A 67482-nucleotide genomic window follows, 5' to 3' on the forward strand; every position below is an offset into this window, starting at 1 on the left:
ACTATTTAAAGTCTGTGACTGAGGATTCACACACACCAAAGGATGATGATGATAGAAGGAGTATGGTTGGTTCAGTGGCTTGTCCAATTAGAGCCAATCGGGGACAGACCAGCAGTGCTGTATTCCTCACTAAACCGTTCCAGCCACTACCTCCTACAGTACCAAAGCTGACCACCGGAGAGCGCCATTTAGTCAGACGCATTTCGTTGAAGCACGAAAAGGTGCTTTACATACAATGAATATATCGATTTTTATCAACTTTAATGCCACTTTATTGTCATTGCACCGACAATTTGGTCAATAAAGTTGTCTAATATTTCCATTTCAAATTGTAATTTTCTTTAATTACCAGCCAGGTCTCCAGAAGAATATAGTTTGAATATTTTCAATATTTGATTTAGCTTCTTTTAAATGGCTTTAAAACCAAGTTGGAAGGAACAATAATATTTAATGAAGGTTTGTGCCATTGCAGTGTTAGCATTTAGATCACTTAGCACTATACAACTATGCTCATCTGTTGCATAATACGCTACTTATGTTTTTATTCTCCTCCAAACTCTGAAGATTGCAATCTTTGAGGGATTGTACGTGCTGTTCAGAGAACTCTTGCCACGGCCTGGACAGCGCACAGAGGAAAAACCAATAGAGGACCTAAATGTCTTTGAATATGCGACACACTGCTGGGCATATCTCCTATCGACAGCAGGGGTACGATGGTATTTTATCAGTCTTGACTTCTTGTGTTCAGCTATGGATCACGTGCATTCACTATTTTAATCCATCGACCAGGATCAGTCAATGGATGCATTGCAAAAGAAAAAGGCGGTAATAAAGAGCGTAATAGTTAAAACATTTGAAAGAGTTGAAAAACGCAGAGAGATCGTTAAAGAGCTCGACGTTTTGATAGTTGAATGCTTTCTGTAGCTGAAAGTATGCAGGAGCAGTTGACTGCACAAAAAAAGGGAATAATTAAAACTTAAGAAGAATTAGTAGATGGGCTTGCAGTAGCAACCACACTAATGAAGTAACAAAATGACAAAAGAGAAACATAGATTGATGGATGGGGCATTTATCTAAACAAATGTTAAATAATGCTTCCCCTGCTTTGCATTTGTCTTTCGTACAGAACTGGTAATCGTTCAGATGACCACATGTTTGTCACTTGCAGGACTCCAAAGGAAGCAATACTGGTAAGATCTACCTTCTAAACCTGCAGTGTAGTGTTTGTCTCCATAAACACAACATGTTAAGCAGCCGAAAGCTGCAGGTGCTTTATTCATACCTCAACGAACAAACAAGTTCACCCACCATAAGAAGAGTCATCAAACCAGGGCCCTTCTTAAAGGGGCCACGCTTAATACTGGCACAAACGGGAATTAGGGAATTATGCGGTTCTGTCTGTGTGTGTACATCATACACCACACACGTCCCCCAGAATTCACCAAAACCTGCCAGGGGCACGTAGCCCGCGGCCAAAAGGACTCCTGGGCCGCTGGCCAGCTCGCCAAGAGGACTCTGAACCCCCATCCGGCAGTTCAGACAAGGCTGCCGTCCCAACGCCTGTGGGCAGTGGAGGCGGGGCCAGTAGGCCCACGGCGATGTGGTCCGCCCTACCCCCTCTATCGCCAATGACAGCCTAAGCCCCCGGCTCAACTACCCGGAAAAGGTCCATGGTAGGGCGTCTGCAGTGGTCGTTGGTATCGTTGGGCATCGGTAGCAGGGTTGAAGGGGCCGGGACCCGAAGTGACTGACCGTACACCGACTCGGTGGCAGAGGAATGAAGGTCCTCCTCGGGTGCGGCCCTGAGCCCCTGACCCACGGGAGTCGTTCGCACCGGCCCTCGGCCTCGAGGCTGGCTCTCAGGGCGGCCCTCCTCTATGTTTAATGACGCAGGTGGGAGGGAAGGAAGGTTTGACTTTGAAATGTCGTTCCAGTCTTAAAACCATTTCCCAGTTTTGACCTTTTGTGCTCGGACCTGCTAGCTCATTAATTGCAAGGCTCTTGGATCAAGTTGTCTGCTGAATGAATAAATAGTAATAGTACAGCAATGACTTGTATACACTGCAATACTGGTACAGTATGTGGTGGCATTGATATGTTTTGTAGGTGCTGATGGATACCAGTTCCTCCATGGTGGAGGAATGCTATGGTGAACTGAAAATGAAGAAGATGGACGCTGTGAAGGAGCTGTTTGACAGTTTTGCAACAAGGACCATGGCCTATGATTTCCATCACATGATTGGCCTTGCGAGCTTCAGCTCAAAAGTGACCGTCATACATACATTTACTGAAAATCTGGAAAAGTTCAAGGTAGTTTTTAACATTATATCAAACCAATTAGTTGTAAAGGCCAACAGACGTTTTTATTTAACATTTTACTCTATTCATCTTCAATAGACCTCTGAAGAATAAGTCCCGCCTCCGAGGCTCCGGTTCCATCGGTCAAATGTCTATGGGAAATAATAATTTCCCATAGACATTTAACCGATGGAACCAGGAGCCTTGGAGGCGGGACTTATTCTTCAGAGGTCTATTGTTTTCCCTAACTTAACGGTGCTGTGGGTTAGATTTAAGAGCTATTATTTGAGTGTAATTGGTAAAAAATTCAGCCATCCGTCAGCTTTTAGTGAGCGAACCGCAGGAATATCTGTTTCGAGACAATTTTACATTTCAGATTCCCACCGGCTAATTTGTGACAAATCACTACATTTCTTCTGTGATTGGTTGCCTGTCAATCACATTTATGTGAATGTTAGACTCCTCAATGGTGAAAGAATATTTAGATTTCGATAATTGTTCAGGAAACATACTTCATGCTTTACAAATGAGGCTCTTCTGGGACAGCATAACTTGATGAAAGGCAGTATACACTAGACCTGACTGTTAATACAGGAACATCTGCGTGAGCTTCAACCAAGTGGATCCACTCTTCTGTACGATGCCCTACAACGTGGAGTCAAAGAACTGATCACAGTGAAGCAGAGGTTCCCTCAATGTAGACTCCGCATCATATGTCTTACGGATGGAAACGATTTGGGGTAAATTCCTATTTGTGTGCAAAATACCTTATCTAGTCCATAAGCAGTGAAGTGACCATGCTTTCTCACAACCTTCATGCGAGGTCAAGCACCGACCACAAACTTTGTTTAATTTATAAAAAAATGTACATGCACAAGATGCTTGCATTACATTTATATACCATATTAATCTATACTTTGTTTATATAGTGTTCATATAGATGTGTTTGGTCTATTTATCCCATTGCTCACAAAGGTCGATGGCAAAAACTGAAACCGTTACACTAAATGATCCAATCCAACATCGTTCTGGATTCCATCCTGCTCGGAGATGTAGACAACCACACACTTCACGGAATCAGCAATGCCACAGGTAGAGCTTCTAATTTCATTAGCCATTAACCCTAGTCAAAACATAGCATATATTCAATGTATTAATACTTTGCATACAAAACTTTGATTAGGAGGTTGTTGTTTCAAGCCTGAAACAAGTAGGGATGGCCTGAAACTTTTTGAGATTGAAACGGTTCTCTCTCTGGAAATGCGAAAACCTTAGGAAAAACTAGATCCATCCGCCATCACAAGCGAGGTGAGTTGCAATACTTGCAGTACCCTAACATTCATATTTGTTCTCATTTGTCTTTCATTTTTCTGTCCACTAGAGTGTTTTAAGTAGCATCTTTGCACATCACGGCTACGATGACCTCCCAGAGACTACTCTGCCAAGCTATTTCAACGACAAAGTGACCGTCACAGAGAAGTATGTCCAAACCAGCTGACCACTTTGCTTTCCCCCCGTGCCTTGTGGTTCTTAGTCCCCCTGCCAGGCTTCCCCTACTGAACTAAACGCACACTTCTTTCACCACAGTGCATTAAAAAAGAAGATCCAGGAATCTAAGAAATCGAAATTGATGGAGAAGGACAAACGTATACTAGAGGAGTTGAGACGCTTGCACTGTGAGCCTCATCCCTACTTCACCATCTTCCCCTCCGAGTCCGACTTCAGTAAGTTGCAATCATGCCCACTAGGACAAAGTAATATCATCTTTCATTGCCATGTATATGTACGGGTGGTGCGCACATCCAAAGGTAATCCAAAGGTGCTAGACAATAGTATTGAATATAAGAGAAAGGCGGGTCTGTACACTGTTTAAATGCTCCAATAGTAGATTTATTAACAGCAACGTTTCGATCGCTAGGGATCTTCATCAGGCTAATATACCTACCGTACGTGTACTCCGCACAAGCTTTCTAAGTAATGTATAACAGTCATGATTTCTGATTCCTAACTGATATGTCTGATTCCTAACTGTTACTTCTAACTTTCTATAGCTTTTTGGAAGATTCTGATGCAGGGTCCTCCTGACACACCTTATGAAAAGGGGGTCTTTGAGCTGTACTGTCAGTTTGACAAGGATTACCCAGTGAAACCTCCTACAATCCGCTTCTCCACGCATGTATCCTTATTTGATTACAATGCATCATCCATACATTTGTATAATCGTTGTGAAAGACCCAGTAAACAAAACAAATAAACAAAACTTTTCCAGTGCCATAATCTTAACATGAGTAAAGGTGTACCACTGCAACATCAACAATTCTGGACGGATATGTCACCACATATTTTACCGCAGCTACAATGCCCATGTCACCATGAGGGAGATCCTGGAAGCCATCTATGGACTGCTCATCGCCCCTGAAGCTGAAGACCCATTAGACAGGTGGGATCTTCTAGCGTTGGTAAAACTAAATTTAGTTGATGTTTACATATATTCTTTGCTTTCTTCAAGTTGGCGTTGGATGAAAAATTTGTATTTTACTGTTTTCTATATGATGCTGACCATGCTGAATGGTTTCCATCAAGTTGACATGAGGGGCAGACCAAATTCTGTAGAATTAGTCATTATATGGGCATGTTTATTTTTATTTTATTTTTTTTCACAAAACTATTTTACGAATACTTAATTTGCCTGCGAATGCTTTTATGTAATGTGATACCATTTTATACAAATGTTCTCCTTTGTAAGCATTTTGGCTGAGGAATTCCTATCCAGCAAGGACAAGTATGAACAAGAAGCCAAGGAACACACCGCGAAAACCGCAGCCAAGTCCTTCAATGACAAGGAGCGGGTGAGATCCCCACATATATTTAGGATTCTATGAACTAAAGGATATATTAAGAAATTGTGTCCAACATCTTGTGCCAACATGAAGTGGACATTTGTTTATATGTTTTTGTGAGTTCTTGTTTTTTTATGTCAAGATAATTTCCTCATTATATCTGTACGTTTGGAGTTATTACTGAATGAGCCTCACAAGTAAAGGCCACATTTTCTGAGCCACAGGCCTTACACCTTATGAATAAAACATTAAACTGCTTTATTACTTCTCCCTATAAGGAATTGGTCGGTCGGGGTTCTGTTCCGAAGAACACACCCCAACATCTGAAATGTCCACTCAGCAAGAGGATATTTGTTGAGCCTGTTAGAACAAAGTATGGGACAGTATACGAGCGTAAGGCCATCGAGGAACACCTTAAAACGTACGGTCTACATTTTCCTCTCGAGTATTTTAATGTGATGTGCGATGATATTATTTTCCTGATGTTCATCCCTGGATGAATTTGATTGATCAGTTCAATAATCCTTAGTTTTCGCCACCAGTCTGTAGCCTTTCTTTCATGTTTGATTTGATTTGTAGACTAGCATTCCTGTATTCTGTCAAATAAAAATGTTGTCTCTTTTAGAAAACCATTTGATCCACAAATGGGGAAAAAACGTCCACTCCAGACTAGTGACCTTCAACAAGATCGAGATATGAAGAAAATGGTGAGGGAGCACAAGGTTCGTCAAATTCAACCAGCAGGGCCTTGAAACGTTAGGCTAAATGTGCCTTGTTTATCACTAGTTCAGAAGAAATCGGTCATGGAGAGTGTTTTTTTGTCTGTTGACAAGCATTACCAAAACAGAGCATCTCATTGTAACAGTTTAATCACATTATTGTTGCTTATAAAAAATATGTTTTCTCTTTTTTTTGTTATCTTTCAAATATACCTGCTGTAGTCTGATGAGGAACAAGCTGTAGTTGTGCTATTTAACGCAGACATTAATGTGGAACTACTACTGGTCATCAGTATGAATGTTCATTTGTAAGACATGCCCTTGTTTATTGTTATTTCTCATGCAAAAATGCAGTGTCTCTTCATTCCATGTGAAAACATTGCACATGTGAGGCCTCTCTAGGCGATTCCTGTGTACTCTTTAAATAATCTTGTTTTGTTATAAAACAAATGTTTTGGGAATTCTATAATCTTTCAGTCATGTTTGATTCATTTATACTCATTAACAGTTTATCCTTGTTCTTTGTAATATTGTTATGCTCATCAACGCTGAGTAGGATGCTCCAATACCAGCATGTTGTTATTATCACTTAACCAACCGATATTGTTGGTCAAATAAATAGTTATGTGATTTGAAATGCGTGCCTCATTCAATCCTCCAATATTTTGTTCATTTTGGAAGCTTCAGAATATGACACATCTACGTCTCATCAGAATACTGGATACTGAATAATGCCTTTATAATACATAGTAGGCCTACCTTGATGTTTTTACATATAAACTCAAGTTTGCATGCAAATGCAGTTTTGTGTATGTAACTATAGTGAAGTAACGTTTGCAACGATTTAGTTCTGCTTCATGTTGTCAAACTACAAAAATAAACAAAGTAGTCTACACAAATCCTATAAAACATAATAATGTTCTGCACCGCTACTTATCAAACACTGGTATAATTTTGTACAAACCATTATTTTGCTTACGCATGACGCTGAACTCTTCGGCCAATTAAAAGCGTGCATTGGGGTTCCTACGCACCGGAATTCTTCCGTGCAAATCCCGTATGGACCATGGACACTGCGGTAACTTTGTAATGTGTCAACAGATAGAAAAACACGGGAGTTAAGACTTAAGATACGACGTAAGTAGTATGATTGACACACCTATAGGACATTATTCGTTGGCATGTTGTTTAAATGTCTTTGTAAACTGTTCCATTCCGTCCCCCTGTGAGCTGGTAAAACAACCTGAGGTAGCTACATGCAGGACCTATCTGTTACAGAGTATCTAACTATATGTAGGCTATGCAAGTAATGTTCGTTCTCCTTAATTTTAAACCCCTCACATAATCCATGAATAATGTCGTGCAGACTTCTCGGACCTTTCCCTTTTTTGTTTTGTACCTTAAGACTACCAATGTGCAGTCCCAGTAAACGTACCATTTAGTTCCAAGGGTTCATTTTTTCGTATCAGAGCCTATGGAAATATATCAAATATCAATCTGAATTATTTCGTTTCGCAGCAAAAAAAGTAGGATGTTTTACTGTGTTCAGTAGCCAGTTTTCTTCGATGATGCAGACTTGTTCAATGGCAGTACCTGATTTACCAGCCAAACCTGTTGAATAGCTTACAGAGTGGTAACAGCTATCCAACTTCAATAAGTCGAGACTGTGACTCGTGAGAGCCATACTATAGATCGGGTGGAGGTTTCGAGAACAGCCAACAAGATTATAGGTACAAAATATAGGTAACAATATTTTCTTTATTAGAGCAGCGAGCGAGTCAATTGTGGGGAAGCAGCAGCAACAACAACAATGTTCGTACGTACCCTAGCCTACACTCCTCAGGTCTTCTGCATAGGAGGGAAGACAACCAGACAACACACGTTGGGATCATCGTGGTGGAACAAATATTTCAATCTATATTCTTTGATAATTGTGGTTCAAATGTAGTCAATTAGGGTATACATGATTGGACAAGTACATTATCTGCACACCGTTAATGTAACCATGGTATGGTCCAGAGTGTAACGTAGGCGTGCCGTATATTATATATTTTTGTGTTCTCCTTAATCATCCCTTTAGTCTGGAATGCCTTCGCAGACTCACATTATACAACACAGCAGCCCCTAAGCCCATTAAAGCCCCCCGTTTCAGCCATTCAGCCCAGTAGTGGCTAGTGAGTTAGTGGGTAGCTTGTAGTAGATGGTAGTAGTAGGTGTCTTGATGAACTGATTCTCCTTTTGAACCCCCTCTTGGCAACTACTCCGGTAAACCGACACCTTCTTGGGTCCTTCCTGTTCACTCTTCCCCAACCATCCAATGTGCCGTCCGGTCTCATGCCCTTGTGCTCCTGCCTCCCCCAGAACGATGTGGTGGCTGCTGTGGGTCCTGGTGGCCCTGCTCACTCTCTTCTCCTGCCTGGACGTGTGGTACTTCCTGCGGGCCGCCGCCGTCCTCACCCGGGCCTGGTTCCAGACCCCCGTGTGGGACGTCACCGCCGAGCAGGTGGTGGCGGGGCGCGTCCTCCCCCGGGACATCGACATGTGCCACATGAACAACGCCCGCTACCTGCGCGAGTGTGACTTTGCCCGCTTCTCGCTGTACACGCGCAACGGCGTGTTCAAGGCGCTCCGAGCCCTGGGGGCCAGCATGGTGGTGGGGGCCACCACCGTCCGCTACCGGAGGGCCCTCTGCATCGGGGAGGGCTTCGAGCTGCGCAGCCGCATCGTCACGTGGGATGAAAAGTCTTTTTTCCTAGAGCAGAGGTTTGTCTCCACTAAGGACGGGCTGGTGTGCGCTGTGATGTACTGCCGGCAGAACATCATCCGAGGCAGTCCCGACAAGATCATGCAGCATCTATGCAAGAGGAAGGTATGTCCCCTGCACCGTTTTTTTTTTTTTTTTTTTTTTGTTATGGCGGCTGATATCTCTGATTCTCTTTGCTTCCGACATGGCAGCTGTAACTCCTGATGGCGTTTTCATTGCAGGTCGAGTGCCCCGAGTTTCCAGAAGACCTTCAGCATTGGGTGAACTTCATCTCAGCCAGCAGCCAAGCCCTCAGAGCAGAAGGGGGACTGGAGGACAAAAACAAGTGAAGCAGGCCATGAACGCTTTTTGGAAAAGGAGACAAATTTTTCTACGCCTTCTATTTTGTGAGCCAACATTCTCTTATGACAAGGAGATGTAGCTGCGGCTGGACGTGGTCACCCGTGGGGCTTCTGTGTGACGCTACAATGTGAACCCAGTTGTGCCTTATCTTTTGATTAAAAGCTTTTTCTTGGAATCAACACAGGCTTCTTTTACTGTCAGCATTCATGAGTTCAAACATCCCTGACATGATATTTGTTGACAACAAGAGTACAAAATTGATAGGATTATGATTTAATGAATGACTTCTGGTAAAGGTGGAGCTTGAGAGGTGGTGGTTAATGAGCTGAGGGATTCAGATGGGTAGGAAGAAAGAAAAGTACTTTTAAACCTTGTGGATTAATGAAGATAGGATGGGCTCAATGATGGGATAGAGACGAAAACCGGGTCACGGTGGGAATCAATGTGAATAGGTTACTTACATACCGGTAATCCCTCAGCAGAACTAATAATTCGCTTCCACTTTAAACCAGTTATTTCAACAGCAACATTAACACAAAAGGGCCAAGTATGAAATACATGTGTACATATAATATATTTATGGTATTGTCAGAATCTTTATGAAATCGACTGAGAACACTATAGATATGCTCAACAGTGGTAGGTGTATCCTATGTTTTGGTGATATTAATAATTCAATTAAGTCAATGCAGTTGTCCGAGTAGGCTACATCTTTCACAAGAATATCGATATAACATATACGAAAAATAATTAAACAACTCTACAGTTTAAACTAAGTGTTAGGTATAAACCCACTAGACCTTCAGAAATGCAAGCGCTTCGTTTGTCTAATGAAGGCTGACGTTCTGTCCAAGCCTGCCTCTCCCGGAAGTAGGAAGCCTTCTCTATCTACCGGCTTCTTCATTTTGACAGCGCATCCCATGGTAGCACTTTTTTTTTTCCGAATACATAGTAAGTGAAATATTTAGATTATTCAACGTGTTACTCGTATTATTTATATCCGAAGTGAACAATGAAGGATAAGGCGTAAGCACCTGCTCGTTCATAGTATCAGTGGCGACTACGCCACCGGCTAACGGGAGCTAGCTCGGCTAACGGATTGGGTTGTTACAGAAGGATCCTGTTGCAGCACATAGGGCAGCGCGTCCATATCCTCAAGGTTGAAATTGGTGATGGCACGAATCCATCATTTTATTGGGTCTCGGGTGTGTTCTCATATCAATTAGACAAACGAGTAGGTTATACTTTACTGTTGTTATTCCACGATGTTATTGTTGAGGTCAAAGCTGCATTTCATTGTAGTATTTAATAATACAGTAGTGTTCAGAGCAGAACAATTTCCAAATGCATCCCCGTCCGAACTTTAAAATATAAACACACTTCGACATATAACACTCATAAGGATGCTGCTACAATGCCTGCTGGCCATAATGTTATATGCTATTGGCATTTAATGCTAATTCTCATTGGCTTGCTTGCTTCCTTGCAGAGACATGTTCCTGCTGTTGGTGGGTGCTCTCCTGCTGCTCTTCTGCACAGTAGATGTTTGGTACTTCCTGCGAGGGGCCCAAGTTTTTTTCCAGGCATGGTTTCAACCCCGAATAGGGGATATTATGGCCGAACAAAGTGTGGATGGTCAGGTCCTGCCCCACGACCTGGACTACATGGGCCACATGAATAACTCCCGCTACCTGAGGGAGTGTGACTTTGCCAGGTTCCACCATTACATGCGAAATGGGCTGTTCATGGCCTCACACAGGCTGGGGGCGCGGATGGTGGTGGGGGCCTCCACTATCCGTTATCGGCGCTCGTTGGCGTTCCGCGAGCCCTTTGAGATCCGGACCAAAGTCATTGGCTGGGATGAGAAGGCCTTTTATTTGGAACAGCGCTTTGTGTCTAAGAGGGACGGCTTCATCTCAGCGGTCATGCTCTGCAGGCAGAACGTGGTGCGCTGCAGCCCCGAGCAAATCATAGAGTTTGTGTGCAAAAGAAAGGTAGGTGTATTGAGAAACCAAGGTTTATACTGTGTTCTGTCCATGCTTTTTTGTTTGTTTATTGTGTGCGTGTGTGTGTGTGTGTGCAGATCACATGTCCAGAGTTTCCTGAGGACCTCAAACACTGGCTAGACTACATCTCAGCCAGCAGCCAGGCTCTCAGAGCAGAGAGCGGCCTGGAGAAGAAAGACGAGTGAGTCTCGTCCCGAGGACAGGAAGCCTCATTCCCAGCATATTGTTTGCACACTGACGTGAATACGCACATGCAATGAAACATTCTCATTCTAGGAAAGTATGTAGTTAAGTTGCTATATATATATATATATAATTCATTTCTTTTTCACCCAATGATGTATGATCCTTTTTAATTTTAATTTATTCCATATTATTAAATGACTGTCTTGACTGAGTATTGAAGAAGGCCAAAAGTAAAGACTTCCTTAAGGAACCAAAAGTATAAGGAATGCAAGAATGATTGCAGAAAACAGGGGATGTTTAGCATTTTGTATCATCATGGCTTTAGATACGCATGTGGAACCTTAGATATCAATGACATCAATGCATGTTTTCATACAAAGGGAATGATTTATTTGTGCCTGTTTCCCACGAGTAGCGGAAGATTTCCAAATTTACGATAACCATTCATACTAGAAAAAAAAGAAGTCATATTTCTTTCAAATATTGGGGTGTGATCTGATACTTGAAGTACCTAATATGTTTATGTAGACACTTTCCTTTTACAGTTTGCACAGGTTATCCTACGGTGAAAGACTGCACTTTGTGAGTTATCTTGAGGGATTGTTTAATAGATTAGGTTTAAGATGAATACACAAAAGGGTATTTAAGCACAGGTTGTGTGAAGGAGCTTGACTATCAATCAGCTGGATCTGTCGATGCATAAAACTGGAACACGTTAAGATGTTATATTAATGCATATTTTACATTATTCAAATGACAAATTTATACAATCTCGAGCCTGACTACTTTTTTTGTGACCAAAATAATGTATCATTCCTCATGAAAGAATCATCTGTATTTCTATCCCATATTATATGTATGTTTGTCTTATCTGTTCATATTCATGAGTTTACTGAGTGCAGCTTGTTTAAATTCTGAGAGGGGGAATGTGGAAATAATTGTATTTTTGATTGTTATTTATTGATAAATTATTCAGAGATCCAAATATAGGATTATACGGTGTATGCTCATTATTAAAATGCCTTTTAAATGCTTTACCAGTTGGTTGTATTCTTTGGGCCTCAGGTGTATACTGTATAGGTGTGGACTTTGGTGTGCATCTTAGGGTTTTAATTTTGAGTGGCATGAATAAAAAGTGAAAACATGTTTCCTTTATTCAAACTTTTCTTACCCTTTGTACATGGATTAATGTCTCCATCTACTGGACAGGGCTATGTGTGAGCATTTGGTCACATGACTTGGTTGGGAAACAATAAAGAGAAAGCTGGAAAGTATCATGAACAAAAAAATACCGACACTTCTCGTCATATTTGTTTGAACTCCAAGGTTCAGGGTTTCTCGATGACTATTTTCACTAGCTTTTCTAGCCACGCCCGCCATTGACTACTAGCTCGCTGCGTTCACTTCCTGTAAACAAAGCTCCGGCTGTCAGGGTCTCTAAAAAACAAAATTGCTCCAACGTCTGCGTTTCAACGATGGCCCAAGCTGGAGTTGTTCTCGATAAAGACCAGTTTAACTGTTCAATATGTCTGGACGTGTTGAGGGATCCGGTCACTATTCCATGCGGGCATAGTTATTGTTCGGGTTGTATCAAGCATTACTGGGACCAGGACGAATACCTCGGGGTTTATGGCTGCCCCCAGTGCAGGCAGTCTTTCAACCCGAGGCCGCTGCTCGGCAGAAACACGATGTTGGCGGACGTCGTGGAAAGATTCAAAAACACTCGATTCCAGACCACACACACGCCCGCCGCAGAGAGCTTCGCCGGACCCGAAGATGTGCAGTGTGACGTTTGCACGGGCAGAAAAAACAAAGCGGTTAAATCGTGTCTGGTGTGCCTGGCCTCCTACTGCGAGCCTCACTTGAAGCCTCACTACGAGTCTGCAGCCTTCAAGAAGCACAGGCTCGTTGCAGCCTCGGAAAAACTACAGGAGACCATATGTCCCCAACACGACAAGCTTCTAGAGGTCTACTGTAGAACCGACAATCAGTGCATCTGTTACCTTTGTCTGACAGATGAACATAAAGGACACGATACAGTTCTAGCTGAGACGGAAATCCGAGAAAAGAAGGTAGTTATGTTTTATATTTTATTGATCGAAACGGAACCTGTTGATTGTGTCAAGCCTAAGATAAAAATACTGACACTGCTGTGTTTACATTGATTCATTCAGACTCAGCTTGGTGAGGAGAAGCGACACTCTCAAACTAAAATCCAAGAGAGGGAGAGGGAAGCCATGGAGCTGAGACAAGCCATTATGTCTCTCACAGTAAGTGACTTCATACAAATACTAAAATTCATACAAATCCATTATGCCCATCTTGACTTTTCCTCGGTACTGGTTCAGATAGATGAACCAGACAATATATTTATGACACTTCAGTGACTTCACTAATAATAGAGTATCTTAAACTTTAAAATGAACTATTTTTGTCCCATTTTGCTGTCAACCCCATCGTCACCTCCCACCCCAGCGGTCTACTCGAGCAGCCATCGGGGAGAGCGACAAGGTCTTCACGGAGCTGATCCGATCCATAGAGCTGAAGCGCTTCGAGGTGCGGGAGCTCATCGGGGTCCAGGAGAGGAACGCTGTTCGCCACGCCGAGGAGCTGCTGTCGAGGCTGGAGAAGGAAACCAATGAGCTGAAGAGGAGAGAGGCCGAGCTGGATAAGCTCTCTCACACCGAGGATCACGTCCAGTTTCTACGGGTGAGGGTTCCTTCTCTGCTGGATGGTTGCATTATTGTTATTACTGTATTATTAATAATATGAATAGCCTTTTAGTATTGCATATTAACCTTGTTCAGCATAAATACCATTAAATAACAGTATTTAACACCCAGTCCCTCACCCACTCACTCTCTTGCACATACCTGTATAAGAGGGAGACACGGATACCTATTGACACATGGAACCTTTTACACTTTTTGCAACGGTAGTTTTAAGACTTTTTCAACCCCAAAACTGCTGGACTCACCCTGGTTTTGTTTCAGAGCTGCCAGACTGTTACCCCTATTGCCGGCGGTCTACCCTCAATCATTGTTGACCCCAACCTGGACTTTGGCTTGGTGATGGTGGCTGTCAACGACTTCAACTCTCTGCTCACGGAAGTGTGCCAGGGCGGTTTCAGCAGCATCTTCGAGAGAGGTCAATTGAAGAATGATAAACAAACTAATAGTCATTGACAGGTTCTTTGGGATTCCCAGCCTAATGCATGGGTGTGTCTCCACTTGTAGTAAGAGAAGTGACTATCGTGGACTCTCCCATTCCTGCTATCGAGCTGGAAGCAGAGCAGCTCAACGCCCAAACAAGTGTCCACATGGATGCAACCCCAAGTGAGTCGATGAAGTGTGTGTTTGTTATTCCAGCAAGCAAGACAATAAAGCGAATAATGCTGAGAGAGGCTTGCATTCAACAAAAAATTTGAAAATAATTAAAAAATAATATTAATTTCGTTTTTATTGACATTGTTTCGGATCCACTCACTGGTTCCACTTGTTTGCGAGAGACTTCAGAAGACACAGGTCTTGGAACGTATGCCAGTAGGACTACTTCAAATGATCATCAAACAAAAACAGCAGCAATAGTGCTGTTCAAGAGGATTTGAGAAATACCACAGGTGCAGTAGCCTGGTCCTCTGGATCTGCCATAACCAATCGCTAACGTTTGGCCGGGAGTCAGGTGGCGTGCAGGCTGTAAACAAACCAAACACTGTACGTGAAGATGTCCGTCAACGAGAGCTGACTTTAACGTCATTGATCTCAGCCACTCCCTCTGTTTGCTGATTTGACGCAGAAAATGTAGATGGAGAAATCCCACTAACATACCGCAGACCCAGACCTAGTACTGAAGGGAAATTCAAAATAAGCGGAAGTACTTAGGCGGGCGGAGCCTGGCTACAGGTGCACTATTCTGGATGAGGAATCGCTAGATTAGAAAAAAAATATTGTAACTGTAAGACTATTCATGTTTATTATATTACCAACTGGTAATTTTCAGTAGGTAGAGCTTTTAATATATATTTGGACCTAATTGAAACATTGAAATAACTGCTAGGTATGTTAATTATTAAAACCGTTGCCCACACCCCTCTAATTTCAATAGGGTTGGGAGGTTATCCTGACCCCAAACAAACAGTGTTTGTTTTTTCAGCGACTCTTCCTCCTACACCTGGGCTAGACCAAGCGCCCGTGGGCCCACTGAACCCCTTCCTCTCTCCAGGACCTGCCCTCTCCACGTTCGGTGGCTTCGCCTTACCATTCGGTAAGTCAGGCGGTAAAACAAGCAGCATGCACATCGCCCCGCGGTATCATGGACATCATTTACATTTAGGGCATCTAGCAGATGGTTCTATCCAAAGAGACTTATAATAAGAACATTGGTCAGAAGAAGAAGAAACAATATACCGCTGTCGGTACTTGTAAGGATGTTCATAAAACCAAGTGCCAAGCAGAAACAATTGAAAGGTCAACCCATTCCCTGTATACAACAAAGCTAGCTAGGATAAGGTGATGCACATTAAGTAATATTTTTAAGTGTCAGGAGGTACAACATCCAATAAGTGGGTACATTAAGTGCCCGGATGTACAACCTACAATTAGTGCACAAGAGGGGTTGAGGTGGGGGGAGGCTTTGCAGAGTCTAGGTGAACTCTGAACAAGTGAGTCTTAAGTCTTTCTTGGAAGTGAGCGCCTGCGGTTCTGACATCGGTAGGGAGCTCGTTCCAGAAGTCACAAACATGACTTCTGTGTTCACTCTAAAATATGGTGCAATTCGCCCTACGGAGGTCTTTCAACAATCTGTTGGACAGCAAAGGGGTCGTGCCTTTTGGTAAACCAATATCAATCAAAGTCAATTGGAAAGCAACTTAGGTTTTCCTCTGCCCGCAAGCATTAACTATTAACAGTGACTTGTTTCAATGTAGTTTTAAAAAACAATTGAAGTTGACGTCACCACAGTATACCTGCTTATTGGCCAATACAATATGAACTTTGTCGGGAGAGGAAGGGAGGCAACGAGGAAGAGAAAATAATGGTTGATCTCGGTTGTTTCATCAAGGATTTCTGTCCCCTCAGGTTCCAAGCTTTCCTCAGGCTCTAGACAAAGACATTTGCAGCGACGCTCCCACCCGCGGAGAAAATAGCACCGGGACAGCTTTATCATTTCACAAGACCATGCAGGACACTCACAGCTCCTGGGGTTGAATCTCCCCTTACTCTGCCCTATAGTTTACACATCGTATTATATTTTTTGATTTATTAAATTGTATTCGTTCAATGGGATACTACGGTACATGGACCCGGCTGCAGTTGGCCAAAGTATGTTTTTTTGATACGAGGATAGAAGATCAGTTCCACAGGCACATCAGCTAATGTTACAGAGAGCATAACGCCACGTGAAAGTTGAACGGAATGCAATAATTGGTTGGTATCTGATTTTACTCTTTAATTAATACATATTCACCATGTATTACCATTGGCACAGTTTTATTTAATCTTAATTTGAAGAATATTAATATTGATAAGTTGTATTTCTTTTTTATGATTATGCTTTTAATTATACTCATCATCCGTTCCGATCGGGCAGTGATCAACAGTTAAATATTTGTATTTTCTGACAAATGTGACGTTATTTGTAAGGCACAAATAAAAAAAATCACAAACATGACTTGAAATGGCTGTTTTCTTTTTTCTTTGTGGAATTCCTCTCCATTAACTTAGATTGTCATTGGCGCACATGTGGGCTACCTCGGCCCTTAAAGAACTGGAATGACAAGTTTTAGCACAAAACTGCAGATATATATAATCTGTGCTTCTGATCATTGTACTGACGGCTAGGGTATGGCGGGTTGATCCCTTAATAGCATTACTACAGATACACGTCTCATTTTGGATCGATTCTAGCGTCAATCGGATAAATTGTCCTTTCAGTGTTGGTAATGGAGTTCGACAAGGGGGCTATTGTCACCAGCCCTCTTCAACCTGTATATGAACGATTTATCTGACCAACTGAATGGCTGTAGAACGGGCTGTATGATTGGCAACACGGTGATAAACCATCTAATGTATGCGGATGATTTGGCCATTCTCTCTCCAGTAGTGCTGGGTTTCAGCAGTTGTTAAATGTGTGTACAGAATATGGTGTCAGACAGACACGATGTGCAATACAATTCAAACAAGAGCAGTGTGATAATATGTAGGGCGAAGGGAGATAAGGACCTCTTTCCACAATTTTATCTTTCTGGGGAAGAGCTATGTGTTAGTTCTAAAGCCAAATACCTAGGGCACTTTATAACAGATCAAATGCGTGACGATGACGACATTTGTAGACAGTGCATATTGCACTCCCCTTTATACCAATATCATCCCACTGCAGACACAAATGGGCGTTCTCGTGTGGTGGGAGTTCCCGTTTAAGCAGACTGGAACGCCCCCTTCTTATTCTTCGTCGCCTTTCTCGATGAACTGTCTTAAAATTTCAAAGTGTACAAAATTCAAATAAAAAAAAAACGTTATTTGTCCCCAGGGGGCAATTGAGGGCACATAGCAGCAGCATTACAAAGGACAGGGCCATGTCCAAACAAAAAACAAACAAAAACAATAACAAAAATACAGCATTGCTACCTGGCAGACAATACACACAAGCACAGGTGTCTACAAATACACACATTTATATAAATATGTATAAAATATGCAAAGTGCATGTTTATGAATGGAGAACTGACTCTTAAAAGTGTACAATGTGTCAAATATGACATAAATATAAAGTGCAATCAGTTAATAAATACCATGCTGGTTATAATACATTTGAGATGAATTGAGGCGAGGTATTTATGTTGTAACAGTTAATGGGAGTGTGAGGGCAAAACAGAGTTTACGGCTTCACCAGTCCATGTGGGGAGGGCACAAGCCCGGGTGGGGGGTTTAGGAGGAGTTGAGGAGGTGAACAGCCTTGGTAACAAAGGTTGCTTTTCTCCTCTGTGTCCTACAGCCGAGGCAGCGTAGACGGCGCCCTGAGGGGAGCCACTCAAAGGCGGGGTGTAGAGCGTGTGAGGGGTCCTGCATAATTCTTTTGGCTAACCGGAGTGTTTGCTGGTCGTGGATGGAGGAGAGAGTTCTTGTTGAAAGTCCAATTATTTTAGAGCAAACTCTGGCCGTACTCTCCAGGCGGTTTCTGTTTTAAAGGGTGATGGAGTGGAACCAGCAAGTTATGGAAAATGTACAGATGCTTTCAATGAAGGAGTAATAGAAAGTAAGCAGTATGTTTTTGCTGACTCCAAAGGAATTTAGTTTCCTTAAGACATACTTCCGCTGATGACACTTCCTAAGGATCTCTTCAGTGTTGGAGGAGAATTTCAACTGGCTGTCGAAGATGGTGCCCAGGTATTTATACTCCTCCACCAGCTCCACCGGCCTCCCGTGGATTGAGATGATGGATGCTGTGGCCAGCTCTCTCTGCCTCTTAGAAAAGGTCACCACCATCTCTCTGGTCTTACTCACGTTCATCTCAAGGCATGAGCTGTCGCACCACTCCACAAACTCCTGGAGAGCTGATCCATGCTGCTGTGAAGGACCTGAGAGCAGGGACAGGAGAACTGTGTCGTCTGCGTACTTCACCAGGTGACACTGAGGCTGTGTGGATCTGCAGTCATCTGTATAGAGGATGAAGAGCAGAGGTGAGAGCACACAGCCCTGAGGGGAGCCCGTCGAGGTGTGTCGGAGGTCGGAGAAGGTGTTGTTGACCCGGACTCTCTGTGACCTGGTCGGTTAGAAAGTCCATTATCCACCGGATGAGCTGGTCGTCTAGATGGAAGTAGGAGGTGAGTTTGTTAGCCAGGATGTGGGGCTGTAGTGTATTGAATGCAGAGGAGAAGTCTATAAACAAGAGTCTACTATAGTACTACTCCGAAACCATGTAAATAGTGTTGTAAATAAACTTCCAAAGCTTTTCAAATCTTATTTGGCAAATAACTTCACATGGTGTGTCTTTTTACAATTTATTCGTTACCAGCATTCGTAGTGTTGATCAGCAGTGAAATAGTCTGCTATAAGATGTTGACGTCGCTTAGCAACCGAAGATGCTGGGGTTGACAAGTTACCGGACTGCTACCCTTGCAAGTGAACGGAGCGTTCCACGGCATTGAGAAGACCCGTGTAATAAAGGCCTATAAAATGTCTGTTTATGGCATAGATTTCTCCTCAGATTAGGCCAATAAAGCAATGATAACAAAAACAAAAAAACACAAACATTCGATCAAAGGCCCCCTCTCCCTCGGGTCAATCAAAACCCTCATTGTTTAACATGAATTGGCTAAACAAATGACCACTGTACCATATTTAAACACAATTCAAATTGTGCAGAGAATTATTTCCATTGGTCATTCTCAGTGGCGGCTGGCGATCAAACATGTGGTGGGGCACAGTAATAGACAGGGGGTCTGAGGTCCCCCCCCCCCCCCCCCCCCGATATTTTTTTTTGAATTTAATAGATTTGATTTCCTGCATTTTGGGGATGGCCACTACCTATTTACCTACTTTTCATTCAGATTCACAGCCTACATCCTGACTTGCAGGGCCTGGACAAGCTTACACTGCATATACAGACCTACTTCATGGCCATTCCACCAGCCATTGCTATTTGACCCATTGTTGTTATTCTGATATATTTGAGACAAATCATGATCACTGTCCTATAGCGTCCATTTTTTGTGAGTCTCAATGTATACTTCAAATGCAGTTAGAAATATGTGACAGTTGCTTCATTTTGTTTACATGCTACAGGCCGAAAGACTAAATTAATATGTAACTTACTTGCTCCTTTTAAGTATAACATTGCTTGGGGAGTCCAATTCCTCCACTGAAAAGGATGGAAAGTGCTTACAACTCTCTGCTAGGTAGCGGTCCATGACACTGTTGTTTTTTATTGGTCATCATGAAAAAAACAAAAGGGGTAACACTGTCGATATTTATCAAATAAAACCTAAGGGGTAACACTGCCGTTTTTTATCGGTCGTCATGAAAAAAACATAAGGGGTAACACTATTGTTTTTCACACACTGTCGTTTTAATCAAATGAAACATGAGGGGTAACACTGTCTTTTTTATCAAATGAAACGTAAGGGGTAACACTGCCGTTTTTTATCGGCCGTCATGAAAAAAACATAAGGGGTAACACTGTCATTTTTATCAAATGAAACATGAGGGGTGACGCTGTCATTTTTCTTTGGTCGTCATGAAAAAAAACATAAGGGGTAACACTGTTGTTTTTGATTGGTCGTCATGAAAAAAAACACAAGGGGTAACACTGTTGTTTTTTATTGGTCGTCATGAAGAAAAACATAAGGGGTAACACTGTTGTCTTTATCAAATAAAATATAAGGGGTAACACTGTCGTTTTTTATTGGTCGTCATGAAAAAAAACACAAGGGGTAACACTGTTGTTTTTTATTGGTCGTCATGAAGAAAAACATAAGGGGTAACACTGTTGTCTTTATCAAATAAAATATAAGGGGTAACACTGTCGTTTTTTATTGGTCGTCATGAAAAAAAACACAAGGGGTAACACTGTTGTTTTTCACACACTGTCGTTTTAATCAAATGAAACATGAGGGGTAACACTGTATTTTTTATCAAATGAAACGTAAGGGGTAACACTGCCGTTTTTTATCGGTCGTCATGAAAAAAACGTAAGGGGTAAACCTGTCGATATTGATCAAATAAAACATAGGGGGTAACACTGTTGTTTTTCTTTGGTCGTCATAAAAAAAACACAAGGGGTAACACTGTCATTTTAATCAAATGAAACATGAGGGGTAACACTGTTGTTTTTATCAAATGAAACATAAGCGGTAACACTGTCGTTTTTTATCAGTCGTCATGAAAAAAACATAAGGGGTAACACTGTCGTTTTTATCAAATGAAACATGTTGTTTTTAATCGGCCGTCATGAAATAAACATAAGGGGTAAACCTGTCGATATTGATGAAATAAAACATAAAAAAAAAATAAAAAAAGTAAATGAAGCATAAAAACATAAGGGGTAACACTGTCATTTTTATCAAATGAAACATGAGGGGTGACGCTGTCGTTTTTTATCGGCCGTCATGAAATAAACATAAGGGGTAAACCTGTCGATATTGATCAAATAAAACATAGGGGGTAACACTGTTGTTTTTCTTTGGTCGTCATAAAAAAAACCACAAGGGGTAACACTGTCATTTTAATCAAATGAAACATGAGGGGTAACACTGTCGTTTTTATCAAATGAAACATAAGGGGTAACACTGTCGTTTTTTATCAGTCGTCATGAAAAAAACATAAGGGGTAACACTGTCGTTTTTATCAAATGAAACATGTTGTTTTTAATCGGCCGTCATGAAATAAACATAAGGGGTAAACCTGTCGATATTGATGAAATAAAACATAAAAAAAAAAAAAATGAAAAAAATGAAACATAAAAACATAAGGGGTAACACTGTCATTTTTATCAAATGAAACATGAGGGGTGACGCTGTCGTTTTTTATCGGCCGTCATGAAATAAACATAAGGGGTAAACCTGTCGATATTGATCAAATAAAACATAGGGGGTAACACTGTTGTTTTTCTTTGGTCGTCATAAAAAAAACCACAAGGGGTAACACTGTCATTTTAATCAAATGAAACATGAGGGGTAACACTGTCGTTTTTATCAAATGAAACATAAGGGGTAACACTGTCGTTTTTTATCAGTCGTCATGAAAAAAACATAAGGGGTAACACTGTTGTTTTTAGCAAATGAAACATGAGGGGTAACACTGTCGTATTTATCAAATGAAACATGTTGTTTTTTATCGGCCGTCATGAAATAAACATAAGGGGTAAACCTGTCGATATTGATGAAATAAAACATAGGGGGTAACACTGTTGTTTTTCTTTGATCGTCATGAAAAAAAACACAAGGGGTAACACTGTCGTTTTAATCAAATGAAACATGAGGGGTAACACTGTCGTTTTTATCAAATGAAACATAAGGGGTAACACTGTCGTTTTTTATCGGTCCTCATGAAAAAAACATAAGGGGTAACACTGTCGTTTTTATCAAATGAAACATGAGGGGTGACACTGTCATTTTTTCTTTGGTCGTCATGAAAAAAATCATAAGGGGTAACACTGTAATTTTTATCAAATGAAACATGAGGGGTGACGCTGTCATTTTTCTTAGGTCGTCATGAAAAAAACCATAAGGGGTAACACTGTTGTTTTTGATTGGTCGTCATAAAAAAAACACAAGGGGTAACACTGTTGTTTTTTATTGGTCGTCATGAAGAAAAACATAAGGGGTAACACTGTTGTCTTTGTCAAATAAAATATAAGGGGTAACACTGTCGTTTTTCATCAGTCGTCATGAAAAAACCATAAGGGGTAACACTGTTGTATTTTTTGGTCGTCATGAAAAAATTATAAGGGAAATAAAAGAAAAACACACATACATTTTAATGTCATGTATATCCTCTTTATTGATGATTGATCATTGTGAATTTTCATCGCCTCAGTGGTGCAGTAGAGTGTACTCTGCCTAACCCACTGTCAAAAGCGGCTCAATTTCTGTGGAAAACACAATATCTTTAATTTGAAATGTAATGCTATCATGTCTATTGCACTGTCATATATAACCACAGACATTTTTGAATGATACATATCAGTGGGAAGTGGAGAGAGCTGTGAGCTAACCCCCTGGAGACCGGGGTTCAAGTCCGGTTGATGTCATCTGTTGGAAGACTCTTATCTCTATTTCATGCGAATTATAAAGTCAAGTATAACCATTGTGTTGACATTATTCGCTGTCTTGATGGTGCATTGATAAGTTTGGAGGTTAATACTCTAAACAGCTCAGATTCGGATTCCTGCAAAAACGTATACAGGGGTACCACTTTCGTTTTTTATTGGTCGTCATGAAAAAATAACATGAAAAAAATGAAAATTGTCCTTGTCACTGTTGTTTTTCATCAGTCATCATGGGAAAAACACAGGGGGTAACACTGTTGTTTTTTATTGGTCGTCATGAAGAAAAACATAAGGGGTAACACTGTTGTTTTTCACACACTGTCGTTTTAATCAAATGAAACATGAGGGGTAACACTGTCTTTTTTATCAAATGAAACGTAAGGGGTAACACTGCCGTTTTTTATCGGTCGTCATGAAAAAAACCTAAGGGGTAACACTGTCATTTTTATCAAATGAAACATGAGGGGTGACGCTGTCATTTTTCTTTGGTCGTCATGAAAAAAAACATAAGGGGTAACACTGTTGTTTTTGATTGGTCGTCATGAAAAAAAACACAAGGGGTAACACTGTTGTTTTTTATTGGTCGTCATGAAGAAAAACATAAGGGGTAACACTGTTGTCTTTGTCAAATAAAATATAAGGGGTAACACTGTCGTTTTTTATTGGTCGTCATGAAAAAAAACACAAGGGGTAACACTGTTGTTTTTTATTGGTCGTCATGAAGAAAAAAAAACATAAGGGGTATCACTGTTGTTTTTTATCAGTCGTCATGAAAAAAAACACAAGGGGTAACACAGTTGTTTTTTATCGATCGTCATGAAAAAAACATAAGGGGTAACACTGTCGTTTTTTATCGGTCGTCATGAAAAAAACATAAGGGGTATCACTGTTGTTTTTCATTGGTCGTAATGAGAAAAAACAAAAGGGGTAACACTGTTGTTTTTATCGGTCGTCATGAAAAAAACATAAGGGGTAACACTGTCGTATTTCATTGGTCGTCATGAAAAAAAACATAAGGGAAATAATAGAAAAACACACATACATTTTAATGTCATGTATATCCTCTTTATTGATGATTGATCATTGTGAATTTTCATCGCCTTAGTGGTGCAGTGGAGTGTACTCTGCCTCACCCACTGGAGACCGCGGCTCAATTTCTGCGGAAAACACAATATCGTTAATTTGAAACGTAATGCTATCATGTCTATTGCATGTCTATGTCATATATAACCACAAACATTTTTTAAACAAAAATGTCAGTGGGAAGTGGAGAGAGCTGTGAGCTAACCCCCTGGAGACCGGGGTTCAAGTCTGGTTGATGTCCTCTGTTGGTAGACTCTTATCTCTATTTCATGTGAATTATAAAGTCAAGTATAACCATTGTGTTGACAATAGTTGGTGACTTAATGGTGCATTGATATGTTCGGAGGTTAATGCTCCAAACAGCTCAGGTTCCGATCCCTGCAAAAACGTTGACTGGGGTACAGCTGTTGTTTTTTATTGGTCGTCATGAAAAAAAACATAAGGGGTAACTCTGTCGTTTTTTATCGGCCGTCATGAAATAAACATAAGGGGTAAACCTGTCGATATTGATCAAATAAAACATAGGGGGTAACACTGTTGTTTTTCTTTGTTCGTCATAAAAAAAAACACAAGAGGTAACACTGTCATTTTAATCAAATGAAACATGAGGGGTAACACTGTCGTTTTTATCAAATGAAACATAAGGGGTAACACTGTCGTTTTTTATCAGTCGTCATGAAAAAAACATAAGGGGTAACACTGTCGTTTTTATCAAATGAAACATGATGGGTAACACTGTTGTTTTTATCAAATGAAACATAAGGGGTGACGCTGTCATTTTTCTTTGGTCGTCATGAAAAAAAACATAAGGGGTAACACTGTTGTTTTTAATTGGTCGTCATGAAAAAAAACACAAGGGGTAACACTGTTGTTTTTTATTGGTCGTCATGAAGAAAAACATAAGGGGTAACACTGTTGTTTTTCACACACTGTCGTTTTAATCAAATGAAACATGAGGGGTAACATTGTCATTTTTATCAAATGAAACATGAGGGGTGACGCTGTCATTTTTCTTTGGTCGTCATGAAAAAAAACATAAGGGGTAACACTGTTGTTTTTGATTGGTCGTCATGAAAAAAAACACAAGGGGTAACAATGTTGTTTTTTATTGGTCGTCATGAAGAAAAACATAAGGGGTAACACTGTTGTCTTTGTCAAATAAAATATAAGGGGTAACACTGTCGTTTTTTATTGGTCGTCATGAAAAAAAACACAAGGGGTAACACTGTTGTTTTTTATTGGTCGTCATGAAGAAAAAAATATATAAGGGGTATCACTGTTGTTTTTATCAAATGAAACATAAGGGGTAACACTGTTGTCTTTGTCAAATAAAATATAAGGGGTAACACTGTCGTTTTTTATCAGTCGTCATGAAAAAAAACACAAGGGGTAACACCGTTGTTTTTTATCGGTCGTCATGAAAAAAACATAAGGGGTATCAATGTTGTTTTTCATTGGTCGAAATGAGAAAAAACACAAGGGGTAACACTGTTGTTTTTATCGGTCGTCATGAAAAAAACATAAGGGGTAACACTGTCGTATTTCATTGGTCGTCATGAAAAAAAACATAAGGGAAATAATAGAAAAACACACATACATTTTAATGTCATGTATATCCTCTTTATTGATGATTGATCATTGTGAATTTTCATCGCCTTAGTGGTGCAGTGGAGTGTACTCTGCCTCACCCACTGGAGACCGCGGCTCAATTTCTGCGGAAAACACAATATCTTTAATTTGAAACGTAATGCTAGCATGTCTATTGCATGTCTATGTCATATATAACCACAGACATTTAAAAAATAAAAATGTCAGTGGGAAGTGGAGAGAGCTGTGAGCTAACCCCCTGGAGACCGGGGTTCAAGTCCGGTTGATGTCCTCTGTTGGTAGACTCTTATCTCTATTTCATGTGAATTATAAAGTCAAGTATAACCATTGTGTTGAAAAAAAACACAAGGGGTAACACTGTCGTTTTTTATCGGTCGTCATGAAAAAAAACATAAGGGGTAACTCTGTCGTTTTTTATCGGCCGTCATGAAATAAACATAAGGGGTAAACCTGTCGATATTGATCATATAAAACATAGGGGGTAACACTGTTGTTTTTCTTTGGTCGTCATAAAAAAAAACACAAGGGGTAACACTGTCATTTAAATCAAATGAAACATGAGGGGTAACACTGTCGTTTTTATCAAATGAAACATAAGGGGTAACACTGTCGTTGTTCACACACTGTCGTTTTAATCAAATGAAACATGAGGGGTAACACTGTCTTTTTTATCAAATGAAATGTAAGGGGTAACACTGCCGTTTTTTATCGGTCGTCATGAAAAAAACCTAAGGGGTAACACTGTCATTTTAATCAAATGAAACATGAGGGGTGACGCTGTCATTTTTCTTTGGTCGTCATGAAAAAAAACATAAGGGGTAACACTGTTGTTTTTGATTGGTCGTCATGAAAAAAAACACAAGGGGTAACACTGTTGTTTTTCACACACTGTCGTTTTAATCAAATGAAACATGAGGGGTAACACTGTCTTTTTTATCAAATGAAACGTAAGGGGTAACACTGCCGTTTTTTATCGGTCGTCATGAAAAAAACATAAGGGGTAACACTGTCATTTTTATCAAATGAAACATAAAAAAAAAACAAATGAAAAAAATGAAACGTAAAAACATAAGGGGTAACACTGTCATTTTTATCAAATGAAACATGAGGGGTGACGCTGTCGTTTTTTATCGGCCGTCATGAAATAAACATAAGGGGTAAAGCTGTCGATATTGATCAAATAAAACATAGGGGGTGAAAAACACTGTTGTTTTTCTTTGGTCGTCATAAAAAAAAACACAAGGGGTAACACTGTCATTTTAATCAAATGAAACATGAGGGGGTAACACTGTCGTTTTTATCAAATGAAACATAAGGGGTAACACTGTCGTTTTTTATCAGTCGTCATGAAAAAAACATAAGGGGTAACACTGTCGTTTTTATCAAATGAAACATGAGGGGTAACACTGTCGTATTTATCAAATGAAACATGTTGTTTTTTATCGGCTGTCATGAAATAAACATAGGGGGTAAACCTGTCGATATTGATGAAATAAAACATAGGGGGTAACACTGTTGTTTTTCTTTGGTCGTCATGAAAAAAAACACAAGGGGTAACACTGTCGTTTTAATCAAATGAAACATGAGGGGTAACACTGTCGTTTTTATCAAATGAAACATAAGGGGTAACACTGTAGTTTTTTATCGGTCCCCATGAAAAAAACATAAGGGGTAACACTGTCGTTTTTATCAAATGAAACATGAGGGGTGACACTGTCATTTTTTCTTTGGTCGTCATGAAAAAAAACACAAGGGGTAACACTGTTGTTTTTCACACACTGTCGTTTTAATCAAATGAAACATGAGGGGTAACACTGTCATTTTTATCAAATGAAACATGAGGGGTGACGCTGTCGTTTTTTATCGGCCGTCATGAAATAAACATAAGGGGTAAAGCTGTCGATATTGATCAAATAAAACATAGGGGGTGAAAAACACTGTTGTTTTTCTTTGGTCGTCATAAAAAAAAACACAAGGGGTAACACTGTCATTTTAATCAAATGAAACATGAGGGGGTAACACTGTCGTTTTTATCAAATGAAACATAAGGGGTAACACTGTCGTTTTTTATCAGTCGTCATGAAAAAAACATAAGGGGTAACACTGTCGTTTTTATCAAATGAAACATGAGGGGTAACACTGTCGTATTTATCAAATGAAACATGTTGTTTTTTATCGGCCGTCATGAAATAAACATAAGGGGTAAACCTGTCGATATTGATGAAATAAAACATAGGGGGTAACACTGTTGTTTTTCTTTGGTCGTCATGAAAAAAAAATAAGGGGTAACACTGTCGTTTTTATCAAATGAAACATGAGGGGTGACACTGTCATTTTTTCTTTGGTTGTCATGAAAAAAATCATAAGGGGTAACACTGTTGTTTTTGATTGGTCGTCATGAAAAAAACATAAGGGGTAACACTGTCATTTTTATCAAATGAAACATGAGGGGTGACGCTGTCATTTTTCTTAGGTCGTCATGAAAAAAAACATAAGGGGTAACACTGTTGTTTTTGATTGGTCGTCATAAAAAAAACACAAGGGGTAACACTGTTGTTTTTTATTGGTCGTCATGAAGAAAAACATAAGGGGTAACACTGTTGTCTTTGTCAAATAAAATATAAGGGGTAACACTGTCGTTTTTCATCAGTCGTCATGAAAAAACCATAAGGGGTAACACTGTTGTATTTTTTGGTCGTCATGAAAAAATTATAAGGGAAATATTGATGATTGATCATTGTGAATTTTCATCGCCTCAGTGGTGCAGTAGAGTGTACTCTGCCTAACCCACTGTCAAAAGCGGCTCAATTTCTGTGGAAAACACAATATCTTTAATTTGAAATGTAATGCTATCATGTCTATTGCACTTGTCATATATTAACCACAGACATTTTTGAATGATACATATCAGTGGGAAGTGGAGAGAGCTGTGAGCTAACCCCCTGGAGCCCGGGGTTCAAGTCCGGTTGATGTCCTCTGTTGGAAGACTCTTATCTCTATTTCTTGCGAATTCTAAAGTCAAGTATAACCATTGTGTTGACTTTATTCTGTGTCTTGATGGTGCATTGATAAGTTCGGAGGTTAATACGCAAAAACGTCGACAGGGGTACCACTTTCGTTTTTTATTGGTCGTCATGAAAAAAAAACATCCAAAAAATAATATAAGGGGTAACACTGTTGTTTTTCATCAGTCATCATGGGAAAAAAACACTGTCGTTTTTATCAAATGAAACGTAAAGGGTAAAGGTTTTTTATCTGTCGTCATGAAAAATCCATAAGGGGTAACACTGTCGAAATGTATCGAATAAAACACAGGGGGTAACACTGTCGTTTTTATCAAATGAAACATGAGGGGTGACACTGTCGTTTTTCTTTGGTCGTCATGAAAAAAACCATAAGGGGTACAACACTGTTGTTTTTTATTGGTCGTCATGAAAAAAAATATAAGGGGTATCACTGTCGTTTTTTATCGGTCGTCATGAAAAAAAAATACAAGCGGTCACACTGTTGTCTTTGTCAAATAAAATATAAGGGGTAACACTGTCGTAATTTATTGGTCGTCATGAAAAAAAACCTATTTGAAAATAAATAAATAATTGTCCTTGTCAAATAAAATATAAGGGGTAACACTGTTGTTTTTCATCAGTCATCATGGAGAAAAAAACATAAGGGGTAACACTGTCGTTTTTATCAAATGAAACGTAAAGGGTGACACTGTATAGAATAAAATAGAATAGAATAGAAACACACACACACACACACACACACACACACACACACACACACACACACACACACACACACACACACACACACACACACACACACTGTGTGTGTCTTCGCACGGCAGTCAACTTCCGGAACATTCGCAAGTTAGATTTTCTCAAACAGCAGTTTCAAGTACGAGCATAGAACTAACGTTAGCGAAGTGGGGGCTCCATGACTGTTAAATCTAAGGAAGGAAAGCATAGTATGCTTTGCGACTGTGCTTCGCAGTATGCCTTGCGAAACCCAGTATGCCTTTCGAAACACCTTGCGATTGGTCGATGAAAAGCTACCAGGAACACCTAATGGGCGTTCTTGTGTCATGGCGGAAACGCCCAAGCCTGCAGCTGGACCCTTCTCCTTTATACTGCCATGGGCTGAGTTCAAAAAATCAAGTATGCACAGTTGCTTACAATGATTGTTTTAGAATCTTACTTAAAAGAAACAAGGTGGAGCAGTGCAAATGAGCTATTTATGAATGCAGGAGTTAACACCTTATGCTTCATTGAGGAACCTCATGTACAGATGGACCGCTTGAATGACTCAAAAAATTAAATTATAATGCTGCTGTCGAACCCAAGTTATAGCGCAGTACGCTACCATGCATACCTTTGGACCTTTGGTATTAGTGCCTTTTATAAGTGGTCATAATGTTTTTATTCCTATTCCTATTTATGTGTCTATTAAATCTTGTCTTCTAAATTGACCTTGAGTAAAAGTTGACGATGATGAATACCAGTTTCAGAATCTCCCTTCTACATTGTGGCCATTTCATAAATAGTAGAACTGTAGAAAGGATGTTGAATGACTCGATTATAGTTTAATCATGTAAACACAAAATATATTTTGGGGAAAGGGCGAAGCATAAGCTTGTCTACACTAGAAACTCAAGCTTTCTTTTCCCCCGGCACAATTGGAAGGTGTCGCACAAAATAAACACCTGCATTCCTGCTACAAGCTCCCCTTCAGAAATGGTGTTCAGTTCAGGGGGGAACATGTCTCCACCATTAAGCCTCAAAATGTGGAAAGACTTGTTATAGTGACTGTGGTTTACATTTTAAGAATCATATCTAAATACTTCCCTCATCTTACGCACAGAAAACACACATAAAAAAACGTGTTCAAAGGTGCAAGTAAGAGAAGACAAGAGAATTAAATTAATAGTTTCTATGTTCAGTGTCTGATTCAGGAAGTTGTTGCATTTAAGCTTAAAACAGGAGTCTTCCCTTTCTGTTGTGCCGGTCCTATATCAGGCACCATCATATTACTAATACTGTTTTTCCCATCAGGTAAATTAGAACAATAAACATTATTATTGAAAACAAATCTTGAGAGAATCGTGATCTAAATTCTAAGCCAGAAAATGGTGTTTCTCATTTGATCGTGCAACCCTATCCAACATCTATTTTACTCTAAAGCATATTCTAAATCAGTTGCCCCCATATAGTAGTTTGGTGATAGCAGTATACTGTGTAGAGGTGGCAGGTACATAGGTATGTAGCAGGGCTATTGTTTTGGTTTATTCTCCTCAAATAATTGTGTGCGGTTTGTTTATTAAAAAATTGTTCATGTTGGCACTTTCCTTTTACAATAATAATAATGGTGCAATAAAAATAGGCCCTCTGTTCATTCATTGGAAAGAAAATGTTTTGTTACAATACATGCTTCAGTTGGTTATCAAAACCAGCTCTCACAGGTGGCCGGTATAAATAATATTCTATCACTCACCTTACAATGATTGCTTACCTTTGGCATACAATTTAGAGATAATTTAGTCATGAACAATTATTCAGATGTAGCTTTTTGATGATGCATTCACCTCATAAATCATGAAACACTGCTATTCCCTGCATATATGCAATAAGAAAAAGTATTGGTAGCGGTATCGATATCGTTATGCTGGTCCTGTAGGCCTACTTGGTATATGATCGCAAACAAATGTTGCAGTATTCCTACCTCTACTGACGGCAGTTTGCAAAGGCCTACTTATTTATAACTCACCTGTAACTACTTTTGATTGGATGTCTCACCGTGAAACCTATTCACGTCGGTCACCTGTGGCACCACTCCCATATTTCACAGTCACACTTCCCTGTTTGTTTTGTATGAGAGAAAATGGCTGCGTTGACCAGCATTTCCATCGAAGAAGATCAGTTCAGCTGTCCAGTGTGTCTGGATTTCCTTCGGGACCCTGTGACCATTCCCTGTGGACACAGCTACTGCTTGGATTGTATTGACGACTATTGGACCAGGAACAAGAACAAAGGGTATTTCGGTTGTCCACAGTGCAGGCAGCTGTTCAACCCAAGACCTGCGCTCAGTAGAAACACCGTTCTCTCGGAAGTGGTGGACCAGATTCATGCGAGCAACATAAGAACTGACAGGCAGCACTCGCTCAAAGCAGAGCAGGTGGTCCTATGCGGAGTTTGCAGCGGAAGCAGAAAGAGGGAGGCCGTCAAGTCCTGTCTGGCCTGCTTGGAGTCGTACTGCGTGGCCCACTTGGGAGTCCACGACGACCAGTTTCGAGGGAATGCGCACAAACTCACCACACCTTTGGCTCGGGTCAGGGACAAACTTTGCCGCCACCATGATAAAGTTCTCAGGGAGTACTGTTGGACAGACCAGCAGTGTGTGTGTGCTCAGTGCGTGCGGCATAAACACAGGGGCCATGATACGGTGCCGCTGGCCGAGGCGCGAGCCACGCATGAGGTAGGCTGTGGTTTATATGAGTTATATGAATTCTGCTAGACGTGTAGTCTTCTGTGTTCAATAATTATAAATATGTAAGTGCTGCCCAATTGAATACTAGCCTCAAGTAGTCAACTTTAATCTTTAATATAATGTAGGTCTGAATTTTGATAAATCAGTGATATATTGGGATATATATAGGTCAGATAAAATGCATTGAATGTAGAACCTTTAATCCAATTATGGGAAAGTTGGCTTTTATTTTCAAATTTGGTTTTCTTTCAGAGGAAGCTGGCAGACGCGTCTTTTAAATCCTTACAGAAATGCAAAGAGATTAAAAAGGAGCTTAAATATATTGTGAATTATATCAAGGTAAGTCGAGGCCAGTAATGGCTATTATTAAGAAATGTATCGGTTAGGCATATAGTGGGATATCAATTGCTACCTTAAGTATGACCCATTGTATTTAATAACATTGAAGTGAGGGAATTCATTGCAAATCAAACAGCATTCAACGCAAGCCGTGATGGACGAGAGTGAGAGAACCTTCTCTAAACTCGCGCGCTTGATCGAGAAGCATCGCTCCGAGGTGAGGAAGCTGATCCGAAGCCAAGAGCAGACCGTGCTCCAAGAGACGGACGAACTGCTGGGGAAACTGGAGAGGGAATCCAAAGAGCTAAAGAGGAGAGGTGCTGAGCTGGAGGAGCTCTCCAATACCGACGATCATCTCCAATTCCTTCAGGTATTGCACCAGAATGATAGAATAAAGATGTGTATGAAAAACCTAGGACTAATGGCTGATGGTAAACCTATGGTTAGGCTTTAGTTTGATAGTCTATGGTTATGGCTTTGTTCAGGATCCTTTGATGGGTCATGGATTCTTTTAGGTTTTGGTTTCAGGGTTGGGGTGTGTGGTTTTAGGTTTAGATTATGGATTGGTTTAATACATAGGCTACATAATACATATTTTATGGTAGTGTAAAACACCCATGATCAGCTACATTGGCTTCGCAATGTGTAGCAACTTATTTTCATCAACCTCGGCCGTATGCCTTTGACTACTCGAGCCAATACAGATTTGCCTTATCACACGTTGCAGATTCTCGGGAGCCCTTTTCCTTACCCCCCCCCCCCCCCAATTACCGTTCTCATACCAACAACCCTGGTGTTTGATTCTGTCCTCTGTAGAAGTGCAAGTCCTTCCATTTCCCTGCTGAGACGGTGGATCTGCCTAGCACAGATGTACTTCCATACCGGATGTACAAGTCCATGAGGGGCGCTCTGGTGGAGCTCAGGGCAGCGCTGGCAGAGGTGTGTGAGAATGAGCTCCTCAGGGTTTCGGACAAGGGTACGCCTCCTTACTTTGCAATTAGGAGTATTTGAGCACCAACACTGATACACGGCTAAGCTAACCATGGCCCTTTGTTTTTTTTTGTAGTGGGTTCTCTAAAGAAAGCCTATAAAAAGTCCATCGAGATCGAAAATGTGGAAGGTAATACTTTCCAAGAACCTTAAAAGATATTGCTAAAAAATGCATGGATTGCATCTTTGATTTCACCCAAACAATTGTATTGAATAGGGAAAGAGGTGGTCCCCCTGCACAGTGCCGAGCTCAAGACCAGGGAGGACTTCCTGCAATGTGCGTATACATTCCACTTATAAATCACATTGTCTTAAATGACCAGAAGCTGTTTTGAGTATATTGCTCTTCTGTGCCCAGATTACCACGATTTATCACTGGACTCCAGCACAGCCAACCCATATCTGATCCTCTCTGATGGGCGGAGAGGGGTGACCACATGGTCCGAGGCCCAGCCATACCCAGAGAACCCGGGGCGCTTCACCCGCTGGGCCCAGGTGCTGTGTAGGGCGGGCATGGCCGGCCGCTGCTACTGGGAGGTCGAATGGAGCGGAGTGGGAGGGGTCTCCGTGGGATTGTGTTACAAAAGCATGGCCAGGGAGGGAGCCGGGAGCGACTGCAAGCTGGGACACAACTCCAAATCCTGGAGTCTGGACTGTTCCCCTTCGGCCTGTTCCTTCCAGCACGACAAGGACACTGTGGCCATAGCCGTCCCCTGTGCCAACAGAATAGGAGTTTATATGGACTACAGGGCTGGTATTCTGTCTTTCTACAGTATTCCAGATGGGATGATTCTCCTGCACACAGTCAGGACCACGTTCACCCAGCCCCTCTACCCAGGATTCTGGGTGGGGCTTGGCTCCACATTAAGACTATGCCCTTTTAAATGGTTATAGCACCGTTGCAATGTATGATACAGCATGAGTATTTAGCATTACATCAAATCAATGTACGCCAACACCAGATGTTTGTGCTTAAAGGGCAGGATTTTATTAAGAACCAGGCAAGCAGAAGCAACACTTTGGTGGAGTAGGGAGCAGGACGGCCACGATGCTTAGATCTTGTTGAATGCGGCCACATCCACACTCTGGATCTGTATTGAGAAAGACATTAACGCGTCACAACGTCTGATCATTTGAACCAACACTTGAAAAAAAGAAAAGGCACTATGATAAAAAAAATCCTTCTCATTGAGAACAATAATTACAAACAAATGTAATCAATAAATTAGAAAGATATGAAAGAAACTGCATTTTTGGTAGAATGACACTTTTCCTGGCAAAACGGGCCCGGTTATATATAAAATCTGTCCACAGACTTTCTTCAACAGTCTAGGAAGGTCTCATTTTGTAAGTGGCATTACAACCAGTTCTTTGGTCAGTTTAAAGCTATTTATGCACTCAAATCCTACACGTAGTCCTTTAAAACAGTATTTACATGCATGAAAATGAAACCTAGCCATCATGTTTCTAGTTACAACCGTGGTGAATGCGGATGGTTCTGAAGGTGTCTTGCGTTGCCGGAGCGTACTCACATAGTCCTCGAACTTGGTGATCTCCTCCTCCAGCAGGTCTGTGCCCACCTTGTCGTCCTCCACCACACAGTTGATCTGCAGCTTCCTGATGCCGTAGCCCACCGGCAGCAGCTTGGAGGCCCCCCATAGGAGCCCGTCGGCCTGCACCGAGCGCACACACTCCTCCAGCTTGACCATGTCCGTCTCGTCGTCCCACTGGTGGAAGGACGGATTAAGGGGGAACAAAAATATGGGCTGGTCAATATGAATCAGTGTTTCCCCGCTTATGAAACAATTTATTTGTGGTGGCCCGCAACAATATCAAAATTGAGCGCCACGTATTGAATCACTCAACTCATTGCCCCACTTGCCCTCTCACACAAAAACACATTGAATGAGGATGGATGGCCGGATTCCTGAATGGATCTATCCAGAGTTCAGTCAGTCCGTTAGTACCAGGAAGAAATACCCCGAAACTAATACAGTCTGAATCGTGTCTTTAGTTCTCTGTCAGAGCGAGAATATCTGGTCAACTGTTCAATATCTGTCAACTATATATTGACAGTAAATCATATCAAGTTGTTCCAGATATTTTAGTTGTGCATGAACATACATATGAGATTTCCCTAAATGAACCAGAGGGCAAATAAACACGTACAGGTTTTACGTCCAACAAGATGGAGGACTTGGCGATCAGGGCGGGCTTCTTAGACTTCTTGGCTGCGTAGGCATCGATGCGCTCCTGTTTGATGCGCAATGTCTCAGCGTCCTCGTCATCACTGCCAAACAGGTCCAGGTCATCATCATCATCGTCGTCGTCGTCTTCATCAACCACTGCTTTCCTCTGTGGTGCAGCCTGCACTTTAGCAGCCTAAAAGAACCAACAGAGAGGGATTTTCAGTGGTATTGCAGAAGTGAGCCGTTATGAGAGCATAAGTCAATTGGAAAGTTTGCCATCTTGTAAACACTTGACAGTACCCTATTTTTCCAACAAACTTGCAGCTTGTATCCATATTTTCCGAACGAATACTGTCGCAGCGGCTTATTTAATGGAGTAGCTAATAGGTAGGTTTTGCTAGCACAAAGACTTTAAAGAAAATTTGGCGCAGTTTTCAGTGAGATACATTCGGGTGATAAAACTAAAGCTTTTACTAAAGCTTGATTTCGAATCATCTCCAATTACTCAGAGAGGCTTACTCATCCAACTGCTGAGCAGCCATCAAGGAATATTATTTATTGAAACAACTGTTACAGTATAAGGGTTGTGGGAAAAGATTCATAGTACTGTGCAGCTTATTTGAAGTATTTTGAAACATACAACCCTATTTTACCGCTCATAGAAAATCGTTCTAGAAAATGTTGCTCTACGTTTGAAAAGATCTGGTAGTTTTGTTAATCAAAAGGACTAACCTGGACACACGGTGCAGGAGCTGCCGTTTGGGTCTTCTCAAGACTGGTCACCCTTGACTCAAGAACCCGGATGAGGGCTCTCATATCTTCGATCTCTGAAACCAATGATAGACAGAATATTTGGATGAAAATATCCTATCGATGCAGACCATATCACATTGTCTCAGTAATTAAATACAGCATGTACAGGGAGAGAGCTCAGCTGTGCCTTCTGTCAAAGGCCCTCCTTGGAAAGAACCTGGTGAATTGACTGATCAAAAATATTATAACATTTGTTAATAGAAAATGCCAATCAAACTTAAATCATAAAAAACAACTAAATTATTTTGTATCATTCATAAGCTGGATCACAACAAAAATGTTACATAACAAAGACGTTGTTTTAATAAAGTAAAATCCTAAAGTCGTTGTCGGACTGATTTGAGCACCGTTAAATAGTAACTCGGGGCCTGTGAAAATGAAATCCAACCCACACCTTTCTGCATACTCTGATAATCCATCTGCTTGCCCTTTGTATCCTGGTCCCCTGCTTTTGATGACGACTGTGGGTGAAAACAAAAACATAGATTCACTGTACAATATCAGACTTTTCTCAGGTTAATATTTAGGATAAAAAAATGCAAGCAAGATAAATTGTGCAAGCAATGAGTTCAACGCAATGACCTGATTTGAGTACACACCAGACACACAAGGTTATACAACTCAATTTAAGAAATCATTTTGTTTGATTTCTTTCACACTTAAAAACACCAATCCAGTGGAATAACACAAAGTTATTCCACTGTTTCAGACACGTGCAACCATGTCAAAAACCCAGCACAACACGGGTCAAGGAGTGCAATGTTAATATTAATTATTTCGAAATGGGATGTCAATTATAAAATAAATCCCAAGTGACACATTCATGCCGCACTATAACTGGCTAGCACAAAGCTCATTAGCAGACAATCAATGAGGCCAACTTTTGAACGAAACATGAATGAAAAAGCAGGCACACATTGGTTTGAGGAGACATGATTGAGGGTTATGGTTCTGCAGCTGTGATAGGGCCAGCCAGCGCCCCCACCTAGCCGCAGAAGCCCAGCCCAGCCCGGCCCCACCGGACCCAGCCCAGTGGGACAGCGTGGGCAGCGGGTGGCGTCTGCGGGCCGGCGGGCAGGGGACTTACGTTTCTGTGGGGCCGTTTGGCCTGACGGCCTTTGGCAGGCTGCGTGGCAGACTTCACCTGCACCCGGTTAACGCACGGGGGTTACAGAGGAAATAGAGAGACAGAAGAAGGGGCGTAGGTTGTAGACACGAGGAAGCAGGCTCCAACATTTATTTTTACCTGCCCGAGTTAACAAATCTACAGGTAAAGCAATTTCTCATACATAATCCTGAATGGTCCAATGACTATATATTACCAAGACATGACTTTGTCGCACAACAAAGAGAAAAATAAATAAAAAATGACTCTTAATTATTTTTTACAAATTTCCCAAAATAAAGAACATGCATTAGGTCGCCATGGTAATTATCTCAATTCTAAATGCAGAGGATAAGAGTAGTCCGGTATCAGTGATGAGCCGAGAAAATAATGTTTAAAGTGTGGAAAAAACAAACAAAAAAAGTTATGGGGTATGCAGATGGAAAGGTGATTATAGAATGAAGCAAGCAGCGTAATGGACAGAGTTGAATAGGAGAGCAGGCACTATACACTTTTCGATATCAGCTCCTAAAATGCTAAATTGTTAATCTCGGATTCACACGTCTGAAGCCCACTATTTAATGCCATGTATGAGGGAATGTGCAGTTGACATTTATTTTCTTGCTACTGAAACTAACCTTTCAGTTAAATATCAATTTACGGGCTTACCAAATAAAACCTATCGGTGCCTTGCATAACTGTTTTACAATGTTGTTTTTAGCACAACCTTATGGCCAGTGCTGGATTTATTAGGGGAAGGCCATTCTTTTACAGTACTCACTTCGTCCAGGCACTGCTGGATTTGCTGCCTGGATTTAGCAATTTCCTGCAGGATGGCATTAGCATCTTTTTCCTGTAGCCACGTGTTTGGGGTAGGGGGTAGGAAGTGATGAAAGTGAAGCAGTAGAGGTAGCAGAATGGAAGCATGCCAAAATACAAAAGTAAGCTGGCGAATCGGTTTAGCGCACCGACACGCACCTTACTATGAGCCAGTTATTTTAGGAGACCATTAACATTTCAGAGCTAAATTTAATTCGTTGTATAATGAATCTGTTGAACTAACGGATCTAACCGTCAACTTAACATTGTTGCTTGCACACAACAATTACAATTAAAAAAAGGCATCAGAAAATCGCAGAAGTATGTGATCAAATTGAGGACATAGACGAGGATTTGGATATTAATTAAATATTAGGTTCATACACTGCACCTATTTTTACATTATATTTATCATATTATTTAAATAGATTAACGGTTGGTTACCCTGGACGGAAAAAAATAAAAATGGACAGCTGGCAATCCACCTGCCTCCAAATGCTCTCTCTCCCCCACGCCGCCCTCCCCCCCTGCCTCTCTCGTCCACCCAGGCTACTTTTAGGTCAACCGGCTTAGTTGCCATGCATGCAGCAGATAGCTGTGGCGCACTGTGATGACGAAAGTGCAGCAATCGCTGAAAGCAAAAGGAGCTGTAACAGACACTGCACAGCTGTGGACAAGGCACCTCACACAAACCAGGAGGAAGTGGAGAATATGTAAGGAAGCCTCTACCAATAAGGAGCCCGATCGATCATAGATTTTCAATTACAGATATTGATAGATATATCACCCTTTAATTGGATATATATATATTTTGGACTCCTGGGGGGGGGGGGTTGATGCAGCTCCTGGGGATTTTCTGCTCGGCCTCCAGCAAGGCTTCGGGCCACAACAACATGGCATTGAAGGCATGAGGTAAAGGAACCAATGACCTGTAGTATGGGGAGGAGCTACTAACGTCACACAGAACATGATGTCAAACTAGTTTTTACGTGGATGTTCCCAGTTAAAGGCATTTAGAGGTTCAGCCACCACAGTAGAGGATTTATAAAGAGTTGATAACGATTATAAATTGACACGATACCGGTATGTGCCGATTCTATTGACCTACCGATAGCTCGGTCAGGCTCTACTCGTCACCCTACTTCTGACCCTGGCCCGCCCTCATAGCTGTAAGGCTCATTACACAGACCTGTGCCGGGCTGCCGTTGGCTCCCTCATAGAAGCACCTCTCGGCATCATCGTAGCGGTGCTTGTCGAACCAGATATTCTCTGTGGCGAGACACTGCAGTCCACTCATGTTGAGGCTGGAGGTGGCAAAATGACAGCAGAGGATTACCAAACCGTACGACACAAGTCATACATAAATCAGCCATCGTAATGTCGGATTAAAGATAACAATTGTTAATAGCACCCAAACAACCAATCATGAGGGCGTTCTAGACAAAGGGCACAACTTGAATGGAAGCTGGAGGATATTGGTGAGCTTACAATTCAAAATCCCATGCACAAGGCCAGACGTGTCGGAAAATTGCGAGATTCATCCAAAGCGATGCAAATTGACAATATACGAACAATCCAAGTCACAAACACTCCCGATGACTACTTAAGGCATCGGGACGCTAGATGGGTAAAACCCCATTTATGGACGCCGTGCACCTGGGGCCTGCTGGGTGCACAATGTGTGTTGCTCCGTCTCAGTAGGCGTGAGCCACCTACTTCTGAACAATGGAAAGTACCACAGTACCAGATTTCATGCTGCAAAATGAACAGAGCAGCGCTAGGTGTTCAAGCACTTCTTTAGACACGTCTATGATTGGGTTAACCCATTCCATTTTTGAAAGCTATGGTGTCTGGTTAGATAAGCGCAGAAAACCATTAGTTTCCACTCGTCACCAACATGAATATAGATTTCTTTGTGGGTTTTGCCATGCAATTTGCTTATACATTGCTCTAGCCATTGTCACAGCGATGTGACTTTGATCAGCTTGGCACTTATAAATGTCTTTGCTAGGCTTTCAGTGTGCGTGCATTGCGTACACGGCGCCCATAAATAAACCATGACCAGTGTCAAATCTGAAAGTAAGAGTTAGATAGGCCTAGGCGCCATGTTTCCCTGTTCTCCACACACATACAATGCAAACGGATTACACCAGCAGACAGACATCCTTTGTTCATTGAGTTGAGGCGGCTTGTGTGCCGAGTTGCAGATCCTGGCTTATTAGACAAAAGATTAGCCACCGCTGTGCAGAGTTTGTCACAACAAATGTGATGTTCAGCTCTGATAACGCTGCGCCTTATTGACCATGTATGAAACAGTAATGCGTGTGCGCGGGGAGGGGGGGGGGGGGGGGGCACTTGTCTACTTGTGGTTTCCCACAATCATCACACCAGAACAAAAAATAAACAAAAACACAAACAGCCACAATAATTGAAAAATCCAATCAATCGAAGTCAAGATTAAAAACAAAAATGCATCTCTCCAATTGGCCGGTGAGTGAGGTGGTCATACTTGTCCCGGGGCCCGGGTCTGCCCTCCGTCTCGGAGAGGCCCCGCTTCCTCTGGGCCGGCCCCCGGCTGCCCTTACCCCCCCTCTCGCTCTCCGAGGACGTGCGGTTGCGACCCCTCCCGGCCGGCCGGCGGGGGGCCGCCGGGGACTTGGCAGCACCGTTCTCCTTGTCGGGGTTCCCCTGCTTCGGGCACTTGGGGAGTTTGGCCCCACCACGGGGGGCATAGGGCCCCTTGGCGCCTGAGCTCCTCGGGGAGGACGAAAGCGTCCCGTTGGCGCTACCCAACTGGGCGCCGGCGCTAACCCGCTCCACAGTGGGGCCGCCGCTGGCCTGTCTTCCTGGGATAGCAATCTGAGGGGTTCCTCCTTGCGTAGCGCTAGCTTTAAACTGATCCATCAGTCAAATAAAAGGGTCTCCTACACTCAATTCTTGTGAGGGATACATGAGAAGGGAGTAGAAGAGAAGCAACAGGTAGGAGCTAGAGCCATTTGTTAAATAGTACAACAGAGATACAGTTGATCACCAAGGACTTAGAGGTTCAACAGCAACAGTAGTACTGTATGTACTGAAATCGTACACCAATACAATATTGCCAATCCAAACAACTGATTAAATACATGGATGTTTGCTTTAAAGTCAGGCCAGTTACCGTATCATCTACCAGAACGGTAACGTAGCGCTAAGAATTTACTCAATCTGGCTGATCAATCCCAATGGGTAGTATTTTGAAAAAGGTATGTCAGAGCAGTCTTAGTGAAAATGTCATTGGGGTTAAAGGACAGTTAGGTTCTGTTCTGATATGAAATTGATGTCCAACACATATCAAGCAGCTGATGTGTTGGGATCACCTTGATTTTAGGTGAAGGTAACTACACACAAAATGTATTTTATAGTCATAAGCATTTCATGAAAATAGAACAGACCGTTAAACAACTCTCCAAACAACCGAGACTGACACATTCCACCACACAGCTGCAACAACAATCACCAAACTCATTGGGAATTTCCATGTAGGTAGGTATTCCCTTTAAAGCTAGGGCATTAAATGTCCCCTTTTGATCAGATTCCTTTTTTTGCTTAATAAATGGTAGTTAGCGGTGCAATAAACCCGCAATAGAGAAAGACACATATTTAACCACTAAATATATTCATATTATGGTGCCGCTGCACTCAGACTGAAATCAACAATTGAAAACGTCTGAGTAAAAGTGTGCTCTTCAAAACCATATGCTGCTCGACTACCATGCCGGTGGGGCAACTTTGACAAGCGCAGGAACTTAGTTCGGAAAGCCACGTGGCGTCTTTCACCTCACATTCAATACGTTTCATAAACCTGCGAATAATCAATCACCCCCTTCACAATCCGAATCGGAAAACATGTATTTACAACACTTACTTTGGTTTTAATCGAGGTTTGTGTCTGGAGAAGCTTAGAGGGGTACTCTCGGTTGTAATCCGACAGTGGAAGAGACTCTACTCAAACGGTCCGTAGGTATTATTGCAACAAGTGGGGGTATATACTTGGCTCTTTTGGCTTTTCTTTTGGCTTTTCACAATTTATTTCACAATAAATAACACTTTGGCACTCGTGTTAAATAATGTGTTTGAGATATTAGTCACTTATATCATCAGTTGAAAATATAATCAATTTAACATTTATGTAGCCTATATTCAATAATTTAACGGATTGGTATCGTCCATTTAAAAAGAGAACTACATTTCCCATAACTATATAAAGAGGATCTATTTAAAGAGCAGATCTCTGCTTTTAAGATTTTTATTATAAAGGTAGTCAATTGCAGACATGTTTTCTACCGTGATTTATCTTCTAATTTCAAACAATTCGACAAAGTCTATAATTGTTGTTATTATTTGTGTTATGATTGTTAATGCTATTATTGTTGTGGCTGTTTTTACAATTTATATTTTTATTATCATATTAAAACATTTGTGAGCTTTGAACACATAAATTAGGACTACATCAATAAAAAAAAAGATATAAACGCGATTCCTTATCGTCTATGGCACTGCCTTGCCTATCGCCACCCTGTAGGAGGCGACATTGCGATTTGAGTTTGTTGTAGGCCTACTAATATGTGTCGATAGTTTAGTGTTCTACTATGCAGTTGTTCAATAGGGGATTTAGAGTTGTGTAGTGTCGAAAGAGTTTAGAGTTCTATCATGATTCAGAGTCCATACTTATTGTCCTGTATGGTGCTATAGTTTATCTAGTATTCCATTGTGTCAAGAGTTATATAGTTGATCATTCTGTCACACACACTGCAGTCCCGTATGGTGTTTACTGTTCTATAGCATTATATTGTGTCAATAGTGGCCTGTATGGTTCTATAGGTCGTTCTGTTACTGTATGGTGTGTAGTGTTATATAGTGTTATACTGTTTTAAGTGCTCTATAGAGATATATGTAACAAGGTCCATGCTACATGCCATCTAGTTGGCTGCCACACTCCACCTAGGTGACTTCTATTGGGCTTCCCAAGACCAAAGGACACAGGGTGGTGGTGTTGGAAGACTGGTTTATTGTAAAGGTTGGTTGAAAAATATACATGGATAGGTGTTCCATGTTGCCATGTATGTGTGGAGATGGCTGGTTGAACATGTGCATACTGATTACTGAATGTGCAACAGGAGAGCAGGTGGTATGTAGTTCTGCAGTTGGTTGAAACGCTGCAACCATGTTTCATTCCACATTGGTCGGATCCCAGCACACGTGTCTCCCATCATGCAACTGGGTCAGTTCTTCCATGTCCGCGTCCTCGAGCTGAAACCCAAACACCTAGGAGAGGATCAGAGATGACATGAGGGCAATACATGACGTACTTGTGAGATCATAACAAAGCAAACCGCAACATTATATTGTATGTTTGATGTCAATTAATCTATACTTACGTCACAGTTTTCTCGTACTCTTTCAATTTTGGTAGATTTGGGTGTCGTGACAACCTCGTTCTGAGGAGAGCCACAGTGTGAGGTGTGATGTGAATATGGATCAAATGTACACAACTGCAATACACTTTTGAAATGAACAGAAAACCATAATTTAATTATATCAATGATATCAGGGTTATCAAGGTGTCCATCAAGCATCAGAAAATCAAAGCATTTCAGTTTACCGTTATCCTATCAAAACTCTTTATGAGCTGCCTTTGAGATGTATATAAATTACTCTTTGACCTTTCCCTGACAATATATGTGGAAGGTGTCAAGCGGATACATTCCTCTGTGATATGCTGTGGTTATTCTACGCTTTGGGATCCTGTCGTCCATCACACATCATAGACATCATAGAGACCATTACCTGTATGTTCCAGCGGATGCAGATCTGGGCAGGCGTGCGTCCGTACTTCTCTGCCAGTTGGAGGACGGTTGGGTCCCCCAGAGCTTGCCCCTTGGCCAGGGGGCAGTACCCCTGAAACACAATGCCCTCCTCACGGCAGTACTCCACCAGCTGCCTGGGCTGTTGGTACACGTGGTACTCCACCTGGTAGGACAACCACACACACACACGCACGCACACGCACGATTAGACCAATTATGTGTGCCACCGGTCTTATCTTGTTTGCATAGCGATTTCCACCTGATAACAATTATGGCCCACAGAATAGCCTCTGAAATGGTGTGTATGATGGCCGTTACTTGGTTGGCGTGTGGCACTGCACCGCAGTCTTCCTTTAACTGTTGCAGGTGATGGATCATAAAGTTGCTCACTCCAATGGAACGGCACCGCCCTGCAGAGATGCAGAGACAGGTCTGACTGGTTCACGCTTTCCACATCAAAACTGTTTGAATATCATTGATTTAATATCACTTTAAATACTTTGTAGCATAATAATGCACTTCATTTCTATAGCACCTATTCAAACGTGCGATGATAACATTAGTAATCTTTGGAAAGTGATTTTAAGTGACTTCCCCTAACAGGAGCGAGGCTAGGGTAATTCGGCAAGTCAATGGAAGCGGACTTGTCCCTCTGGACGCACAATAATGAATTAGTCATTTCATTTTCAATGTTAAGGGTGTGGGACCGGGACCATAGGCCTAGGCTCATTTGTGTGATTGGTCAGGCTAATGATAAGTGCTAATAGGTAAATTAGGTGTGAGTTGACCCCTCATTGTAGATATCCCACCTTAAAAACATCAAGTTACGAATGTAGGCTTTTTTTTTTTTTATATGTGATTATCTACAGATTGACTGGAAACCTTTCATTTTGACAATACACACTGGATGCCAACAACACTAAAACTAACCCAAATGGAGGAAAATACCGATTTTGATGACCATGCACTTTGTTTTAAAGCCATACATTTGTGCGACAAATATAAATTGGCATACATGAACATAGAAATTACGTTTTACATAGTTTAAATTGTTTAATTTAGTGTAAGGTTCCTTGCCTAGTTTCTCTAGTTCCTCCAGGGCTCTCCAGCTCTCTGCTCGCATTTCCCTGTTGGAACGGCCTGGCTGCATGCTGTCCGGCCAATGCAACATGTACATGTCTGTTACAGAGAGACCAACAAATGAAACAACAACCTTTTGGTAAGATCCACATTTTCATCAGAGGATGTGTAAAGATGATGATGATGCAACAGCAGAAGAAAATGTTGAATGGCGTGTAGAATGCGGAATGATGTGTAAGCTGGAATGCATATGATACAAATTTAAATGAAAACAAGACATTAGGCTAGTACATAAGTAATAAGTAGTAATTATACCTACTATAACCTTTTTATAAAGGACCTTTTCCAACAACCACTTCCAAAATGCTGGGGTAAAGTAAAGCACAGATAAATGCAGCAATAATTCGGGCAGGTACTTATTTGCCACTTTAATACAAATAGGCCTACTGCACAACAAAAAAAATTAAGAGGATAAAGGGCACATTGAGAGGATTGTTATAAAAAGGCTGGACAACTGAAAATATGGTGACCTGCAGGCAGCACATACCGAAATAGTCTATTCCCATTCGAGTACATGATGCGAGACAGGCTTCCATAGCCGAATCATAGCCGTAGTCCAAGGGCCACAGTTTGTTGGTGATCCAAAGCTCACTTCTTGGCACGCAACTTTCTTGGATGGCGACGGCGAGCTGCTCCTCGATACCGCTGTACTTTGACGCGTCAAGGTGGCGTATCCCGCATTCTCGGAGCGCGTAGACAAATGCCTCGTAAGAGTATCCACCAAAGGGTGATGTGCCTGGGGAAGGAAATTACAGGTAAAGACACTTCATCAGCACCTTAAATACTCGAGTAATAGCCTACGAGTTCCGTAATGCCATTGCACACCTATTCCAAGTATTGGCATCTTTTTCCCATTGGAAAGCGTTACTGTTGGACAGTTGAAAGCTAGTTTCGAAATCATACTTGGCCTCAAATGGCTTTGGTCTACTATTATATAGGCCTAGTGGTTCAACTAGTTGAACTATGGGCGCAACATCCGGCATTCCAGCTAAAGGCTGCCTTTGTCTGATGACTTGAGTCGTAGAACATCAATATCACCGATCTAGTAGTGTGTTATATTTTCCAATGTATACCCTTTTTGAACTGTCTGGAAAATATGCTGCATGTTCTATGAAGCATTTCTAGCACAATAATCGAACGAAAATGCGTTAGTTCTTATAAGTTAGATTTTTCGAAATACGAAACCATTATTTATGACATAATAAAATGAAAATACAATCATCCATTTTTCAAACTTAGCAAGCGTGGTACAGACTAGTGCGTCGGTGTAACCTGCTGCTAAGGCATCGGCCGTCTCCCAGAAACCCATTCTCAAGAAAAGAGAAAAAGCCACAAAAACGTTCGACATTAAGGCAAGGCAAGGCAATTTTATTTGCATAGCACATCAAGCAATTCAATGTGCTTTACTGAGAAAAAGACAACAGTATAATGTATAGTGAAGAAATACATGCAAGCAATATAACGAAAGACCATCAATGAAATCACACATGTACTATAAAATTGAAAGGGATAGGAAGGAATAAAAAGGTCCATCCGTAACATTTCAGATATGACATTAACATTTTTGTTTTGGGACCTCAGTGATCTGGCTGGTGCTGTATTAATATGTCATGTATATAATTTGGTCCAATGCCATTAGGTGCTTTAAAAACAAGAAGTAGAGCTTTATAATCAATTCTATAAATAACAGGAAGCCAGTGTAAGGACCTTAGGATAGGTGTGATGTGCTCACTCCTTTTAGTCCTATTTAGCACCCTAGCAGCAGCATTTTGTATAGTTTGTAGTTGCTTTATAGTTTTCTGGGGAATCCCAGTTAAAATGGCATTACCGTAGTCTATCCTGCTTGAAATAAAAGTGTGAATACTTTTAATACCTATAATATAAAGAATATATAGAATGAAATGTAACAGAACAAACTAATGCACGTGCATTTAATAATTTAGTAATGTTACGTTTAGAATATCTTGGGGACAGATACACACGCCTCAGTGTTATTCCACAGCTTGTTTGGGTTACTTCACATGACTAGGGTCCCAGCTCACATGTCTCCCATCATGCAACTTGCCCAGTGCTGCCATGTCCTCTTCGTCCAGTTGGAAGCCAATCACCTGCCGTGGCAACCAGGAGGAGAATGGCAGCAGTGGGAGTGAGCATATGACTATTAGGTCATGAGGTGACTGCCAAACCCCGCCGAGCCCGTCGCAGCTCCCTCGTAACTTTTAAAGGGGACATATTATACCACCAGGTGTGAGTGTGATTAGCCATTACAAGCCATTTTGAAAATGTGTAGCTTTTGACATCACAGGTGGTGATGCGTGTCAACCTAGATGTGTGCTGGATAGTGTGTGTAGCTACATGCAAAGGTTTGGTTGTGTTGTTAACCTACTTGGCAGTTCTCTTCTATCCTCTCCTTTTTGGTAGATTTGGGTATTGTGACGACTCCATTCTGAAAGGAAATAAAAGATCACATTCATCACAAAATTAAGTTGGAACGCCTTATTAAAAAAACAAATGTGGTATGTTTTTGAAGCCATATCTACCTGTATGCTCCAGCGGATGCAGATCTGGGCAGGCGTGCGTCCGTACTTCTCTGCCAGTTGGAGGACGGTTGGGTCCCCCAGAGCTTGCCCCTTGGCCAGGGGGCAGTACCCCTGAAACACGATTTCCTCCTCACGGCAGTACTCCACCAGCTGCCTGGGCTGTTGGTACACGTGGTACTCCACCTGGTAGGACAACCACACACACACACACACACACACACACACACACACACACACACACACACACACACACACACACACACACACACACACACACACACACACACACACACACACACACACACACACACACACACACACACACACACACTTTAAGAATAGGACGTTGCATGCATGCTTTTAACATCACCTGTGTAATTGCAATCTTCTAATCTTCTATCCTTCTCCCCGCTTCTTTGATTTTTGCTTGTTTTACTTTTGAACCGGTCGAATAACAGGCCTTGGTTGGCTTCTACCTCCTCAAGGTGAATGTAAAGTTCTTCTGCTTTGAAAGTTTCTCTCCTCTTTCGAGCCTTGTCCCTCATTTTGCAAAAGTCCTTCCCTGTTTCCGGAGGGTGTGATATAGTGTGTCATTTCACGTGAGCAATTAATTAATTTAACAATTACGCAATAGGCTGTTTAGCAATACAGCATATGTTGGCCTAGGCCTAATCAATTGTGTTTTAATATTGTTAGCAATCATATTAGTGTAGTCTATTCTTTTCGTAGGCTACTCTGCTTTTGGCCTTGATGGGGAGATATTTTTTGCTGCAACAAAATATACTGTTTCAGCTAACAACATTCCTGCATCTTTCCCTCCTGCAGAGCCCATTTCAGCACGGTGTCATTTGTACAGTTAGTTACAAGCCTACAAACATCGTTAGAGCGGTGCACACGCCTTAAATCTTAAGAGGAGTTTTGTGAAACACAGACATTTTTTACGAACGTTCTATCATTCAGAGATTCGTACAAGCGTGGATCCATCATTATCGGGAAACTGGGCCCTGTCTAGTACGCTTTTGTTATAATCATTTATTTGAATTTGATATACAAAACTGTATTTATGATTATACTCGGTGGAATCCTTACTTGGTTAACATGTGGTAACACACTACAGTCCTCCTTGAGCTGTTCTAGGTGAGGGACCAAAAAGTTGCTGACTCCAATAGCACGGCACACCCCTACAGAGAGAACAGTGGTGTTAAGTGCGTCACGTGACCTGGTTCATCTTAAGTTCTATCCAATATTGTAGACCTGTACTTGAATACACATGAGGCAAGGTGAACCAACATTGTTTTGTTTGGACTTTTACGTGAAGCTTACCCTGGTCATAAAGCTCCTGAAGGGCTCTCCAGGTCTCTGCTCGGACCTCCCTGTTGGAGAGGCCATTTTGCTGACCCTCAGGCCAATGCATCAGGTACAAGTCTGGAAAGAGGAGAGAGAACCAGAGTTAGAATGGATACAGTGAGGGAACAAAGGATGTATGAAATACAGGAACATAGGGTCGAGTGAGGAACAAAATGATGAGTAAAGTAATGAAAGGGAATTCAAGGGTTTTTACTACTACCTTTAAGGAATTTAGCAGACTATTATGTCCCAAGCAATTTATAGAACACCACTAATGAGCAGGTTTTCCATCATTCTCTATAATGTCTATAGTTCAAGTCTCAGACGGCATTCCATGGAAAGCTTATCCGATGTTCTGTTCCACCAGTATGTATAATATTCAGGCCTGGGGACCAGGGTGTCACAAGGCAGTAGCACCCCGAGAGATTTCAGGTTTGTTCAGATCGACATACATCTACGGTATGTGCAGGGGATAGATGTCTTCAGGCTTAAAAAGGTTAGCCCCGGCTTTTACATTCCTTTATTCAAATTCTAAATAAAAGTCTCAAACTTTATTAGCTGGTTTTGTTATCTTTCTTTGTTTTGTTCCACGACATAATTTTGCGTCACGATCAGGATTTGACCCAGGCATAGCCTACTGGTGGCACTGAACATCGGATGACCTTTCTACTCCACCCGTTTTCCACCCTTATCTCATTCATATAGCAAATAAGGCATGATATTGATTATAAGCCTTCTAAGAGTATCGTAAAATTCCCCCACACTACCATCAAATATAAAAATTAAATACGGGCTGACTTTTATTTTAAATGAATGAATTAACTCGAATACCAAAATAGTCCACACCCATCCGAGAGCAGGAGTCAAGACAAGACTGCTTGGCCGCTTTGTATCCATAGTCGCCATGCCAGAGTTTGTTGGTGAGCCAAAGGTCGCTCCTGGGAACCCCACTCTCTCTGATGGCTGTGCCCAGTTGTTCCTCACAGCCGTACCGCTTTGCGGTGTCAATATGCCGCACGCCGCACTTTTTGAGCGCATGTAGAATCGCTTCATGGCTGTACCCTCCTCTATGTGAGGTCCCTTGAGAGATAATGTCGAGTCAGTTAGTCAACAGTAGGGATCAGGTTAGTTCTGCAGTGTAGTCAAACGTTTGAGACCATCGAAGAGGTCTACCATCATGCACAACACCTACGTTGCAAAGAATCAATCTAAAAAATAAAAAGACAGAGGCAACAAAAGGAGACTACAATAAGAGATGAGCCAAATACAATTTACCTAGCCCAAGTATTGGTATCTGTAGCCCATTAGATAGCGTCACCTTAGGAAATACCGACGATGCCATATTTTGGGAACTGACTATTACACTGAATTTCATGAATTTAATTCATATAACACCGTTTAGCTGTTCATATTATACTGGTTAAAACAAACACTACTTCCGTAGTAGTCTACCTAATCCAAAAAGGTTTTGGGTGAGAATCATCTCTGTTGAATCAGAACTCAACCTGTGCAGTGACTTTCCGGTTGCGCCCACTAGGGGAGGAGCTACTAGACGTCGCAGACGGGACACTGCAAAGGTTTACTGTTTTGCAACTAAATAACACGTGGGCGAGAATCACATCGAGTACTGGTTGGTAAAATTAACATGAGCTTATTTGTGATGAATGATAAACTATTCGTTTTCATTACACACAAAATAAAGTATTTTAATGACGGGAGTACGATGATTCCTAACACTACCGCAAGCTGTTAGCTGGTTAGCCAATAGCAGAGCTGCTCTTCCATCCGCTTTCTGGTGCCTTTCAACAAACTGTGGAATCTATATATAATGCTAAATCAACAGTGACGACAAAATGAGGTAAATGTTCTAAAGGTTGCATGGTAATACTGATCTTGTCTGCGATTATCTATATATCTTCCAGTAACCCATGTGTTAGTATTGCTCGGACTCACGAGTGCACTCTCTCCCATAACACAGGGTCCCCCGTGCCTGCATCAACCTCAGGAGAATTCATTTAGTTTGGCCTCTCCTGCTGCTGCTCTTGGTCGGTGCGGCTCTTACCGCTCTCCTGCCGCCCGCCGAAGAGCAGAGCCGCACCAATGATGTTCTTGGGGTGTTACGAAGAGCAGCAGCCAACAAACCCTTACCTGACAATCATGTCTACAGTACAGAAGAAACGGAGGAGAAATTTACTATTGTCATTCAGACCTTTAACCGAACAGACATTCTTCTTAAATTGCTAAACCATTACCAGGCAATGCCTCATCTCCAGAAAATAATCATAGTCTGGAATAATGTCGGAGAGCAGACGCCCCAAAAGCTTTGGAACTCCCTGGGACCACATCCTGTGGAGGTGATCTTCAAGGAGCAGAGTACCAACCAAATGCGAAACCGACTTCAAGTATTTCCGGAGATTGATACAGATGGTAAGTGCATACGAGTCTTGATTAAATTGTTTTGAAGCTGTGTTAATGCCTCTGCAAGCGTTGTTTTATTCGGCTCCCTGTTGACCTGCTCTCACCTCTGCCGAATTGTTAGCTGTGTTGATGCTGGATGATGACACCCTGGTCAGTGTCCCGGACATCAGTTTTGCTTTTTCTGTCTGGAAGGTAATTCCTGTAGAATAGTTCAAACATAACTTTTAATTTGTCACTGGAACCAATGCATAAGTATGTTGGTTTGATGGCCATGTATCTATGTGCTCCACAGCAATTTCCCGATCAAATTGTTGGGTTTGTACCTCGAAAACACGTGGTCACAGCAGGAGGAACCTATACCTATGGTAGCTTTGAGCTGCAAGATCCAGAGATTGGTGGAGGAGACAGGTAGGACATGATTTAAGACAATCATATAGGAATATATATAGCCATTCTGTAATAAGGCTGACTGTCTACAAACTGCAAACTAATATTTGCATATATGGTTGTGTTACCCCTGTATTAAGTTACCATGAAACCGGCGTTCTTTGCACATTTCTCACTGTTCGTTCGTGGCAGGTACTCCATGGTGCTGATCGGTGCTGCTTTCTTCCACGGCCGCTACCTGCAGCTCTTCCAGGACCAACCTCAAGCAGTGCACCAGCTGGTGGACGAAACACAAAACTGCGACGACATCGCCATGAACTTCGCCGTTTCCCTCTATTTAGCGCAACAGCCGAGGTCGTTCCAGGGCATGCCGAGGTCAAAGGGCATCGTGGCCAGCCGGCCGTCGGGGGTGTTCGTCAAACCCGTGGACTTCCGTAACCTAGAGAAGGAGGCGGGCAGTGGGTACCTGGGGATGTGGCATCGGCCCGAACACCTCCTCCAGAGGTCCTACTGTCTGAACAGGCTGGTGCAGATCTACGGCTCAATGCCCCTCTGCTTCTCCAACCTCATGCTCTGCCAGTTTGGATTCCCCAGCTACGCTAACCACAAGAATAAAGGCTGACGTCGGGGATGCCGTAGTGGTGTGATGGCAAGCCGCTGGGGCCATCACGGAAAGAAGGACTCGAGGAACACTCTTGTAAGTGTAGGGGCCTTGACTGTCAGGGTCGGAGTGGGGGTTTCGGTTTTCAAGACTCAAGGTTTGGGGCTTTTATTTGTGTTTTCAACACAGGATACAGATAAGGAATGCAGGATACACTCAGAGATTGTTTTGCCACGCTTATTTTGCCAATTTCTCAAGAATTAATTAAGAATTGTTGAGAGCTGATTAGAAGGATACCTCAGTGAAGATACAAAGTGGTGATAAAATGGGAAATGTTTCATCCTTTGACATCTTCAGGGAAAATATAGAACTATAAACACTGCCTGTTCATATTCTTGACTGTGTTTCTCAGTCAAAAGACACACAAAAAATCTGATGGATGGAACTGATCAATTAAGTCTTGATGATCTGTTGTTGCCTCAGTGGAAATACAGGAGTAACAAGAAGCAGTTTTGAAAGATGGACGCAAACAAACCTGTTCGGTCTAAGAGGGTCATTAGTGTTAACATACATGTTAAGCTTTGACAATATCTCAAATAAGAGTTTGTTGCCTGTTTTGCCTTTCTAACAAAATGAGGTACATTTTCTGTAAGGTAAATTTTTTATACTTGAATCCATTTCAACAAGCATTTTTGTTAAGTCTCCATAATATTAAGATTCATCTTGAATGAACTGGTCTAATAAATTACCTGCCATATTTATAAATGTATGATTGCAATGTAGTTAAGAAATGCTTCAACGGTTTTTGGTCCTGTAATGCAAGGATAGCTCATAAACCTGTCAATTTGTTAACTATTCAGAAGTTTAATAAGCTATTAACTGACAATTACATGGATTATATGATTTTGATTAATGCATGCAAATGTATACCTCAATTTATGCTGGATGTTATTAAATAAACTAAAGTTATTGAAATTCCTTAAAGGGGGTTATCTTTCCAAGTATGTGTAATACACCAATACAAATGATTTCTAAATTGGAATATAAATAACTCAACATGTTCAACCATCATGAGCAGCTCATAACATTAGAAATGGGAACTATCACCTTCATGTGGAAGTAACACTTTTATTGAATGATACCAATACTGATAACTAACTCTCAGATCAAGATTGAAAGGATTGTTTGCCTAGGGACAGGATAAAAAGTCAGTCTGAAACTATTCCAGACTTTATTGTCAATGTTGTTGTGAAATGCAAACCAAGATGTGGGGAGAAAGGGATTTTGTTTGTTTCAGAATTAATTAAAAGCCAGAATTGTTCAGTTGTCAACCGATTTGACAACATAAGCAGTAACAACACTTGAGTGTTCCGTTTCTGCAGCAGTCACTCTAAATTACACCCATTGTGGATAATCCCATTGTTCTAAACTTTGTTAAAGACTTCACATATACATTTAGTGTTACAAATGTCACAGAAAATGCAACCCCTCATTATTCTGTTATGATAGCACACAAATAAAATGAGATAAATACCCTTTCAATGCTAATTTGACATGAACTTGTTAAATAGTATACAGCAAGAAAACATCTAGCCAGTAGTGCATCCAGTTCTCCTAATTTTATTATTTAATCAGCTTCCGATTGGTTTGTATTGTAAAACTCCTGCAAAACATTTGTAGGCTATAGTAGCCAATCATCATAATCCTCATGTCCTTCCATAACAACCTCTTTCATGGTTTTCCACAGTGGGATTGATGATGGTTTTAAAAGCCTGCAATGAACACAAACATTTTTCAGACTGAATCCCAGAGTTCAGATTTAAGTGTCCATAACCTCCTTCTTGGAGCTGGTCCCTGGTCTTATTCTGCACCAATAACAGCAATCAAACCTTGTTGACCAACACCAGTTATCTCATCCCTCCCTCAGCCTCTTGATCTCTCCTGTTACCAGTGCAACAACCTCAGTCATGAAACCAATACAGCTGTGTAAACACAACATGATCAGTTCACTGGCCGTCTCAGACGTTAGGGAACGTGTGGGTGGGGTGACCCCACCCGAGGGTGCATGGCTGTGTAGGGGCCTCACAGAGACCCTGGTCCGCTGCCTGGCCGCCTCCCACCGTTACCAGGGGAACGGATGCTATGCCAAAGCTTCACAAACGGCTCCCTGTTCCTCCAGATCACTTTGTGACCGTATGCGACGTACCATCTGCATCAGAAACCGTCAGATAGAGAGGAGATTACTAAACATATCTACCTCAGGGAATTATTACAGAAAAAAAGGTTAACTTGTTTACTTAGCATGTAAACTTTTGAGATAATAGTAGGAACACCCATAGGGAATTTCAACTCTTTCAGTTTTCTATGATACATCTTTCGACTTTTAGGTTATTATTGGATTTGTTTCCAAATCCAATAATAACATCATTGTTATCAATATGTTACTAATATGTATTCTAATAATGTTTGCTACCTAGGCATGACACTCACACTCCAAAAAGAGCCCCTCCCAGGTGAGCTGCATGATCCAAATACCGCCAGCCCATAACCAGTCCCGCTGTGTCTATGGCGATGAGGGCTTTCAAGGCCTGGAGACAGAATAACAGAGGCAGGATGACAGACAAGCGCAGCAGTGCATTGAGCAATTTAAATGTCAACAAGTGAATCTACTCCGTCAATGGGCTACTTTAAATGGGAACACACACACTCGCGCTCAATTTGAAGGTTACACACACTTTAAATCCTGATACATGTCAACATATTACATACACACTCTGACGCAGTCCCCCTTGGTGTATGTCACCTTACATTCCCTGCTGTAAACGTGACCATGGGAAGGAGAATTATGCCGAGTTTGGCCTCTGGCACCTTGGCGCACACCGCTGCCAGCACGGTCATCACCGCACCGGACTGGAGTTCAAACAACAAGAGCACATCAGATAGTATTTTAGGAGAAAAGCTTTATTGGTATCGTTTTGTATTTCCTTTTCTAACCTATCATAAAATGAGGTTTGGTGGGTCAAACCGCTAGTGCGCTTACCATGGAGGCTTTACACCTTGAAGCGACCCAGGTTCGATTCAAACCTGTGGTCCTATGCTACAGGTCATTCTCTCTCTAAAAAGATATGATGAGGTCATCAAGGATGGCTTACCGCTCCTAATGAGGGATACAGCCGACCAGTGGCTGTCTTACAGCAGTAGCTAACCATGTTGGAGATCGCACCTGCAACAAGACAAAAATAAACAGGTGTGTGAGCTGAGGCCGGCAGGTAGCATCCAAACATTTACACAGCAATCACCAACACGTAAGAAATACTACCATCTGTCGATCCAATCCACCTCCTGTAATCAAATTTAAATGTAGAAATGACTGACTACTTTAACACAAATATAGTGACGTCTTTTATGATTGATGTTTTTGTTTGATGAAAAGTCACTTTTTCTCCTTTTCTCTTCTCTTTCTGCTAGAGGAGTTGAGGCAATTCAAAAAGATACAAGTCTAACTTGACTAAAACAGGAGGCAGAGCACTGGATTAAATTAATTTTCTATTTGACTAGATACCCTTGGAACATGCAAGTGATGTAAGTGAACCCAACCAGCGAGCCAATATGCATTTTCAAAACAAAAGTCTCCCCAAAAACTGCTCCGACACAGAATGCCGTTATCACCCACAGTACCACTGTGCTCGTATATGTACGATAATTACGTGTTTTTATGATATCACCAATATTTGCTTCCTAGCAGGGGAGTATTCGTACCAGCGGAGAGGTAGACGGCGATGAACTGCTCCCTGCCCAGGAGGGAGACGATGCTGGTGGAGAAGGTCCACAGCACGTACATGTTGGCCACCATGTGGAAGACGGAGTAGTGGCTGAAGGAGGAGAGAACCATGGGAAGGCACCGCGTCTCTGAACGCAGAGGATGAAGTAGAACATCAACAATGGGCAAACGTGTGCTATTCTGTTATTATTCACTATTGATTCACTATTCACTGTTATTATTCACTATTGATTCGCTATTAATTCACTGCTTTGGGCCTTTTCCAAAGCACTGGATTTGCCATAAGGACCTGGTAGATGGAGTGACAGGTAGGACTTTGAAACAGGGGGATTGAACCAAGTCCCTTTCGGCTTCGGGAAAACACCACAGTGGAGTATAGTGTAGAATTAGTGACGACATGCTGGTTAACGTATTACCATACACTTTTCCCAATACATTGTAAACCAATGCTTCTTATACAAAACCTATCGAAGTCTTCGATTATAATACCTTCACCAAGTCTGTTCCTGTTCTTTCTCTCGATCTTTGGTATTTTATGTAACTATTTTCTAAAATGCCCTATGTCTAAAGGAACTGAACACAGATCCAACTCACTGGCGGCTGGGTTGGCCGTGAAGTATTTGATCATGGTTCTTTGCAAAGATGGGATTCTCCAGCAGCACAGCACGAGGGCATTGACCGCTATAATACCTAGAGAGAGCAAGAAGGACAAGCACTGATGACCCTAACCAATGCTGAGTGTTGATGTTTAATCAATTCATTCCAATAAACTGTTACTATAATATTTTCATAAATGACAATTTTTTCTGACTAACCAAGTGGTCAGAAAAAACATTTTAGTACCAGATTTATGAAAAGCAATAAGGCACGGGAGGCCATGGTTTGCAGTGCTTTTAGGACAGCTATTGGGAATAAAATAGTTTTCATTCATCTTTTATGGATGCATTTCCATACCATTTCAGACATTTTCTCGACTTCAGGCAAGAAGTGTGGTCATAAATTAGAATAACATCCAACCGAGTCACAGTGTGTATTGTGTTCAGCATGGCGTACCAGCAGCGGTCCTCTGTCCCTCGGAAAAGCTGCTCCACAAGTCATCTGCCGAAGACAGCAGAAGGATCAGCTGCTTCTGGACACCGTTCAGCTGATTCCACCAGTTGTGCCAGTAGGTCATGTCCTCAGAACCCTGGAGCACACATTGACCGTATAACTTAAGACAACTTAATAATGAGATTTGTCTCAAAGTTTTGTTTGAAGAGCTGCAGACTCACCTTCAATTCTTTATTTGGTTTTGCCTCTTCCCTGACTGTGTAGAATCTCGACTTCAGGGACTCGTACTGCAATATGGCCGCCACACCGAAGGAACAGCCTGTAAACTAGCATGGAGTCAGACCAAAACAACTAAACCTTCCTATTGTACTAACAGGTACAACAGGCATTGTCCCCATATTTTGTTTGAAACTGGGACTGGACACATAACACAGCACGTACAGGTTAATAATACAAGTTGATGGAGTGGAAGAATACAAGAGTGTGACATACCCCTATTGTGAAAACAAACGGTTTAAAAAGCGTTGGTCGGGCCCTAGGAGAATGTGCTGGAGGTGGTGGAGGAGGAGATTTAACATTGACTGGCTCTCCTGCTTTGGAGGCGGCAAGCTCTGTCTCTTGGGAAACATTCCCTTTGTTTGTATCTGTTCTTTTGGCTTCCCGACGGAATGCACATCTTTGCTGGTTATGTGGGTTGAGTCTAGAACCAAGGTAGAAAATGTGCATTTGTTAATTGATGTAACAACAACACAAGCACGATATGTTTAATCGGACCTTCACCAGCAGGTCCGATTAAACATTTGACGACATTTGACAACCTCAACATCCATCTCTTTATTGTAAACAATCAATGACTACATATGCCTCAGGACACACTAAACGCTAAAAGTACAAAATAAAGTACATGATGCGACATACGTAAAAAAAAACATGATACAGGTGCTTTCAATGATAGTAGTAGATTTCGTAATTTCTAGGCATTTGCGTAGTACTTTATAATGTTGCTTCAACAAATCGCGGAGCTCATTAAACTACCTATTGCTAAGGAACTGTCAATGACGCTTTGCAGTTATTTAAACATTCATCGTTATGAGCTAACGTTATGTCACACTGATATTGAATAGGTATCAATTTGCACGCAAATGCAATTAAATCACTGTCGCCGTCAGCCCACACAATGTATGAAGAGTTATAGATTAGTTTACTTACCTGCTATCTCTAGGGGATGCCTTCGTACATCTGATAAACCCCGTTTTGGTCAAATGCATACATCCTCGCCACGCCATGTTTACAATGACCCCTGCAGTCAGTCGGAAAGCCCCTCCCACAACAGCAATTGAAAGATACACGTGACCTGTCTCAAGACAGCCCCCTTTTAGTCTAGCTTTGCGTGTCACGGTCGTTACAATATATTTTAGTTGAATGTAAAAGGGCTTTGCTGACCTCTAGTGGCGTATAAGTTAATAGACCCGAAAAAGAAATGTAGCTTGACTAGGCTGCTTGTAGACCAACTGTAAAAGGTTTCAAACATAGAGAAAAGTTACTATTCATTTACTTTTTAGTTATTTGCTAAAAATCTGAATTTGAGGATGTTTGGTGTGTGTGGGTAATCTTGAATGTACAATTGTGTTTGTTTAGGGAACTTTAGCTAAGCTTTCATTTTTTTATGCCCCCTGGACAAGTTCCAGTTAGATCCCAAGTTGGTCAGTGCTCCAGAAATAGGGGAAGAAGGTTGAATTTAAATTGAGGCAGCTGCACTGCAGTATCTGCAGTGGATATGCTCCCCTCCAGTTGACCTATCCCCTATATTCCCTATTATCATTGGGAAGAAAAAACAAACCTATACATAATGATGTGGATATTGTTGAACAATTCACGCAGGATGTGCAACTCCAGATACACAAATGAAAAGAATCATGAATAAACAACCATACAAACGATGACAGCGTTGCTAAATAGAAATACACAGGACAGATACAGGAGGCCCAGAGAGAGAGAGCGAGAGAGAGAGCGAGAGAGAGGGCGAGAGAGGGAGAGAAAGGGGGGCGGGGAGGGGAACAAAATGCTTCTGCTGGTGTGTGCATGTGAACTCCAAGGACACATTGCCAAGTAAGATGCAGTTGTAAGAAGCTGTGTGTGTGTGTGCATGCAGGCGCGCGTGTGTGTGTGTGTTTTTGTATGCGTGTGGTCAGGAGGATGGTGGGGCGGGGTAAGGACACAAAGGGAAGCAGAACAGGGAAGCAGAGGAGAAACAATAGGGACAGGGTGAAGCTCTGGCAGAAAGGGGGACAGTGGGGGAGATACGAGTGGAGGGGAGGATGGGAATCATTAATGTATGAGCGTCCCCAGGTGTCAGTTTAGCTATGAGCTGTCGGATGCTGGACGATTGGTAACAGTAAACATAAACACTACGCAACACACATGTTAAGACCCATGGGCACATGCCTGTACACGCATGCATACATGCATGCACACAAACACACCCAAGCAGGCATACTACACAACACACACACACACAGTGGCAACCCGGTACGGTGAGCGAACCACCTCCTCCCAAACAGGACACAACTTTGAGGGGAAAAAGCCAAAAAGGCATGTTTAATCCTTGACATAACAAAGTGTCTCAAAACAGAAATAACATAAAACCTGGGAGGAATCAGCGGTCCCCTCCTTCGTGGGTGGAATCCCGTCACCCACGAGGACCGGTCTCTCCGTGCAGGAGCTCCAGGGCTGGGAGAGCCCCGAATGAGTGGGGAAGCGGGCTATTTAAGCCCTGCTTCTCCACCTGTTCCTCAGGTGCTCTGAATCTCCTTAATTGGCACCGGCCGGGTTGCCACAACACACGCACACACACACACACACACACACACACACACACACACACACACACACACACACACACACACACACACACACACACACACACACACACACACACACACACACACGCACACCCACACACACACAGTAGTCTCAACAACATACTACAAACTAAAATACATTTGTTTGAATCTCAATGTAATATAAACAGTATATTGCATTAAAGTAACACATAATTTGTCAATTCAAAGTTCTAGCAAAACAATCAATATATATTCATATTGGATAACATTGCAGGGCATTTATCCATAATGATTTTATATTTGGGATACTTTTAATGGAACTATTTTGTATGAATCCAATAATTCATAATTATCTTAAATGATTATGATTCAACATCATTTTAATTAATGATCACCCTTGCATGACAGTGAAGTCTACAGAGGACGCTCGGTTGCCCTCGAATCGTTACACAGCTTTTTTTTTTTCGCTTCCCTAACGTTGGTGTCCTCTTTCAGGTCCTCTCATTGATCCATGGGCCCACAGACGCCAAGAGGTATTGTGCTGTAGGCAGCCACCTGCCACGGCACTGCCACGTGTTAAATAGATAAAAGTGCCACCATGTTTAAACTCTCCTACCACTCCGATACCAACCGGTCATTGCTTCTCGACCTACCCCACCCCCCTGCCTTTATGCCGTTTGAAACGGCCTGTTACTGGGAGAGAACCTGGGAGGTTTCCCTGGATGCTGAAGCTATGGGGGACGTGCTATAACTTTTAACACTTCGTTTGACTTTATCCACGGTAATGTAGCCGGAGGAGATAATAGTTGGCCTTGATGTGACAGCCCAGAGAGCCTGGAAACATCTTATACCTGCAAGCCATTATTTTTATACCATCGCTTGAAACTCAAGCTGAAATCACACAGTCCCGTCTGAATGCTGACGGAGAGCTTTCTGGACACATGGATCAATTCCCAGTGAACTAATACTTCACTGGGAATTGTAGTCTTTTTCCTTCTTCCTATTTGTATGCTGGACTATGGATTTCGTTTTTTAAGATAAATACAATTTAGCGGCGTATGAACACAAGTTGTCTTTATGGACAAGCGCACCCCCGGGCTAATTAATTGTATACTTTACTATACTTGCCATAATCTGCAAACATAGATCGATAGATAGATAGATCGATAGATGGATCGATAGATACTAGATAGATAGATAGATAGATAGATAGATAGATAGATAGATAGATAGATAGATAGATAGATAGATAGATAGATAGATAGATAGATAGATAGATAGATAGATAGATAGATAGATAGATAGATAGATAGAGATAGATAGATAGATAGATAGATAGATAGATACTAGATAGATAGATAGATAGATAGATAGATAGATAGATAGATAGATAGATAGATAGATAGATAGATAGATAGATAGATAGATAGATAGATAGATAGATAGATAGATAGATAGATAGATAGATAGATAGATAGATAGATAGATAGATAGATACTAGATAGATAGATAGATAGATAGATAGATAGATAGATAGATAGATAGATAGATAGATAGATAGATAGATAGATAGATAGATAGATAGATAGATAGATAGATAGATAGATAGATAGATAGATAGATAGATAGATAGATAGATAGATAGATAGATAGATAGATAGATAGATAGATCGATAGATCGATCGATAGATCGATAGATAGATGGCCCAGTACATATACAGACAGAAAGCCAGACAGCCAGACATAGAAACAGAAGGACAGAATGAACTACTACCAGAACACACCATTAAGGTCAATGGTACATTTGAACCAATGGCAATAGAGCAACATAACTATCACTGTACTGTACAGATATCTCCATTTAATGCTGAGTTATGGGGATTTAAGAAACCCAACACCAGAAACCCTGTGAAGAACTCAATACACTTCAAAATAATTTCTCATCTTCTGCACAGATTGTCTATCAATTCAGTGTTGTAGCGCATCAGGAAACAGCCATAACAGAGAGTCAAATGCCTAGGACATAAGTATTGATCAGTGAAACAGTATGCCTCTCAGCAGAACATCTTCCTCCTCTAATGAAGAGGCATTACTGTCACATGGTGTCAGCAGTTATCTGGGGACACATCTCGATGGACAGTAGATCTCAGCCGGCCTGCCCCCTGAGAAACGTTATATTGAAGTGGACAAAAGAAAACACGATAAGCCTGAGTTATACAGCGTTCAAACATTTATGGCTTTGTGTCTTTGCCATGCGTAAATATTTTGCAGGCGTTGATGGACTACTGAAATCATAATAATTAAGGAAGCACAAAAACCTTTCAATTTTAAAATGACCAAATCACAATACAAATCAATCATTGTTAATCAGCCTTCGAAAGTGTACAAAAACCAAGCTGCAGCTTTGATTTCCCAAGTGTTCAGCTTCAGCCCTGTACAAAAAACTTGCAGCATACGTCTATTGTTGGCGCTCGGACAAGCAACTGCAATTCAGCGAAGTGATGTTTCAGCACCAGTGCTGAAGAACAGCTCCTGACAGCAGCACAAGTGAGCCTACGTAAAGAACACAGCGCGTGACCCCTTCAGCGAACCCTGCAACTGCAAACGAACCCAGGGACATGTTCCTATGCACGCGCGTGCTCATGACAAATCACGCGCACTCACCAACAGACGCGCACTCTTGTTGCAGACTCTTGTTCCAGACTATAATGGTTCCACCCCTTATACCACCCCCCCCCCCCCCCCTCCCCCCCTTTATACCTGGGAGTCAGGAGTGCACAAGCATCACCCACAAACGCCGGTAAACTCCACCACCAAGACACCACCAGCCACGAGGTCCCTGAAGAGCAGTATCGCTCGCACGCGTTCAATGGGATCCTGAACACGGATCCATTCTCCTCGCATTGATTACTTTAAACTGCATCTAGAGTTCGCCCTGTAAACACTCTGCTCCGCCGCCTGTCCCAAAGACATAAAGCGAGGCGCCCCCGGTTCACGCGCAGTCCCCGTCCGGCGGCATTATCTTCAGCTTCTTGCACCGACCTGGTTCGCAAGGTGACATGGGTGATAAAAAAGGAGGTAAGAAACTTTCTTGTTTTTGTTGTTGTTGTTGTTGTTGTTGTGCCAACTATCTAGCCTACATGAGGACAGCCATGAGGAGGCTGTGCACTAGGCTACACGTTGCAGTGTTCGCCCGATGTGAAGGTCCCGGGCTGCGGTAAAGAATTAACCCAAATTATCCCTTTTCCCTATTATATTGGCTACTTTCACCATGGCGAAGTATAGAATAGAGTGAGGTGGTGAGTCTGTGCTTCACGGATACACGTAGTCTATATATGGCATTAGAAATACGCGGGCTGTATTTATCCATTCATAGCTTTATATGCCAGTTCATGACCACCTATTCCGCACTCGGTGTAGCTAACGTTATAAATGGGTTTACGTCCGATGTATACGCAGTATAACTGCCCTTTTTAAAAAGGCAGCGAGGAGTTTAAAGAATTTAAACAATGTCATTGGAATAGGCTACTGCTATTATGAAACTCACGTAGGACCAACAATTTTAAAAAAGAGAGTTTGTTCCTGCCGTCCTAAACGAGTTGTCCCACTCTGTGGGTGCCGGTATCCTCTGACTCAGAACAAAGTGCTGTCAGTCCACTTCCCGTCGCGAGACCAACGTGCTGCTGTTCCCGCTCACCGCTGGGTCCACCGGCACGCGCGCACAGAGGGTTAAGAAAGACTCTACTCAATACCTTGGAACAAACGGTTATGTCCAAACAATATAATTCATAATAGGCTAGCTAATATTGAAATGATGTACGTATTATACAATTCAATATTAGGTGCGAAATTTAAAGTATAAATAAACTTTAGATAATGGACATATCGTTTTTAGCGAGTAGCCCTACCATAGTTAAGATAAGATAAGATAAGATAGTCCTTTATTAATCCCCCTTGGGAGAAATTCACAGGTGACCAGCAGTACAGTGGGAAAAGAGAAGAGCGAAAAAACAGTATATATACAATACATTTACTAATTGAAAATAAAATTATAGTACAAAACTATTTTAATAAGATAAAGTTAAGATAAAACAAACATACTATATACATGTAACTCTCCGTTTGTAGGTGACCTGTGTGTTAAGTAAATAAATAAGTACGATGAAATATGAGGTATAATATAAATATAAGTATAAATATAAATATAAATGTGCCAAATGTGCCAAATGTGCAGGGACCCTGAAGTAATCGAAAAATTTAGTAAATAAATAACAAATAACAAGGTTAACAATAGGTGCAGTCCTTAGGTGTGCGGTTTAGTCCTTAAACAGGTCTGGATAAAGGAGCTGTTGGGGCTTTGGGGACGTTGGGAGCGGGGGGTTGAGGTGTTATAAAGTCTGATAGCTGATGGGATGAAAGAGCCCCCCAAGCGCTTTGAGGCACGTGGCTGAGAGAGTCTGTGGCTGAATGTGCTCCTGAGTTGCCTCAGCTCAGCGTAGAGAGGGTGAGAGGGATTGTCCATGATCGCCTGCAGCTTCCCCCTCATCCTCCTCTCTGTCACAGCCTCCACACAGTCCAGCTTCATCCCCACCACAGAGCTCGCCTTCCTCACCAGCTTATTCATCTTGCTGGCACCACCGCTCCCCATGCCTCCTCCCCAGCACACTACAGCAAAGAAGGTGGCACTGGCTACCACAGACTGGTAGAACATCTGTAGTAGCCTAGTGCACACCTTGAAAGACCTGAGCCTCCTCAGGAAGAACAGCCTACTCTGTCCCTTCCTGTAGAGGGCCTCAGTGTTGTCTGACCAGTCTAATTTATTGTTCAGGTGCACCCCAAGGAACTTGTAGGTGTCCTAGTTCAGTCCATCTAAGTTCAACTGAATTGGTTTCTTCACATGGGCGCCTGGTTATGTTGTATTCCTTCTTTAGAACGTGTATTTAATACTTCAATTCAACAATTTCATGATTCCATTGTTGTATTGAAATATGACTTGATGGGACGGGAGTGTGTATCGTCCGCCTCAGAAAGGTCTCTGCCGCTGCTTATAAGAGTCCCATGATAAGGACATCAATGCACTTGTTTCTCCCAATGTAGCGTCCAGATGAGTGATTAAATATTCAAATGAAGGTCCAAACTAATGATTCATCAGGGTATAGATGTGTAAGTTATGGTCTTGTCAACAACAATAACTTGGACAGAAGATAAGTAAAAATATATAGCTTTCACCTTTAAATGGAACAAGGCTTCAGATCTGGTGTTGCAACTCTCCCTGTTGATAAGGTGAGCGCACAAAGTTGAAATCACTTTTCTCACAGGATTGAAATTCTGAATGTAGTGTTTTAACACAAGCCCCTTCAGCAACCAGTGCCCTGTTTAACAAATGTGACAAACAAAATAAACGTTTTATTCTTTACATTTTCATAGATAATGCCCCCACTTACACCACCGGTTAGGACTTTCCATCCGTCCTCCTATTTATGAATCCATCTGTCTAGATCTCATTCAAAAGCTTCATAAGGAAGGGTGTTTTCAAAGGCATCATTATCAAGTTTGACATTAGGTTCTCCTGACTGAAGCATATTCTGTGTACTCTCTTTATCCTTAAAGAGACATATTTTCTAGTTTGTCCCCACCCATACCTTGATACACAAACACACACGCACACACACACACACACATACACACACACACACACACACACACACACACACACACACACACACACACACACACACACACACACACACACACACACACACACACACACACACACACACACACACACACACACACACACACACACAAATGCACATGCACATGTGGTTACGCACACACACACACGCACACACACACACACACACACACACACACACACACACACACACACACACACACACACACACACACACACACACACACACACACACACACACGGTTATGCGCGCACACTCACACACACATGCGCATGCGTGAATGGTATTTGTGGCATTGTAGTTGCAGTATAAGCAATTTAATCTTTATAAGCATTCAGCAGCTTTACCTTTAATATTTGTGAATTTGAATGCAAAGCCTCATTAACAGGTTAAACAAAACAATGTAGATTCCTGCCTATTGCCCTTAGTTAAACTAGTTTTGACGACGCACTTAGCCTCGTTAAAACCACATCTGTAACCGTATCTTATTGCTGTGTGGCTGTATCCAGATTTCAATCCCATGTTTGCAGACCAGTATATTATCTTCTGGTTGATTTTTGGCTACTTTGGTAAATGCAAACAGTTACAGTTCGGCAGAGCTTCAAATAGGAAACATATGCTTTGCTCTGCAGGAAACATGAAGAGCCTTTTTTCTGGCACTTCAGCAAATGGGTTTCTCTCTTGCAGCTGTTTTCTGTGTGCCATCCAAACATGAACTGTCAATGTGTTTGTGGTGAAGTGAAGTGTGAATGTAGACACTAAGGCCAATTTGAATGTTTGCATCTCAGAAGTGACGTTATGCCAACATCATCCCATCATATGAATGGAAAGGATGGAAGGATAGCTTGATAGCTCGGAGGCTCCAGCGGATTTGACCATGTATCACGGCCTTCCAGGCTGGGCGTTAAGTTACAAGGTGAACGTTGTATATTGGGCTCTGTTGCTCCTGTTGACACATGGCGAGGTGAAATGGGAGAAGAGGGCTGTGCATGCGTTTGCCCACAATGTCACCACAGACACACCTTAGTCAGCCCAAAGACACAACGAGCACTGTGACCCAGAGAGCCATGGCCGACACAAACATGTCCGCCGCTAAAACCTATGGAGGCCTCTGTTTTTTTTCATGTATGGCAAATAAAAGAGATGCATTTCAATGCCGGAATAATACCCGGTATTTTACTGCAACGGAGATCATTAAAATTGAAATTATAAAAAGTATATACAACTCGCCAATTTTTTTTAAAAGAAGGCTTTCGATTTGATTTGCAAGACATGTCTTTTGGATATGACATCATGACTACAATGCTGTCAAAGGTAGAATATGTGATGTAGTTCTACACTATATTTAACATGTGGCAGCTCATCAAGTGCATTACTGTAACTATGAACAGGAAATGGGTTTTGGCCTGTAGTTATGTATATGTTGAAGTGATTATGACTCTATGCTGGTAAATATTATTGCCAAGGATATTTCCGATGCATG

General features: G+C 41.7%; 11 protein-coding genes across 22 annotated transcripts in view; 7 read left to right on the forward strand and 4 right to left on the reverse strand.

Moving 5' to 3' along the window:
- The window catches only part of ccdc24 (coiled-coil domain containing 24), a 5019-nt gene extending 4596 nt beyond the window's left edge, over positions 1 to 423 (forward strand). The window contains exon 8 of the mRNA XM_060059323.1: positions 1 to 423. This exon is cut by the window's left edge and continues 491 nt beyond it. Coding sequence (XP_059915306.1) covers positions 1 to 239 — 239 coding nt within the window. The 3' untranslated portion in view covers positions 240 to 423.
- A 1689-nt stretch (positions 424 to 2112) lies between these two features.
- Positions 2113 to 6494, forward strand: LOC132463003 (ubiquitin-conjugating enzyme E2 E2-like). Its single transcript, XM_060058842.1, has 8 exons — positions 2113 to 2265; positions 3680 to 3777; positions 3886 to 4022; positions 4350 to 4474; positions 4593 to 4738; positions 5045 to 5147; positions 5417 to 5559; positions 5764 to 6494. Exons 1-8 carry the CDS (start codon positions 2113 to 2115, stop codon positions 5888 to 5890), a joined length of 1032 nt encoding a protein of 343 aa, XP_059914825.1. The 3' UTR covers positions 5891 to 6494.
- A 355-nt stretch (positions 6495 to 6849) lies between these two features.
- Positions 6850 to 9142, forward strand: LOC132463295 (protein THEM6-like). Of its 2 annotated transcripts, none has more exons than XM_060059353.1 (3): positions 6850 to 6994; positions 8219 to 8726; positions 8843 to 9142. In XM_060059353.1, the coding sequence occupies exons 2-3, from the start codon at positions 8223 to 8225 to the stop codon at positions 8948 to 8950; spliced, it is 612 nt and encodes a 203-aa protein (XP_059915336.1). In that variant the 5' UTR covers positions 6850 to 6994; positions 8219 to 8222; the 3' UTR covers positions 8951 to 9142. The 2 variants fall into 2 exon arrangements, with proteins under 2 accessions (XP_059915336.1, XP_059915337.1); XM_060059354.1 differs by lacking the exon at positions 6850 to 6994 and adding an exon at positions 7446 to 7587.
- A 660-nt stretch (positions 9143 to 9802) lies between these two features.
- Positions 9803 to 12310, forward strand: LOC132463296 (protein THEM6-like). 2 transcript variants are annotated; one of them, XM_060059355.1, is made up of 3 exons: positions 9803 to 9914; positions 10453 to 10957; positions 11047 to 12310. In XM_060059355.1, the coding sequence occupies exons 2-3, from the start codon at positions 10457 to 10459 to the stop codon at positions 11152 to 11154; spliced, it is 609 nt and encodes a 202-aa protein (XP_059915338.1). In that variant the 5' UTR covers positions 9803 to 9914; positions 10453 to 10456; the 3' UTR covers positions 11155 to 12310. The 2 variants fall into 2 exon arrangements, with proteins under 2 accessions (XP_059915338.1, XP_059915339.1); XM_060059356.1 differs by lacking the exon at positions 9803 to 9914 and adding an exon at positions 9942 to 10197.
- A 130-nt stretch (positions 12311 to 12440) lies between these two features.
- On the forward strand, positions 12441 to 16822 carry ftr67 (finTRIM family, member 67). 3 transcript variants are annotated; one of them, XM_060059326.1, is made up of 7 exons: positions 12441 to 13227; positions 13330 to 13425; positions 13631 to 13864; positions 14149 to 14302; positions 14392 to 14490; positions 15260 to 15418; positions 16231 to 16822. In XM_060059326.1, exons 1-7 carry the CDS (start codon positions 12631 to 12633, stop codon positions 16296 to 16298), a joined length of 1407 nt encoding a protein of 468 aa, XP_059915309.1. In that variant the 5' UTR covers positions 12441 to 12630; the 3' UTR covers positions 16299 to 16822. The 3 variants fall into 3 exon arrangements, with proteins under 3 accessions (XP_059915309.1, XP_059915310.1, XP_059915311.1); XM_060059327.1 differs by having other exon boundaries at positions 15293 to 15418; XM_060059328.1 differs by having other exon boundaries at positions 15308 to 15418.
- Positions 16823 to 31432: 14610 nt separating this feature from the next.
- On the forward strand, positions 31433 to 34515 carry LOC132463274 (tripartite motif-containing protein 16-like). The gene is made up of 7 exons (XM_060059321.1): positions 31433 to 32083; positions 32348 to 32434; positions 32571 to 32804; positions 33251 to 33410; positions 33501 to 33554; positions 33642 to 33701; positions 33783 to 34515. Exons 1-7 carry the CDS (start codon positions 31490 to 31492, stop codon positions 34316 to 34318), a joined length of 1725 nt encoding a protein of 574 aa, XP_059915304.1. The 5' UTR covers positions 31433 to 31489; the 3' UTR covers positions 34319 to 34515.
- On the reverse strand, positions 34390 to 42390 carry LOC132463280 (elongation factor 1-delta-like). Of its 4 annotated transcripts, XM_060059331.1 has the most exons (10): positions 42255 to 42371; positions 40860 to 41286; positions 39540 to 39654; positions 38313 to 38384; positions 37514 to 37570; positions 36821 to 36887; positions 36346 to 36440; positions 35594 to 35806; positions 34957 to 35151; positions 34390 to 34515 (listed from the first exon to the last, which is right to left on the reverse strand). In XM_060059331.1, exons 2-10 carry the CDS (start codon positions 41252 to 41254, stop codon positions 34477 to 34479), a joined length of 1248 nt encoding a protein of 415 aa, XP_059915314.1. In that variant the 5' UTR covers positions 41255 to 41286; positions 42255 to 42371; the 3' UTR covers positions 34390 to 34476. The 4 variants fall into 4 exon arrangements, with proteins under 4 accessions (XP_059915314.1, XP_059915317.1, XP_059915315.1 ...); XM_060059334.1 differs by lacking the exon at positions 40860 to 41286 and having other exon boundaries at positions 42255 to 42390; XM_060059332.1 differs by lacking the exon at positions 38313 to 38384.
- Positions 42391 to 43377: 987 nt separating this feature from the next.
- Positions 43378 to 46538, reverse strand: LOC132463290 (uncharacterized oxidoreductase ZK1290.5-like). The gene is made up of 7 exons (XM_060059347.1): positions 46162 to 46538; positions 45824 to 46072; positions 45274 to 45375; positions 44515 to 44606; positions 44177 to 44359; positions 43768 to 43827; positions 43378 to 43654 (listed from the first exon to the last, which is right to left on the reverse strand). Exons 1-7 carry the CDS (start codon positions 46235 to 46237, stop codon positions 43559 to 43561), a joined length of 858 nt encoding a protein of 285 aa, XP_059915330.1. The 5' UTR covers positions 46238 to 46538; the 3' UTR covers positions 43378 to 43558.
- Positions 45569 to 50751, reverse strand: LOC132463288 (uncharacterized oxidoreductase ZK1290.5-like). Of its 3 annotated transcripts, XM_060059345.1 has the most exons (9): positions 50499 to 50650; positions 50055 to 50303; positions 49200 to 49301; positions 48966 to 49057; positions 47877 to 48059; positions 47723 to 47782; positions 47346 to 47444; positions 47289 to 47303; positions 45569 to 46072 (listed from the first exon to the last, which is right to left on the reverse strand). In XM_060059345.1, the coding sequence occupies exons 1-7, from the start codon at positions 50596 to 50598 to the stop codon at positions 47349 to 47351; spliced, it is 882 nt and encodes a 293-aa protein (XP_059915328.1). In that variant the 5' UTR covers positions 50599 to 50650; the 3' UTR covers positions 45569 to 46072; positions 47289 to 47303; positions 47346 to 47348. The 3 variants fall into 3 exon arrangements, with proteins under 3 accessions (XP_059915328.1, XP_059915329.1, XP_059915327.1); XM_060059346.1 differs by lacking the exons at positions 45569 to 46072; positions 50499 to 50650 and adding an exon at positions 50676 to 50751 and having other exon boundaries at positions 46677 to 47303; XM_060059344.1 differs by lacking the exon at positions 45569 to 46072 and having other exon boundaries at positions 46677 to 47303.
- A 189-nt stretch (positions 50752 to 50940) lies between these two features.
- extl2 (exostosin-like glycosyltransferase 2) lies at positions 50941 to 53607 on the forward strand. Its single transcript, XM_060059342.1, has 5 exons — positions 50941 to 51081; positions 51202 to 51650; positions 51763 to 51833; positions 51934 to 52049; positions 52221 to 53607. The coding sequence occupies exons 1-5, from the start codon at positions 51077 to 51079 to the stop codon at positions 52648 to 52650; spliced, it is 1071 nt and encodes a 356-aa protein (XP_059915325.1). The 5' UTR covers positions 50941 to 51076; the 3' UTR covers positions 52651 to 53607.
- Positions 53608 to 53737: 130 nt separating this feature from the next.
- LOC132463282 (presenilin-associated rhomboid-like protein A, mitochondrial) lies at positions 53738 to 58802 on the reverse strand. Of its 3 annotated transcripts, none has more exons than XM_060059335.1 (10): positions 58670 to 58802; positions 57953 to 58160; positions 57682 to 57786; positions 57464 to 57596; positions 57005 to 57100; positions 56389 to 56538; positions 55782 to 55852; positions 55438 to 55539; positions 55120 to 55217; positions 53738 to 54838 (listed from the first exon to the last, which is right to left on the reverse strand). In XM_060059335.1, the coding sequence occupies exons 1-10, from the start codon at positions 58744 to 58746 to the stop codon at positions 54712 to 54714; spliced, it is 1167 nt and encodes a 388-aa protein (XP_059915318.1). In that variant the 5' UTR covers positions 58747 to 58802; the 3' UTR covers positions 53738 to 54711. The 3 variants fall into 3 exon arrangements, 2 of the variants coding, with proteins under 2 accessions (XP_059915318.1, XP_059915319.1); XR_009526999.1 differs by having other exon boundaries at positions 54787 to 54838; positions 55433 to 55539; positions 58670 to 58800; XM_060059336.1 differs by lacking the exon at positions 53738 to 54838 and having other exon boundaries at positions 55401 to 55539; positions 58670 to 58800.
- Positions 58803 to 67482: the final 8680 nt, after the last annotated feature.

Source organism: Gadus macrocephalus, chromosome 8 (genome assembly GCF_031168955.1).
Source record: "Gadus macrocephalus chromosome 8, ASM3116895v1".
Classification (NCBI taxonomy): Eukaryota; Metazoa; Chordata; class Actinopteri; order Gadiformes; family Gadidae; genus Gadus; species Gadus macrocephalus.

Excerpts from the sequence above, each read along its gene's own strand:
- ftr67 (XM_060059326.1), top strand. The coding sequence starts at position 12,631 with ATGGCCCAAGCTGGAGTTGTTCTCGATAAAGACCAGTTTAACTGTTCA. Across the intron at positions 13,426-13,630 it reads AAGCCATTATGTCTCTCACA|CGGTCTACTCGAGCAGCCAT; the intron begins GTAAGTGACTTC and ends CTCCCACCCCAG. Across the intron at positions 14,303-14,391 it reads CAGCAGCATCTTCGAGAGAG|TAAGAGAAGTGACTATCGTG; the intron begins GTCAATTGAAGA and ends CTCCACTTGTAG.
- LOC132463280 (XM_060059331.1), bottom strand. The coding sequence starts at position 41,254 with ATGGATCAGTTTAAAGCTAGCGCTACGCAAGGAGGAACCCCTCAGATT. Across the intron at positions 35,152-35,593 it reads TCTTGTTGGACGTAAAACCT|TGGGACGACGAGACGGACAT; the intron begins GTACGTGTTTAT and ends TCCTTCCACCAG. Across the intron at positions 34,516-34,956 it reads TCACCAAGTTCGAGGACTAT|ATCCAGAGTGTGGATGTGGC; the intron begins GTGAGTACGCTC and ends TTCTCAATACAG.
- LOC132463296 (XM_060059355.1), top strand. The coding sequence starts at position 10,457 with ATGTTCCTGCTGTTGGTGGGTGCTCTCCTGCTGCTCTTCTGCACAGTA. Across the intron at positions 10,958-11,046 it reads AGTTTGTGTGCAAAAGAAAG|ATCACATGTCCAGAGTTTCC; the intron begins GTAGGTGTATTG and ends GTGTGTGTGCAG.
- LOC132463288 (XM_060059345.1), bottom strand. The coding sequence starts at position 50,598 with ATGAAATTCAGTGTAATAGTCAGTTCCCAAAATATGGCATCGTCGGTA. Across the intron at positions 48,060-48,965 it reads TGTTACCACATGTTAACCAA|GTGGAGTACCACGTGTACCA; the intron begins GTAAGGATTCCA and ends TTGTCCTACCAG. Across the intron at positions 47,445-47,722 it reads GGATAGAAGAGAACTGCCAA|GTGATTGGCTTCCAACTGGA; the intron begins GTAGGTTAACAA and ends TTGCCACGGCAG.
- LOC132463295 (XM_060059353.1), top strand. The coding sequence starts at position 8,223 with ATGTGGTGGCTGCTGTGGGTCCTGGTGGCCCTGCTCACTCTCTTCTCC. Across the intron at positions 8,727-8,842 it reads AGCATCTATGCAAGAGGAAG|GTCGAGTGCCCCGAGTTTCC; the intron begins GTATGTCCCCTG and ends TTTTCATTGCAG.
- extl2 (XM_060059342.1), top strand. Across the intron at positions 51,834-51,933 it reads TTGCTTTTTCTGTCTGGAAG|CAATTTCCCGATCAAATTGT; the intron begins GTAATTCCTGTA and ends TGTGCTCCACAG. Across the intron at positions 52,050-52,220 it reads GAGATTGGTGGAGGAGACAG|GTACTCCATGGTGCTGATCG; the intron begins GTAGGACATGAT and ends CGTTCGTGGCAG.
- LOC132463274 (XM_060059321.1), top strand. The coding sequence starts at position 31,490 with ATGGCTGCGTTGACCAGCATTTCCATCGAAGAAGATCAGTTCAGCTGT. Across the intron at positions 32,435-32,570 it reads ATATTGTGAATTATATCAAG|CATTCAACGCAAGCCGTGAT; the intron begins GTAAGTCGAGGC and ends CAAATCAAACAG. Across the intron at positions 32,805-33,250 it reads ATCATCTCCAATTCCTTCAG|AAGTGCAAGTCCTTCCATTT; the intron begins GTATTGCACCAG and ends TGTCCTCTGTAG.
- LOC132463003 (XM_060058842.1), top strand. The coding sequence starts at position 2,113 with ATGGATACCAGTTCCTCCATGGTGGAGGAATGCTATGGTGAACTGAAA. Across the intron at positions 4,023-4,349 it reads CCCCTCCGAGTCCGACTTCA|CTTTTTGGAAGATTCTGATG; the intron begins GTAAGTTGCAAT and ends AACTTTCTATAG. Across the intron at positions 5,148-5,416 it reads CCTTCAATGACAAGGAGCGG|GAATTGGTCGGTCGGGGTTC; the intron begins GTGAGATCCCCA and ends TCTCCCTATAAG.
- LOC132463290 (XM_060059347.1), bottom strand. The coding sequence starts at position 46,237 with ATGATTTCGAAACTAGCTTTCAACTGTCCAACAGTAACGCTTTCCAAT. Across the intron at positions 46,073-46,161 it reads GATGCCAATACTTGGAATAG|GCACATCACCCTTTGGTGGA; the intron begins GTGTGCAATGGC and ends TTCCTTCCCCAG. Across the intron at positions 45,376-45,823 it reads AATGGGAATAGACTATTTCG|ACATGTACATGTTGCATTGG; the intron begins GTATGTGCTGCC and ends TCTCTGTAACAG.
- LOC132463282 (XM_060059335.1), bottom strand. The coding sequence starts at position 58,746 with ATGGCGTGGCGAGGATGTATGCATTTGACCAAAACGGGGTTTATCAGA. Across the intron at positions 57,787-57,952 it reads CGTTTGTTTTCACAATAGGG|TTTACAGGCTGTTCCTTCGG; the intron begins GTATGTCACACT and ends ACTCCATGCTAG. Across the intron at positions 55,540-55,781 it reads TGTATCCCTCATTAGGAGCG|TCCGGTGCGGTGATGACCGT; the intron begins GTAAGCCATCCT and ends TTTGAACTCCAG.